This window comes from Triticum aestivum, chromosome 4A (genome assembly GCF_018294505.1).
Source record: "Triticum aestivum cultivar Chinese Spring chromosome 4A, IWGSC CS RefSeq v2.1, whole genome shotgun sequence".
Lineage (NCBI taxonomy): Eukaryota > Viridiplantae > Streptophyta > Magnoliopsida > Poales > Poaceae > Triticum > Triticum aestivum.
In genome coordinates this window covers 185,698,018-185,770,106 of record NC_057803.1, presented here as the reverse complement: position 1 = coordinate 185,770,106, position 72,089 = coordinate 185,698,018, and the positions used below count along the sequence as shown (strand labels likewise).

Here is a 72,089-nt window from a genome sequence, read left to right as displayed (position 1 = left end):
ACGTCGTCCTATTTTTCATACATATTCCATCCTCCTATCATGCGGCTTCCTTACATGAATGTAGTGTTCGTCAGTATCATGCATCAATGAGTTCTGAAGAGCAAATTTTATTCCTTTTTCTTGTGGGTTTGACTTGACAAGGCAAAATCAAGAAAGAGGAAGGAAAAGAGTAAGGAAGGCAATGATGGTGGTCCTCTACAGCAACGTAAACGGAGCATCTGTACTGATTCTCCTTGTACTAATAGTGCATTACAAGGTCCAAGTCTCCGCTTCCCTACTCCACCATCCAAGGTGCTTGCTCTAACTTGGCAGTGTGATATCTTGTTGCATATTGCATATGGTGTCTAGCTTGTATTGCTCCTAATTAGTGTAAACTGCATCTGCTTAGCTTACACATGATACGTGTGAATATGACACGCTTTCCTGTTTTTGGTACATACTATATCTGTCTATCACACCATGTTCTTACATGAAACTACTCTTCTTGTGTATCCTGCATCAGTCACTTATGATGGAACACCTTTAAGTTGGCAGTGTGATATTGGTTTGCGACTTGAATATGATTTCTAGCATGTATTGCTTCTAGTTTGATGAACGCCGCCTATGACGAGACAGTTTTAACTTGGTGGAGTGATATTGATTGCACCTTTCATATGGTGTCTAGTTTGCAGTGCTTCTAATTTGTTGAAGTGCCTTTTGCTTAGTTACCACATCATAGGTGTGAATATGTCAAGTCGTCCATTTTTTTCGTACATATTCCATCCTCGTATCATTTCTTTGCCTTTCATCAGAGTAGTGTTCATCAGTATTATGCATCAATGAGTTCTGAAGAGCAAATTTTATTCCTTTTTCTTGTGGGTTTGACTTGACAAGGCAAAATCAAGAAAGAGGAAGGAAGGCGATGATGGTGGTCCTCTACAGCAACGTAAACGGAGCATCTGTACCGATTCTCCTTGTACTGATAGTGCATTACAAGGTCCAAGTCTCCGCTCCCCTGCTCCACCATCCAAGGTGCTTGCTCTAACTTGGCAGTGTGATATCTTATTGCATGTTGCATATGGTGTCTAGCTTGTATTGCTCCTAATTAGTGTAAACTGCATCTGCTTAGCTTACACATGATACGTGTGAATATGACATGCTTTCCTGTTTTTGGTACATACTATATCTGTCTATCACACCATGTTCTTACATGAAACTACTCTTCTTGTGTATCCTGCATCAGTCACTTATGATGGAACACCTTTAAGTTGGCATTGTGATATTGGTTTGCGTCTTGAATATGATTTCTAGCATGTATTGCTTCTAGTTTGATGATCGCCACCTATGACAAGACAATTTTAACTTGGCAGAGTGATATTGATTGCACCTTTCATATGGTGTCTAGTTTGCAGTGCTTCTAATTTGTTGAAGTGCCTTCTTCTTAGTTACCACATCATAGGTGTGAATATGTCAAGCCGTCCATTTTTCGTACATATTCCATCCTCGTATCATGACTTTGCCTTTCATCAGAGTAGTGTTCGTCAGTATCATGCATGAATGAGTTCTGAAGAGTGAATTATATTCCTTTTTCTTGTCCGTTTGACCTCACAATGCAAAATCAATAAAGCTGAAGGAAATTGGCAAGGCATTGGATGGTGGTGGTCCTTCCGAGCAACTGAAATGGAGGTTCTCTACAGATTCTACTCTGCCATCCTCCCAACAAGATTCGCAAGACAACGCAAGGCTAGACAATCAACGTAGCTGTGTAGATGATGAGCACATCTCCCCTACTCCACCATCACAGGTGCTTGCTCTAACTTGGCACTATTATATGTGGTTGCATGTTGCGTATGATGTCTAGCTTGTATTGCCTCTAACTTTGTTGAATTGCTTCTGCTTACTTTACACATAATGGCTGTGAATATGACACGTGATCCTGTTTCTAGAACATACGTGTACATGATGAGGACATCTCCCCTACTCCACCATCATAGGTGCTTGCTCTAACTTGGCACTATTATATGTGGTTGCATGTTGTGTATGATGTCTAGCTTGTATTGCTTCTAACTTTGTTGAATTGCATCTGCTTACTTTACACATAATGCCTGTGAATATGACATGTGTTCCTGTTTCTAGAACATACGTGTACATGATGAGCACATCTCCCCTACTCCACCATCACAGGTGCTTGCTCTAACTTGGAACTGTTATATGTGGTTGCATTTTCCGTATGATGTCTAGTTTGTATTGCTTCTGATTATGTTGAATTGCATCTGTGTAGCTTACAACTTGTACCTGCAACGATCACTTCCCCATAAGACACATTTAACTTGGGACTGTGATGTAGGTTGCATCTTGCATTGTCTTCTAGCTTGTACTGCTTCTAATTTCTTGAAATGGCACTTACGACGAGACACTTTTTACCTGATAGAGTGATATTGGTCGCATGTTCATATGGTGCCTAGCTTTCATTTCTTCCAATTTTGTTGAAATGCCTTCCGCTTACTATTTTTTCATACATATTCCACCCTCCTATTGTACATGTGAATATGAAACGCTGTCTTTTTTGTATATATTCCATCCTCCTATCATGCGCTTGCCTTACATCAAAGTAGTGTTCGTCTGTATCATGCATCAACTAGTTATGCAGAGCTAATTTTATTCGTCTTCTTGTGGTTTTGCCTTCATAAGGCAATATCAGAAAATAGGAAGGAAAAGAGTAAGTTAGGGGATGTTGGTGGTGCTCCGCACTGACACAAACAGAGACTCTTTAGATTTGCCACTGCTACTGCTAATGAAGTTGAAGTCCCAAGTCTACATGATGAGTTCATCTCCCATACTCCACCATCGCAGGTGCTTTTTCTCTAAGTTTACAGCGTGATAATTGGTTTCATGTTGCATATGTTGTGTAGCCTGTATTTCTTCTATTTTGATTAAATTGCACCTACTGAGTTCATACGTTATACATGTGCATATGACATGGCGTTCTGTGTCTAGAATACACTTCATCTATCTATCATACCATGTTATTACATCAAAGTACTGTTGTTGTGTATCCCGCATCAGTCACTCATGATTGGACACTTTTAACATGGTAGTTTGATAGTGGTTGCATCTTGCATTGATTTCTATGTTGTACTGCTTCTAATTTTTTGAATTGCCACTTATGACAAGACACTTTTAACTTGGCAGAGTAATATTGGTTGCATCTTTCATATGGTGTCTAGCTTGCATTACTTCTATTTTCTTGAAAATCCTTCTGCTTAGTTTACACATCATAGCTATGAATATGTCATGCAGTCCTGTTTTTCTTACATATTCCATCCTCATACGGTTGTCTTACATCAAAGTATTGCTTGTCTATATCATGCATCAATGAGTTTTGAAGAGCGATTTTATTCTTTTGTGTTGTGGGTACGGCTTGACATGGCAAAGTCAAAAAAGAGAAAGAAAAATAATATAGTAGGGACTGGTGTCACTCGTCGGGTGAAATGTAAAAGGATATGTCGTCCAGATTCTGTTGGTACTTATAGTGCAGTAGAAGGTCCAAGTCCATCGGCTAAATCTACAAACACAGTATCACCTGCTCCACCGGTTGCAGCATCCGCTTCAACTGTACCAGCATCTCGACGAGTTACTCATTCGTTTGCTCCGAAACTGGCCAGTTCCCAAGCTTCCTTCACACCTAACACTACTTCCGAAGCACTGCTGACACAACATGACTTGGCAAGATCAGATGAACCTCATGAGCATCAACACCAAGATGGTACCTGACCGAGTCAAGTTGCAGTTGCATACTCCTTTATATGTACTCTCACAGTTTGATGTGCACTAACGCTTTCCATATTCGTTGTTGAACTAGCACCATGACGCAAGCGGAAACATACATCGGGGATAATGCTTGACAGATTAACAAAATATAAAGGAGGAAGAGTGGAGATCCATTTTGAGGCAGGTTTAAAAAGGCCACGTCATGCTACAGAGTCAGCCAAGTTAGTATCAGAGGCAGCCGTTGCCGTTAGGTGTCATGCATGTATCCTCCCAACGTGGATCCAGTACAGGAATGAGAAAGACAATACCTAGTTTAATACCTTCCTTGACCATTTATCCGTAAGTAATGTTATTCATTGCAATTAGTAATATTGTCTTGCTCTGTCCCATACTTTCTAGCTTCCTCCTAATAAGACTCACATTCTTTTTTCGACAGATGAGGTTCAAGTTGGATCCGGAAGATGATGCAACTAAACAAGCATGCACTCATGTTTTTCAGTATGCTTTGCGACAATATCGGTACCACCTTAGGAAATCTCACTTTGAAGACAAGGCTAACAATGAAATCGCCCAAACATCTCCAGTGGAATATATTACAGATGAAGACTGGACAGCCATGTTAAACACTGGTCTGATCCAAAGTATCAGGTAGGCTATATGTATTTGATCAGACCACATATTGAACTTGTATTTATGTATGTGCCTTACAAGTGTATCTTCTTCTAGGCTAACTGTTTGAAGAACAAGACCAACCGTTCTAAAGTGAAATTCCAACAGACAACAGGATCTCGTAGCTATATTGCACACTGTGAGGCTCTTGTAAATAGTTGCTACTTCCTTCTTTTTTCTGTGCCATATTATCATAACTATATTGACTTGTTCCAAATACAGAGGAAAGCCTGTGCGTACCAAAAAGAACCTAAACCGAATGTAGTGCAAATCTTCAAGGATTGCCACACCAGCAAGATGAAGGGCATGAGCACACCAGTTCAAGCCGCTTTCTAAGTCCTTACTCCTCCTACCTTTGAACTGATTGGTACTGTGATGTGTTCATTTAACTACTTGGTTTGCAGCCAATGTCAGTTACTTTGTTCACTTTTACGTATCATTTCACCTTACATGGTTTAAAAGAGATGAAGGATATTCTTTTGGTCTTGATCTGTATTCTAGTTGTATGTTCACGTGCGCACACAATGATAAAATAGCATGTTTGTTTTATATCTGTTTGCCCATGATATGAATGATGTCATACTATGTTCATCCTACTTTAAACCATGTCTCTTTATCCTTAGATGTCAACGAATGTGAGGAAATAGACAATACAGTAGGCATGCTACATGGACATATGTTCCGAAAGTGATTTATTATGTAGTTGACACTACAATACATGCTAATGTATTACAGTAGTTCACCAAAATAAGTTATGTATAAACGTGTAACCTACTTTGTTTGTTTTTGTCTCATTAGTAACTTATATGGTACACTAATCTACAAGTTCAAACTTTCAGGAAGCTATGGAAAAATGATTGAACAGCCACAACCACCTGAAGGTGACGAGGCTACCACAGGCACAATGTCACCTTTGCTGCAGTGCGTCAGTATCTCTCCACTAACAGTGCAAAAAGCACCTTCCTGCGTAATTCTGGGTTCGTTGTCAAGGTAACCTCATCCAAATTGCCTATTGAACAAAATCTTCCTGCTAGACAAAGTGATATATCTGTGCTCCAGACACAAGTCCAATCCCTAATGGATGTTGTTTCAGAAAAAGAATAGTGGATGAGAAATGTCGTCAAGATATGAATGATTTGGGCCTAAATCAGCATAAGATTTCATATTTTTCTGGTAGGCATGTGCCCATAGTGGGCCTTTAACAGGCCTAAACATAATTTGGTCCCTCAGTAACAATAGGCCATTTACAGGTGTAAATATCTCGAGTCCATAAAAAACATGGGCCTTTAAAAGACCGAAAGTGAGATTGGGCCCTGATTGTGCCAAATAACCCACTGGTCTTAGCAGGCCGAAATGGTGGCCTATTTACGATGCAGATCTTTCACAGGCCGAAATTCGGACGGGTCATAAATGCGCCGACGTAATACACGGGCCCTTAACAGGACAGAAGTTCGGTCGGGCTAGATTATCGTCATTTTTATATGGGTCATTAAAGGGCCCAATTTGACGTTGGGCCACATATGTCCCATGGATTTTGTCCGATGTTAACAGGCCGAAAGTCACAACAGGCCGAAAGTAGCCCAAATCTATAGTGGGCCTCTAACAGGCCAAATGTCAGACATGGCCGAATATGACCCAAATCCTTCACGGTTGTTTATGGGCTGAAAGTTTCAATGGCCTGTAAATGGGCCCAAATGAAGCAGGACCTTTAACAGGCCGGAAATACACCGGGCCGTAATTCGGCCCATATACTTAGCACACTATTAACGGGGCAGAAGTGACCATGGGCCGCGATGATGACAAGTTTAGGACAAGCCGTTGACGGGCTGATTTGACACTAGCCGTATGGGCCTTAACTGAGAATGTTGGGCCTTTAGCTGGGTCAGCCCATTATGGTCTGCAAAATCTTGCGGGGCTTTAGCTGGGCCGGCCCATTATGGCCCACAAAATCTCGTGGGCCTTTATCTGGGCCGGCCCATTATGATACGCAAAATCTCGTGGGCCTTTTGCTGGGCCAGCCCATTATGGACTGCAAAATCTTGTGGGCCTTTAGTTGGGCCGGCCCATTTAAACTTTATGGGCCACTTTTGGGCCTGTCCACGTGTCAACATATCATAGCCGCATCTCGCCCATTGGATGAGTGACACATGTGCCAACGCGAAGCTGACACGTGTTTCGGTCAGCCAATCAGAATTTTACATGTGGAAAATCCCCATTGGTCTGGGCTGTTAACGGGTTATCGATCCAAAACCGGACCCGATAGCTTAACGACGTTCCATTACGGTGGATGCCACGTGTTGGTCACCCTTGACGAAAGCACTTCTGTGATGCGCGATTTATCGTCATGGAAGTGGACACTTCTATGATGATAATTTTGGTAATGTCATGGAACACTTCTACGACAGTACAGGTATGACTATCTTGATTCTGTCATAAATTTGTCATGGATGTACATGCATGACAGAAAACATGACCTACTGTGACAAACACGTATCATCACGGAAGTGTATTTTTTTGTAGTGCATTTAGGTCTCATGTTTACTCATATAAATGGCATAATCAACTAGCGAGAAATAATAATAAATCTCGAATGACAACACTTTCTCAAAACAATCATAATATGATATAACAAGATGGTATCTCGCTAGCCCTTTCTGTGAACGCAAAACATAAATGCAGAGCACCTTTGAAGATCAAGGACTGACTAAACATTGTAATTCATGGTAAAAGAGATCTAGTCGCAGTCATACTCAATGTAAACTAATAGTAATGCATGCAAATGACGGCGGTGCTCTCCAACTGGTGCTTTTTAATAAGAGGATGATGACTCAACATAAAAGTAAATAGATAGGCCCTTCTGAGAGGGAAGCAGGGATTTGTAGAGGTGCCAGAGCTCGATTTTGAAATAGAGATGAATAATATTTTGAGTGGTATACTTTCATTGCCAACATAACAACCAAGAGATCTCGATATCTTCCATGCTACACACATTATAGGCGGTTCCCAAATAGAATGGTAAAGTTTATACTCCCCTACCACCAACAAACATCAATCCATGGCTTGTCCGAAACAACGGGTGCCTCCAACTAACAACAATCCTGGGGGTGTTTTGTTTGCAATTATTTTAATTTAAGCATGGGACTAGGCATCCCGGTTACCAGCCATTTTCTTGTGAATGAGAAGCGGAGTCCACTCCTCTTGAGAATAACTCGCCTAGCATGGAAGATATAGACAACCCTAGTTGATACATGAGCTATTCGAGCATACAAAACGGAATTTCATTTGAAGGTTTAGAGTTTGGCACATACAAATTTACTTGGAACGGCAGGTAGATACCACATATAGGAAGGTATGGTGGACTCATATGGAATAACTTTTGGGGTTTATGGAAGTGGATGCACAAGCAGTATTCCCGCTTAGTACAAGTGAAGGCTAGAAAGAGATTGGGAAGCGACCAGCTAGAGAGCGACAACAGTCATGAACATGCATTAAAATTAATCAACACTGAGTGCAAGCATGAGTAGGATATAATTCACCATGAACATAAATATCGTGGAGGCTATGTTGATTTTGTTTCAACTACATGCGTGAACATGTGCCAAGTCAAGCCACTCGAATCGTTCAAAGGAGGATACCACCCTATCGTACCACATCACAACCATTTTAATAGCATGTTGGCACACAAGGTAAACCATTATAAACTCATAGCTAATTAAGCATAGAATGAGCAACTATAATCTCTAATTATCATTGCAAACATGTTTCATTCATAATAGGATGAATCAGGAACAATGAACTAATCATATTTACAAAAACAAGATAGGTCGAGTTCATACCAGCTTCTCTCATCTCAATCAATCCATCATATATCGTCATTATTGCCTTTCACTTGCATGACCGAACGGTGTGGATAATAATAATAGTGCACCTGCATTGGACTAAGCTGGAATCTGCAAGCATTCAATACAAGGGAGAAGACAAGGTAATATGGGCTCTTTGTTAAATCAACAATAATGCATATAAGAGCCACTCAACATTCTTATCATGGTATTCTCCTCTCGACCCCCAAAGAAAAGAAGAAAAACAAAACTGTTTACACGAGAAAGCTCCCAACAAGCAAAAGAAGAACGAGAAATCTTTTGGGGTTTTCTTTTAATTACTACTAGAGGCTGAAGGAAATATGCCCTAGAGGCAATAATAAAGTTGTTATTTATATTTCCTTCTATCATGATAAATGTTTATTATTCATGCTAGAATTGTACTAACCGGAAACTTAGTACATGTGTGAATACATAGACAAACAGAATGTCACTAGTATGCCTCTACTTGACTAGCTCGTTGAATCAATGATGGTTATGTTTCCTAACCATAGACATGAGTTGTCATTCAATTAACGGGATCACATCATTAGAGAATGATGTGATTGACTTGACCCATCCATTAGCTTAGCAGGATGATCGTTTAGTTTGTTGCTATTGCTTTCTCCATAACTTATACATGTTCCTATGACTATGAGATCATGCAACTCTCGAATACCAGAGGAACACTTTCTGTGCTACCAAAAGTCACAACATAACTGGGTGATTATAAAGCTGCTCTACAGGTGTCTCCGATGGTATTTGTTGAGTTGGCATAGATCGAGATTAGGATTTGTCACTCCGATTGTCGGAGAGATATCTCTGGGCCCTCTCGGTAATGCACATCAATATAAGCCTTGCAAGCAATGTGAATAATGAGTTAGTTGCGGGATGATGCATTACAGAACGAGTAAAGAGACTTGTCGGTAACGAGATTGAACTAGGTATTGAGATACAGACGATCGAATCTCGGGCAAGTAACATACCGATGACAAAGGGAACAACGTATATCTTTATGCGGTTTGAACGATAAATATCTTTGTAGAATATGTGGGAGCCAATATGAACATCCAGGTTCCGCTATTGGTTATTGACCGGAGACATGTCTCGGTCATGTCTACATAGTTCTCGAACCTGTAGGGTCCGCACGCTTAACGTTTGGTGACGATCGGTATTATGAGTTTATGTGTTTTGATGTACCAAAGGTAGTTCGGAGTCCCGGATTTGATCATGGACATGACGAGGAGTCTCGAAATGGTCAAGACGTAAAGATCGATATATTGGAAGCCTATGTTTGGACATCAGAATGGTTCCGGATGAGTTCGGGCATTTTTCCGGAGTATCGGGAGGTTACCGGAACCCCCCGGGGAGTATGGGCCTTATTGGGCTTTAGTGGAATAGAGGAGAGGAAGGGAAAAGGTGGTAGGCATGCCCCCTAGCCCAATCCGAATTGGGTGGGCCCCACCCCCCTTTCTTTTCCCCTCTCCTCCCCTTCCTTCTCTCCCACTCCTACTACTTGGAACGGGGGAATCCTACTCCCGGTGGGAGTAGGACTCCCCTAGGGCGCTCCATAGAGGGTCGTCCCTCCCCCCTCCTCCACTCCTTTATATAAGGGGGAGGGGGACACCCCATAGACACACAAGTTGATTATTGATCCCTTAGCCATGTGTGGTGCCCCCCTCCACCATAATCCACCTCGATCATATCATCGTAGTGCTTAGGCGAAGCCCTGCGGCAGTAGCATCATCATCACCGTCATGATGCCATCGTGCTGACAAAGCTCTCCCTCGACACTCAGCTGGATCAAGAGTTCGTGGGATGTCACCGAGATGAACGTGTGCAGATCGCAGAGGTGCCATACTTTCGGTACTAGGATCGGTCGATCGTGAAGACGTACGACTACATCAACCACGTTGTCATAAAGCTTCCGCTTACGGTCTACGAGGGTACGTGGACAACACTCTTCCCCTCTCGTTCCTATGCATCACCATGATCCTGCGTGTGCGCAGGAAATTTTTTGAAATTACTGCGTTCCCCAACGGTGGCATCAGAGCCAGGTTTATGCGTAGATGTTATATGCACAAGTAGAACACAAAGGAGTTGTGGGCGTGGGTATATACATATTGCTTGTTGTCACTAGTTGATTCTTGATTTGACGGTATTGTTGGATGAAGCGTCCCAAACCGACATTACACGTACACTTACGCGAGACTGGTTCTACCGATGTGCTTCGCACACAGGTGGCTGGTGGGTGTCAGTTTCTCCAAACCAGTTTTGCACACGCAGAATACACTGGTTAAACTTGATGAGCCTAGCATATGCAGATATGGCCTCGGAACACTGAGACCGAAAGGTCGAACGTGAATCATATAGTAGATATGATCAACATAGTGATGTTTACCATTGAAAACTACTCCATCTCACATGATGATCGGATATGGTTTAGTTGATATGGATCACGTGATCACTTAGATGATTAGAGAGATGTCTATCTAAGTGGGAGTTCTTAAGTAATTTGATTAATTGAACTTTAATTTATCATGAACTTAGTACCTGATAGTATTTTGCATGTCTATGTTGTTGTAGATAGATGGCACGTGTTGTTGTTCATTTTAATGCGTTCCTAGAGAAAGCTAAGTTGAAAGATGATGGTAGCAACTACACGGACTGTTGGGGAACGTTGCAGAAAATTAAAAATTTTCCTACGGTTTCACCAAGATCCATCTATGAGTTCATCTAAGCAACGAGTCAAGGGAGAGAGTTTGCATCTACATACCACTTGTAGATCACGAGCGGAAGCTTGCCAAGGAGATGGCGATGATGGAGTCGTACTCGAACGTGATTCGGATCACCGATGTCCTAGTGCTGAACGGACAGCACCTCCGCGTTCAACACACGTACGGGACGGGAGACGTCTCCTCCGTCTTGATCCAGCAAGGAGGAAGGAGAGGTTGAGGAAGGCAGCTCCAACGGCAGCACGACAGCGTGGTGCAGTTGACGCGGCAGTATTCCGACAGGGCTTCGCCAAGCACGTACGGAGGAGGAGATGTGTTGGGGAGGGGAGGGGCTGCGCCTTGAGTATTGGTGTGTTGCAGCCCTCCCCTCACCCCTCTATATATAGGGGAAAGGGCAAGGGGGGCCGGCCCTCTAGGGAAAACCCTAGGGGGGGCGGCGGCCAAGGGGTGGGGGGCTTGCCCCCCAAGCAAAGGGGGTGCGCCCCCTTTAGGGTTTCCCCCCCCACCCCTAGGCGCATGGGCCCAAGGAGGGGGGCGCGCCAAGCCCACTAGGGGCTGGCTGCTATCCCCACGCAGCCCAAGTGGCCCCCCGGGAGGGGTGGCCCCTCCCGGTGGACCCCCGGAACCCTTCCGGTGGTCCCGGTACAATACCGGTATAACCCCGAAACTTTCCGGTGCCCGTTTAACAACTTCCCATATATAAAACTTTACCTCCGGACCATTCCGGAACTCCTCGTGACGTCCGGGATCTCATCCGGGACTCCGAACAACATTCGGTAGTCACATACTAGTCTTCCTAACAACCCTAGCGTCACCGAACCTTAAGTGTGTAGACCCTACGGGCTCGGGAGACATGCAGACATGACCGAGACCACTCTCGGGCAATAACCAACAGCGGGGTCTGGATACCCATGTTGGCTCCCACACGCTCCTCGATGATTTCATCGGTTGAACCACGATGTCGAGGATTCGATCAAACCCTGTATACAATTCCCTTTGTCAATCGGTACGTTACTTGCCCGAGACTCGATCGTCGGTATCCCAATACCTTGTTCAGTCTCGTTACCGGCAAGTCACTTTACTCGTACCGTAATGCATGATCCCGTGGCCAACACATTGGTCACCTTGAGCTCATTATGATGATGCATTACCGAGTGGGCCCAGAGATACCTCTCCGTCATACGGAGTGACAAATCCCAGTCTCGATCCGCATAAAACAATAGATACTTTCGGAGATACCTGTAGTGCACCTTTATAGTCACCCAGTTACGTTGTGACGTTTGATACACCCAAAGCACCCCTACGGTATCCAGGAGTTACACGCTCTCATGGTCAAAGGAAGAGATACTTGACATTGGCAAAGCTCTAGCAAACGAACTACACGATCTTTGTGCTATGCTTAGGATTGGGTCTTGTCCATCACATCATTCTCCTAATGATGTGATCCCGTTATCAACGACATCCAATGTCCATAGCCAGGAAACCATGACTATCTGTTGATCACAACGAGCTAGTCAACTAGAGGCTCACTAGGGACATATTGTGGTCTATGTATTCACACGTGTATTATGATTTCCGGATAATACAGTTATAGCATGAATAAAAGACAATTATCATGAACAATGAAATATAATAATACTTTTATTATTGCCTCTAGGGCATATTTCCAACAGTCTCCCACTTGCACTAGAGTCACTAATCTAGTTACATTGTGATGAATCGAACACCCATAGAGTTTTGGTGTTGATCATGTTTAGCTCGCGAGAGAGGTTTAGTCAACGGATCAGCGACATTCAGATCCGTATGTACTTTGCAAATTTCTATGTCTCCATCTTGAACATTTTCACGGATGGAGTTGAAACGACGCTTGATGTGCCTGGTCTTCTTGTGAAACCTGGGCTCCTTAGCAAGGGCAATAGCTCCAGTGTTGTCACAGAAGAGTTTGATTGGCCCCGACGCATTGGGTATGACTCCTAGGTCGGTGATGAACTCCTTCACCCAAATAGCTTCATGCGCTGCCTCCGAGGCTGCCATGTACTCCGCTTCACATGTAGATCCCGCCACGACGCTCTGCTTGCAGCTGCACCAGCTTACTGCTCCACCATTCAACATATACACGTATCCGGTTTGTGACTTAGAGTCATCCAGATCTGTGTCGAAGCTAGCGTCGACGTAACCCTTTACGACGAGCTCTTCGTCACCTCCATAAACGAGAAACATGTCCTTTGTCCTTTTCAGGTACTTCAGGATATTCTTGACCGCTGTCCAGTGTTCCTTGCCGGGATTACTCTGGTATCTTGCTACCAAACTTACGGCAAGGTTTACATCAGGTCTGGTACACAGCATGGCATACATAATAGATCCTATGGCTGAAGCATAGGGGATGACACTCATCTCTTCTTTATCTTTTGCCGTGGTCGGTGACTGAGCTGAGCTCAATCTCACACCTTGTAACATAGGCAAGAACCCTTTCTTGGACTCATCCATTTTGAACTTTTTCAAAATCTTATCAAGGTATGTGCTTTGTGAAAGACCTATGAGGCGTCTCGATCTATCTCTATAGATTTTGATGCCTAATATATAAGCAGCTTCTCCAAGGTCCTTCATTGAAAAACATTTGTTCAAGTAGGCCTTAATGCTGTCCAGAAATTCTATATTATTTCCCATCAAGAGTATGTCATCCACATATAATATGAGAAATGCTACAGAGCTCCCACTCACTTTCTTGTAAACGCAGGCTTCTCCATAAGTCTGCATAAACCCAAACGCTTTGATCATCTCATCAAAGCGAATATTCCAACTCCGAGATGCTTGCACCAGCCCATAAATGGATCGCTGGAGCTTGCATACTTTGTTAGCGTTCTTAGGATCGACAAAACCTTCTGGCTGCATCATATACAGCTCTTCCTTAAGATGCCCGTTAAGGAATGCCGTTTTGACGTCCATCTGCCATATCTCATAATCATAGTATGCGGCAATTGCTAACATGATTCGGACGGACTTAAGCTTCGCTACGGGAGAGAATGTCTCGTCGTAGTCAATCCCTTGAACTTGTCGATAACCCTTAGCGACAAGTCGAGCTTTATAGATGGTAACATTTCCATCCGCGTCCGTCTTCTTCTTAAAGATCCATTTGTTTTCTATCGCTCGCCGATCATCGGGCAAGTCAGTCAAAGTCCATACTTTGTTTTCATACATGGATTCTATCTCGGATTTCATGGCTTCTAGCCATTTGTTGGAATCTGGGCCCGCCATCGCTTCTTCATAGTTCGAAGGTTCACCGTTGTCTAACAACATGATTTCCAGGACAGGGTTGCCGTACCACTCTGGTGCGGAACGTGTCCTTGTGGACCTACGAAGTTCAGTAGCAACTTGATCCGAAGTACCTTGATCATCATCATTGGTTTCCTCTTCAGTTGGTGTGGGCATCACAGGAACATTTTCCTGAGCTGCACCACTTTCCCGTTCGAGAGGTAGTACTTCATCGAGTTCTACTTTCCTCCCACTTACTTCTTTCGAGAGAAACTCTTTTTCCAGAAAGCATCCGTTTTTGGCAACAAAGATCTTGCCTTCGGATCTTAAGTAGAAGGTATACCCTACAGTTTCCTTAGGGTATCCTATGAAGACGCATTTTTCCGACTTGGGTTCGAGCTTTTCAGGTTGAAGTTTCTTGACATAAGCATCGCATCCCCAAACTTTTAGAAACGACAGCTTAGGTTTCTTCCCAAACCATAATTCATACGGTGTCGTCTCAACGGATTTAGACGGTGCCCTATTTAAAGTGAATGTAGCTGTCTCTAGAGCGTATCCCCAAAATGATAGCGGTAAATCGGTAAGAGACATCATAGACCGCACCATATCCAATAGAGTGCGATTACGACGTTCGGACACACCGTTTCGCTGAGGTGTTCCAGGCGGCGTGAGTTGTGAAACGATTCCACATTTCCTTAAGTGCGTGCCAAATTCGTGACTTAAATATTCTCCTCCACGATCTGATCGTAGGAACTTTATCTTTCGGTCACGTTGATTCTCCACCTCATTCTGAAATTCCTTGAACTTTTCAAAGGTCTCAGACTTGTGTTTCATTAAGTAGATATACCCATATCTACTTAAGTCGTCAGTGAGAGTGAGAACATAACGATATCCTCCGCGAGCCTCAACGCTCATTGGACCGCACACATCGGTATGTATGATTTCCAACAAGTTGGTTGCTCGCTCCATTGTACCGGAGAACGGAGTCTTGGTCATTTTGCCCATGAGGCATGGTTCGCATGTGTCAAATGATTCATAATCAAGAGACTCCAAAAGTCCATCAGCATGGAGCTTCTTCATGCGTTTGACACCAATGTGACCAAGGCGGCAGTGCCACAAGTATGTGGGACTATCGTTATCAACTTTACATCTTTTGGCATCTACACTATGAACATGTGTAATATTACGCTCGAGATTCATTAAGAATAAACCATTGACCATCGGAGCATGACCATAAAACATATCTCTCATATAAATCGAACAACCATTATTCTCAGACTTAAATGAGTAGCCATCTCGAATTAAACGAGATCCAGATACAATGTTCATGCTCAAACTTGGCACTAAATAACAATTATTAAGGTTCAAAACTAATCCCGTAGGTAAATGTAGAGGCAGCGTGCCGACGGCGATCACATCGACTCTGGAACCATTCCCGACGCGCATCGTCACCTCGTCCTTCGCCAGTCTCCGTTTATTCCGCAGCTCCTGCTGTGAGTTACAAATATGAGCAACGGCACCGGTATCAAATACCCAGGAGTTACTACGAGTACTGGTAAGGTACACATCAATTACATGTATATCAAATATACCTTTGGTGTTGCCGGCCTTCTTATCCGCTAAGTATTTGGGGCAGTTCCGCTTCCAGTGACCCTTCCCCTTGCAATAAAAGCACTCAGTCTCAGGCTTGGGTCCATTCTTTGACTTCTTCCCGGCAACTGGCTTACCGGGCGCGGCAACCTCCTTGCCGTCCTTCTTGAAGTTCTTCTTACCCTTGCCCTTCTTGAACTTAGTGGTCTTATTGACCATCAACACTTGATGTTCTTTCTTGATTTCAACCTCTGCTGACTTCAGCATAGAAAATACTTCAGGAATGGTCTTTACCATCCCCTGCATATTGTAGTTCATCACAAAGCTCTTGTAGCTTGGTGGGAGCGACTGGAGGATTCTGTCAATGACCGCCTCATCTGGGAGGTTAATATTTAGCTGGGTCATACGGTTGTGTAACCCAGACATCTTCAGGATGTGTTCACTGACAGAACTGTTTTCCTCCATCTTACAACTGTAGAACTTGTCGGAGACATCATATCTCTCGACCCGGGCGTGAGCTTGGAAAACTAGTTTCAGCTCTTCGAACATCTCATATGCTCCGTGATGCTCAAAACGCTTTTGGAGCCCCGGTTCTAAGCTGTAAAGCATGCCGCACTGAACGAGGGAGTAATCATCAGCACGAGACTGCCAAGCATTCATAATGTCTTGGTTCTCTGGGACGGGAGCGTCACCTAGCGGTCCTTCTAGGACATATTGTTTCCTGGCAGCTATGAGGATGATCCTCAGGTTCCGGACCCAGTCCGTATAGTTGCTGCCATCATCTTTCAGCTTGGTTTTCTCTAGGAACGCGTTGAAGTTCATGTTGACATGAGCGTTGGCCATTTGATCTACAAGACATATTTGCAAAGGTTTTAGACTAAGTTCATGATAATTAAGTTCTAATCAAATTATGAACTCCCACTTAGATTAGACATCCCTCTAGTCATCTAAGTGTTACACGATCCGAGTCGACTAGCCCGTGTCCGATCATCACGTGAGACGGACTAGTCATCATCGGTGAACATTCTCATGTTGATCGTATCTTTCATACGACTCGTGTTCGACCTTTCGGTCTCCGTGTTCCGAGGCCATGTCTGCACATGCTAGGCTCGTCAAGTTAACCCTAAGTGTTTTCGCTGTGTAAAACTGTCTTACACCCGTTGTATGTGAACGTAAGAATCCATCACACCCGATCATCACGTGGTGCTTAGAAGCGACGAACTGTAGCAACGGTGCACAGTTAGGGGAGAACACTTCTTGAAATTTTGTAAGGGATCACCTTATTTACTACCGTCGTCCTAAGTAAACAAGATGCATAAACATAATAAACATCACATGCAATTATATAGTTGTGACATGATATGGCCAATATCATATAGCTCCATTGATCTCCATCTTCGGGGCTCCATGATCATCTTGTCACCGGCTTGACACCATGATCTCCATCATCATGATCTCCATCATCGTGTCTTCATGAAGTTGTCACGCCAACGACTACTTCTACTTCTATGACTAACGCGTTTAGCAATGAAGTAAAGTAAGTTACATGGCGTTCTTCAATGACACGCAGGTCATACAAAAATAAAGACAACTCCTATGGCTCCTGCCGGTTGTCATACTCATCGACATGCAAGTCGTGAATCCTATTACAAAGAACATGATCTCATACATCACAATTCATCATTCATCACAACTTCTGGCCATATCACATCACTTGATCAATCGCTGCAAAAACAAGTTAGACGTCCTCTAATTGTTGTTGCATCTTTTACGTGGCTGCAATTGGGTTCTAGCAAGAACGTTTTCTTACCTACGAATAACCACAACGTGATTTTGTCAACTTCTATTTACCCTTCATAAGGGCCCTTTTCATCGAATCCGCTCCAACTAAAGTGGGAGAGACAGACACCCGCCAGCCACCTTATGCAACTAGTGCATGTTAGTCGGTGGAACCGGTCTCACGTAAGCGTACGTGTAAGGTTGGTCCGGGCCGCTTCATCCCACAATACCGCCGAAGCAAGAAAAGACTAGTAGAGGCAAGTAAGATGACAAGATCCACGCCCACAACAAAATTGTGTTCTACTCGTGCAAAGAGAACTACGCATAGACCTGGCTCATGATGCCACTGTTGGGGAACGTTGCAGAAAATTAAAATTTTTCCTACGGTTTCACCAAGATCCATCTATGAGTTCATCTAAGCAACGAGTCAAGGGAGAGAGTTTGCATCTACATACCACTTGTAGATCACGAGCGGAAGCTTGCCAAGGAGATGGCGATGATGGAGTCGTCTCGAACGTGATTCGGATCACCGATGTCCTAGTGCTGAACGGACAGCACCTCCGCGTTCAACACACGTACGGGACGGGAGACGTCTCCTCCGTCTTGATCCAGCAAGGAGGAAGGAGAGGTTGAGGAAGGCAGCTCCAACGGCAGCACGACGGCGTGGTGCAGTTGACGCGGCAGTATTCCGACAGGGCTTCGCCAAGCACGTACGGAGGAGGAGATGTGTTGGGGAGGGGAGGGGCTGCGCCTTGAGTATTGGTGTGTTGCAGCCCTCCCCTCACCCCTCTATATATAGGGGAAAGGGCAAGGGGGGCCAGCCCTCTAGGGAAAACCCTAGGGGGGGCGGCGGCCAAGGGGTGGGGGGCTTGCCCCCAAGCAAAGGGGGTGCGCCCCCTTTAGGGTTTCCCCCCCCCCCACCCCTAGGCGCATGGGCCCAAGGAGGGGGGCGCGCCAAGCCCACTAGGGGCTGGCTGCTATACCCACGCAGCCCAAGTGGCCCCCCGGGAGGGGTGGCCCCTCCCGGTGGACCCTCGGAACCCTTCCGGTGGTCCCGGTACAATACCGGTATAACCCCGAAACTTTCCGGTGCCCGTTTAACAACTTCCCATATATAAAACTTTACCTCCGGACCATTCCGGAACTCCTCGTGACGTCCGGGATCTCATCCGGGACACCGAACAACATTCGGTAGTCACATACTAGTCTTCCTAACAACCCTAGCGTCACCGAACCTTAAGTGTGTAGACCCTACGGGCTCGGGAGACATGCAGACATGACCGAGACCACTCTCGGGCAATAACCAACAGCGGGGTCTGGATACCCATGTTGGCTCCCACACGCTCCTCGATGATTTCATCGGTTGAACCACGATGTCGAGGATTCGATCAAACCCTGTATACAATTCCCTTTGTCAATCGGTACGTTACTTGCCCGAGACTCGATCGTCGGTATCCTAATACCTTGTTCAGTCTCGTTACCGGCAAGTCACTTTACTCGTACCGTAATGCATGATCCCGTGGCCAACACATTGGTCACCTTGAGCTCATTATGATGATGCATTACCGAGTGGGCCCAGAGATACCTCTCCGTCATACGGAGTGACAAATCCCAGTCTCGATCCGTATAAAACAATAGATACTTTCGGAGATACCTGTAGTGCACCTTTATAGTCACCCAGTTACGTTGTGACGTTTGATACACCCAAAGCAGCCCTACGGTATCCAGGAGTTACACGCTCTCATGGTCAAAGGAAGAGATACTTGACATTGGCAAAGCTCTAGCAAACGAACTACACGATCTTTGTGCTATGCTTAGGATTGGGTCTTGTCCATCACATCATTCTCCTAATGATGTGATCCCGTTATCAACGACATCCAATGTCCATAGCCAGGAAACCGTAACTATTTGTTGATCACAACGAGCTAGTCAACTAGAGGCTCACTAGGGACATATTGTGGTCTATGTATTCACACGTGTATTATGATTTCCGGATAATACAGTTATAGCATGAATAAAAGACAATTATCATGAACAATGAAATATAATAATACTTTTATTATTGCCTCTAGGGCATATTTCCAACAGTGAGATGTGTTGGGGAGGGGAGGGGCTGCGCCTTGAGTATTGGTGTGTTGCAGCCCTCCCCGGGCCAATAACTTGAGGATTATCCTATTGCTGCACAAAAGAATTACATCCTGGAAGCACCGCTAGGTGACAAACCCGCTGTAGGAGCAATGCCAGATGTTGTGAACACCTGGCAGAGCAAAGCTGATGACTACTCGATAGTTCAGTGTGCCATGCTTTATGGCTTAGAACCGGGACTTCAACGACGTTTTGAACATTATGGAGCATATGAGATGTTCCAGGAGTTGAAGTTAATATTTCAAGCAAATGCCCAGATTGAGAGATATGAAGTCTCCAATAAGTTCTATAGCTGCAAGATGGAGGAGAATAGTTTTGTCATTGAACATATACTCAGAATGTCTGGGTACCACAACCACTTGACTCAACTGGGAGTTAATCTTCCTGATAGAGGCGAGGGTCCTGATCTTTCGATGAGATTATAACTATCGATTTGGTGGAGACGACTTTGACGATCCGACTACAAACATGCACGACGTTGCGCCTTAGCAACCGCTAAACCAATCTCCTGAGGTTACTGACGATGCTGGAAGCACGGTCAGCCTGACCACGAAGGTCTATTCCTGCAAGCAACCGAAGAACGAGCAAGAATATGATAAAGCAATCTGAATATCGCAAATATATATGAAGTATTGATAATGGTGGGGATCCGGAAGCGGTCTTGGTCTGGTCGTTGGACACAAACGAAGTACACGAAGTTGCAATGGCTAACTTTTAACTAAACAAATCCCAAAGCCTAAACGATGCCCTAAGGGCTGTATATATGGAGGAGAGAGGGAGAATTTCGTGGCCCTTGGTGGAGGGGTCCGAAACCAACCCTAACTCTTGTTTCCCCACACATACGGACTCTAAAACAGCCTATACTTAAGTACTTCGAAAATACATGGGCCTGGCCCAATAATAAGGTGACGCAGCACCTAAAATAGCCTCTGGACGAAATTTATGAAGTGGCATCTTGAATATTTCGTCCCATGCTTCATGCACTCATTATGGTGGCTTCAGAGTCCTGGAATCATCACTTGTAACTCCATTCTTGTTCCCCTTGCGCATGCCATCATCTCCATGCTTGAACTTGCTTCAAGGTTCATCTTTCTTGTCCAAGCTAGGCCCTTCATTTGTAAGCAAAACAAATGTATCCAATTTAGGCAGCATCATATTCTCATGAACATTAGAATCGTTACCAAGAAACGAAAGTACCTGATAATTCAATTGGCATGCGCGAGCTCTAGTAATCGGTCCAGTGTGTATAGCAGCAGTGGCTATGGGTGTAACAATGGTATTGATGTCCTCATCATCCTCCCCTTCTTGAAATGAAGTCATCCTCAACGGAAGTTCATCGTCCTCACCCAAATAAGGCATCAAATCTGCAATGTTAAAAGTGGGACTAACCCCAAAATCTGCAGGCAGCTCAAGTTTATATGCATTATCATTTATTTTCTCTAACACCTTAAAAGGACCATCAGCACGTGGCATTAGCTTTGATTTGCGCAAATTAGGAAATCTATCCTTACGCAAATATAACCAAACAAGATCTCCAGGTGCAAACACAACATGTTTTCTACCCTTATCTCCAGCAAGTTTATATTTAGCATTCATACGCTCAATGTTTTCCTTAGTTAACTCATGCATTTTTAAAATCAATTCAGCACGTTCTTTAGCATCAAAATTAACCTTCTCCGAAGATGGAAGAGGCAACAAATCAATAGGTGCACGAGGTAGGAAACCATACACAATTTCAAAAGGGCACATCTTAGTAGTAGAATGCAATGAACGATTATAAGCAAATTCAATATGAGGCAAGCGTTCTTCCCACATTTTCTTGTTATTCTTCAAAACAGCCCTAAGCATAGTAGACAATGTTCTGTTGACTACTTCAGTTTGTCCATCAGTTTGGGGGTGACAAGTAGTACTAAAAAGCAGCTTAGTCCCCAACTTAGCCCATAAACATCTCCAAAAGTGGCTAAGAAATTTAGTATCACGATCTAAAACAATAGTATTTGGCACACCATGCAAGCGAATAACTTCACGAAAGAACAAATCAGCAACATTAACATCATCATCGCTTTTATGACATGGTATAAAGTGTGCCATTTTCGAGAACCTATCCACGACAACAAATATGCTATCCCTCCCCTTCTTTGTTCGAGGTAAACCTAAAACAAAATCCATAGATATATCCTCCCAAGGAACACTAGGTATAGGCAAAGGCATATATAAACCATGAGGATTGAGTCATGACTTAGCTCTTTGACATGTAGTGCAGCGAGCAACAAAACGCTCAACATCCCATCTCATCTTTGGCCAAAAGAAATGTGTAGCAAGTATATCCTCCGTCTTCTTGATGCCAAAGTGTCCCATTAATCCTCCTCCATGCGCCTCCTGCAACAACAAAAGACGAACGGAGCTAGCTGGAATGCATAGCTTGTTAGCACGAAACACAAATCCATCGTTAAGAACGAACTTGTTCCAAGTTCTCCCTTCCTTACAATTCTGCAATACATCTTTAAATTCAGCATCATGAACATATTGATCTTTGATGGTCTCCAAACCAAATATTTTAAAGTCAAGTTGTGAAAGCATAGTATAACGACGAGACAATGCATCAGCAATAACATTTTCTTTACCCTTCTTGTGTTTAATGACATAAGGGAAAGTCTCAATGAATTCAACCCATTTAGCATGTCTACGGTTCAGTTTTGCTTGACTTTTAATGTGTTTCAAAGATTCATGATCAGAATGTATAACAAATTCCTTGGGCCATAAATAATGTTGCCATGTTTCTAAGGTCCGAACAAGAGCATATAATTCTTTATCATAAGTAGAATAGTTCAGACTAGGCCCACTCAATTTTTCAGAAAAGTATGCAACAGGTTTGCCATCTTGTAATAACACACCTCCTAATCCAATTCCACTAGCATCACATTCAAGCTCAAAAGTCTTATTGAAATTAGGAAGTTGGAGTAAAGGAGCATGTGTCAACTTATCTTTCAATACCGTGAAGGCTTCTTCCTGTGCGGTACCCCAAACAAAAGGCACATCCTTCTTTGTAAGCTCGTTGAGAGGTGCAGCAATGGTGCTGAAATCTCTCACAAAACGCCTATAGAAACCAGCGAGGCCAAGGAAACTCCTCACTTGTGTGACCGTTTTGGGCTGCGGCCAACTCTCAATAGCTTCAATCTTGGCTTTATCAACTTCAATTCCCTGTGGAGTAACAACATAGCCAAGAAAAGATACTCGGTCGGTGCAAAAGGTGCACTTTCCAAGCTTACCAAACAAACGTGCATCACATAGAGAAATAAAAACAGCACGTAAATGTTCCAAATGTTCCTCCAAAGATTTGCTATAAATCAATATGTCATCAAAGTAAACTACCACAAATCGTCCAATGAAAGCACGTAAAACTTCGTTCATTAACCTCATGAAAGTACTAGGTGCATTAGTTAACCCAAAAGGCATGACTAACCACTCATATAATCCAAACTTAGTTTTAAATGCTATTTTCCATTCATCTCCCAATTTCATACGAATTTGATGGTATCCACTATGCAAATCAACTTTGGAGAATATTGTAGAGCCACTCAATTCATCAAGCATATCATCTAGCCTAGGAATAGGATGACGATAACGAATAGTAATATTATTAATGCCTCTACAATCAATGCACATACGCGACGTACCATCCTTTTTCGGCACTAAAATGATAGGAACAGCACAAGGACTAAGGGATTCGCGTATATAACCTTTGTCGAGCAGTTCTTGTACTTGACGCATAATCTCCTTCGTCTCCTCTGGATTGGTACGGTATGGTGCACGGTTGGGTAATGATGCACCGGGAATTAAGTCAATTTGATGCTCAATCCCTCGAATAGGTGGTAATCCCGGTGGCACGTCTTGTGGAAAGACGTCAGCGAACTCCTGCAAAATGTTAGTGACAGCAGGAGGCAAAGAGGAAGGCACGTCCTCGAATGAAAATAATGCCTCTTTGCACACAAAAGCATAGCAAACAGATTTGCTAAAATCTAGATCATCAATATCAGATTTGGTGGCAAGTAAACATGCACTTTTCAATTTAATTTCAGAAGCAACACTAGATTGTTTATTATTATTAGGCTGCATTTGTTGCTCAAATTCTTTTGCCACAATCTGATTTTCACTCTTATTTTTCTCCTGTTTTGCTTTATTAGCTCTATTAATATCATCTTCCAAAATGGAATCAGGAGTCATAGGAAGCAAAGTAATATTTTTATCCTTATGAACAAGAGTATACTGATTGTTTCTACCATGGTGTACAGAATTTTTATCAAATTGCCATGGTCTACCAAGTAATAAGGAACATGCTTGCATAGGTACCACATCACAATCAACATAATCAGCATATGTAGAGATACTAAAATGCACACGAACAGTATGTGTTACCTTAATCTTGCCGCTGTTGTTGAACCATTGGATGTAGTAAGGATGTGGATGTGGTATTGTGGTGAGAGATAGCTTCTCCACCATCTGCATGCTAGCTAAGTTATTGCAGCTCCCTCCATCTATGATGACGCGAACAGAACGTTCCTTCACAACTCCCTTTGTATGGAACAAATTATGCCTCTGATTTTGCTCAGCTTGTGTAACCTGCACACTCAAAACACGTTGAGAAACTAAACATTCATACCTGTCAGCATCTTAAGTAGCCATGTATTGCGTCTCATGATCAGAATCATCTCCACCGTGTTCTTCACATGTAATAAGAGCCAAAGTCTCCTCATCATAGTCACTAGCGGACTCATACCCACCATCCTCAATAGCAATCATCACACGCTGAGATTGGCATTCTCTCGCAAAATGTCCTCTTCCCTTACAACGACGACAAATAATATCACTTGTGTGCCCTGTTGATGCCATGGAAGAACAAAAGAAGAGCTCTGCGCAGGTCCAGCAGGTGTGCTCTTGGCAGATAGTGGTGGTTGTGCCTGCTTTCTTGTATCACGGCTGGAGGTGGCACCTGATGGAGGTGCTGGTAGAGTGGAAGTAGAGGATGCACGTGGTGTCCATGATGAAGATCGACCTGCAGAAAAGTTAGTTCGCGCCAATGCCTGTTGATCCTGCACTTCACGTTCAGCTTTACAAGCAAGATGGAATAAACGAGTGATATTATTATACTCCTTATACTCTAGGATGGTCTGAATCTCTCTATTTAATCCACCCATAAAACATGCAAGCATAGCTTCATTCTCCTCAACAATACCACATCTAATCATGCCGGTTTGTAATTCCTGATAATATTCTTCTACAGAATTTTTTCCTTGTCTTAAACGCTGCAATTTTTGAAGTAATTCACGTTGATAATATGGTGGAACCCAACGAGTACGCATTGCAGTTTTCAAAGCAGTCCAAGTAGCTGGAATAGGATATAATCTACAATGCTCAGACCACCAAACACATGCAAAACTAGTGAATGCACAAACAGCAGCAGGAACACGTCTCTCCTCGGGATATTGTAAACATGTAAATCGTTGTTCAGTTTCTAACTCCCAAGTAAGATATATATCAGGAACATATCTACCCTCAAATGGTGGAATATTCAATTTTAGTTTAGGGAGATGGTCATGATCTCGTACCTGAGGGTGAGCCCTACCATTGCCATTATTTGCATGTGGACGACCTGGTGGTTGCTATGCTGATGGTGGCATGTAGTTCTGATTTTGATCAACCTCATCCTCGTAATCTCCGGCAAAATCATCCTCCTCCGCATCAGCAGCAAGAGCCACAGAAGTATTAACAGCAGCACCAATAGTTTGGCCAGGTGCAAGAGGGAGACGGCTCGCTCGGCGAAGGGCTGTTTCACGATGTGTAGGTAGTCGTTGTTGTTGTTGTTGTTGTAGAGGTGTGTTAGGTGCAGCCGGCGGTGGTGGTGGAAGACGCGCGAGAAATTCATTAAACCTGTTATCGAGCTTTGTTTCGAACGTATTCTCCATGCCATCTATCTTCTCCATAGCCTCTTCAAATCTGTTTAGCACATCTTGCACCTGTCCACTCATCATTTGCTGAAATTTATCATGCAACTCCTTATTCGTCATGTTCTCCCAGTCAGTATCGTCGGCTTGTGATCCTGCCATGGTTAGCAACAATAGAAACACACAAGAATATGATCCTATAGAATACTAACAAGAGGTGGTGGTGGTGTCACAAATCCGTCAAGCCAATCTCAAATTCTTACCAGTTCTTACCCAGCAGCAGGCGGTGATCGGCAACCGTCATAGTCAAAACTCTCAAAGCTTGGATAGAGCGATTACCAGGGAGAGTCAAACGCAGGACGTAGATGTATGTGGAGCTGGGAAGGCTTATAATATGGTAGCAAAAAGGGTCAGCAATAATCAATTCAGAGATGCAAAGTTGAATAAACGCTCAACAACGGTACTGTGCTGGTCCTAGGCTAGACCGTACTAGAGACTCGAGCCTAGAACACTAATGAGGTCACGTCATAGCACAACTAGCATCAATGAAGGATACTAAGTAGCTCTGGACAGCAAGATATAAGTGAAGATCACAACGGCAGTAAAGATAATGATGTGAAACAACAGCCAAGTAGGATATATCAACAACTTTGTCTCCAACTTTCCACTGAAAAAGTTTGTGCCGATTTTTTTCATTTTTTTTCAAGAATAGTATTGACTCAAGCTTTCAAACACAAAAGGAATCACTCAATTCCGAGTTGATATGAGGAGTCAAAAAATTCGAAAACTGTCCTGAAAAACTGGAATAAGCTGTGTTCATGAACTTCGGAGGGCAAAAAGATCTATTTAGAAGCCGATTTTGAGATGCCAAATATTGAACTAGCTTCTTCAACTATTTAGATGCGGCTTGTCGCTAGCTTTCATTTGAGTACTCGCGGAGGCAAAACGGACTTCGTATGAGGAATTTATGCCTGTTTTACTGAACAGTGCACAAAACAGATTCCAATCCGAATTCAACTACGAGATTGAGTCTAAAAAGATCCGAATTTTGTTTTTTTTTTCTTCTCTCTTTTTTTCCTCACACTTTTTTTTTCTTTCTCTCCTTTTTTTCTCTGACTTTTTTTTCTCTTTTTTTTCTCTCGTTTTTTTCTCTCTTTTTTTCTCCCTCTTTCCAAAACAAACTAGATAAGATGCAGATTGGATCAAGCAAAGATGTGAACGATCTCAACTATTATTATGACAATGAATGGTGGGTAGCACGTGGTGGAAATTGATGGATGGGTGGTGGACAGCGGAAGAGATAATGATGCAGTGGTGGCGTGACTAATGTGAACAGAACTCAAAACTCTAAACGAACTAGACACTAAGACCAGCAACTCGACACAATGATGCAACCGATAATTCAACTATGCAAGCAATGAAAAGAAAATTGCAAAGGCTCAGACTGGCTTGGACCAAGGATGAATAGATCTAACTCTTTTTTGTGGCTTTTTCTTGGACAATAGGTAAGAAAATAAATCTAATCTAGGAAAACTGGAAATTCTCACCGAGCAACCTGAAAACTGATACCACTTGATAGAGGCGAGGGTCCCGATCTTTCGATAAGATGATAACTATCGATTTGGTGGAGACAACTTTGACGATCCGACTATAAACATGCACGACGTTGCGCCTTAGCAACCGCTAAACCAATCTCCTAAGGTTACTGGCGATGCTGGAAGCACGGTCAGCCTGACCACGAAGGTCTATTCCTGCAAGCAATCGAAGAACGAGCAAGAATATGATAGAGCAATCTGAATATCACAAATATATATGAAGTATTGATAATGGTGGGGATCCGGAAGCGGTCTTGGTCTGGTCGTTGGACACAAACGAAGTACACGAAGTTGCAATGGCTAACTTTTAACTAAACAAATCCCAAAGCCTAAACGATGGCCTAAGGGCTGTATATATGGAGGAGAGAGGGAGAATTTCATGGCCCTTGGTGGAGGGGTCCGAAACCAACCCTAACTCTTGTTTCCCCACATATACGGACTCTAAAAACAGCCTATACTTAAGTACTTCGAAAATACATGGGCCTGGCCCAATAATAAGGTGACACAGCACCTAAAATAGCCTCTGGACGAAATTTATGAAGTGGCATCTTGTATATTTCGTCCCATGCTTCATGCACTCATTATGGTGGCTTCAGAGTCCTGGAATCATCACTTGTAACTCCGTTCTTGTTCACCTTGCGCATGCCATCATCTCCATGCTTGAACTTGCTCCAAGGTTCATCTTTCTTGTCCAAGCTAGGCCCTTCATTTGTAAGCAAAACAAATGTATCCAATTTAGGCAGCATCATATTCTCATGAACATTAGAATCGTTACCAAGAAATGAAAGTACCTGATAATTCAATTGGCGTGCGCGAGCTCTAGTAATCGGTCCAGTGTGTATAGCAGCAGGGGTTGTGGGTGTAATAATGGTATTGATGTCCTCATCACTTCCTGATGATAGTGTCATTGACAAAGTTCTTCAATCACTTCCACCAAGCTACAAGAGCTTCATGATGAACTATAATATGCAAGGGATGGATAAGACGATTCCTGAGCTCTTCGCAATGCTAAAGGCTGCGGGGGTAGAAATCAAGAAGGAGCATCAAGTGTTGATGGTCAACAAGACCACCAGTTTCAAGAAAAAGGGTAAAGGGAAGAAGGGGAACTTCAAGAAGAACAGCAAGCCAGTTGTTGCTCAAGTGAAGAAACCCAAGGCTGGACCGAAGCCTGAGACTGAGTGCTTCTACTGCAAAGCAACTGGTCATTGGAAGCAAAACTATCCCAAGTATTTGGCGAAGAAGAAGGATGGTAAAGTGAAAGGTATATTTGATATACATGTTATTAATTTGTACCTTACTAATGCTCGTAGTAGTGCCTGGGTATTTGATACTGGTTGAGTTGCTAACATTTGCAACTCGAAACAGGGTCTATGGATTAAGCGAAGATTGGCTAAGGACGAGGTGACGATGCGCATGGGAAATGGTTCCAAAGTCGATGTGATCGCCGTCGGCACGCTACATCTACATCTACCTTCGGGATTAGTTTTAGACCTAAATAATTGTTATTTGGTGCCAGCGTTGAGCATGAACATTATATCTGGATCTTGTTTGATGCGAGACGTTTATTCATTTAAATCGGAGAATAATGGTTGTTCTATTTATATGATTAATATATTTTATGGTCATGCACCCTTGATGAGTGGTCTATTTTTACTAAATCTTGATAGTAGTGATACACATGTTCATAGTATTGAAGCCAAAAGATGCAGAGTTGATAATGATAGTGCAACTTATTTGTGGCACTGCCGTTTAGGTCATATTGGTGTAAAGTGCATGAAGAAACTCCATTCTGATGGACTTCTGGAATTACTTGATTATGAATCACTTGGTACTTGCAAACCATGCCTCATGGGAAAGATGACTAAAACTACGTTCTCCAGAACAATGGAGCGAGCAACAAAGTTATTGGAAATCATACATACTGATGTATGTGGTCCAATGAACATTGAAGCTCATGGCGGATATCGTTATTTCTCACCTTCACAGATGATTTGAGCAGATATGGGTATATCTACTTAATGAAACATAAGTCTGAAACATTTGAAAAGTTCAAAGAATTTCAGAGTGAAGTGGAAAATCATCGTAACAAGAAAATCAAGTTTCTACGATCTGATTGTGGAGGTGAATATTTGAGTTATGAGTTTGGACTTCATTTGAAACAATGTGGAATAGTTTCGCAACTCACGCCACCTGGAACACCACGACGTAATGGTGTGTCCCAACGTCGTAACCGCACTTTATTAGACATGGCGCAATCTATGATGTCTCTCACTGATTTACCGCTATCGTTTTGGGGTTATGCTTTAGAGACGGCTGCATTCACGTTAAATAGGACACCATCTAAATCCGTTGAGACGGCACCTTATGAACTGTGGTTTGGCAAGAAACCCAAGTTGTCGTTTCTTAAAGTTTGGGGCTGCGATGCTTATGTGAAAAAGCTTCAACCTGATAAGCTCGAACCCAAATCGAAGAAATGTGTCTTCATAGGATACCCAAAGGAGACTATTGGGTACACCTTCTATCACAGATCCGAAGGCAAGATATTCGTTGCTAAGAATGGATCCTTTCTAGAGAAGGAGTTTCTCTCGAAAGAAGTGAGTGGGAGGAAAGTAGAACTTGACGAGGTAATTGTACCTTCTCCCTTATTGGAAAGTAGGTCATCACTGAAATCAGTTCCAGTGATTCCTACACCAGTAAGTGAGGAAACTAATGATGATGATCATGAAACTTCTGATCAAGTTACTACCGAACCTCATAGGTCAACTAGAGTAAGATCCACACCGGAGTGGTATGGTAATCCTGTTCTGGAAGTCATGTTACTTGACCATGACAAACCTATGAACTATGAGGAAGCGATGATGAGCCCAAATTCCGCAAAATGGCTTGAGGCCATGAAATTTGAGATGGGATCCATGTATGAGAACAAAGTGTGGACTTTGGTTGACTTGCCCGATGATCGGCAGGCCATAGAGGATAAATGGATCTTCAAGAAGAAGACTGACGCTGACGGTAATATTATTGTCTAAAAAGCTCGACTTGTCGCAAAAGGTTTTCGACAAGTTCAAGGAGTTGACTACGATGATACCTTCTCACCCGTAGCGATGCTTAAGTCCGTCTGAATCATGTTAGCAATTGCCGCATTTTATGATTATGAAATTTGGCAAATGGATGTCAAAACTGCATTCCTTAATGGATATCTTAAAGAAGAGTTGTATATGATGCAACCAGAAGGTTTTGTCGATCCAAAAGGTGCTAACAAAGTGTGCAAGCTCCAGCGATCCATTTATGGACTGGTGCAATCCTCTCGGAGTTGGAATATATGCTTTGATAGTGTGATCAAAGCATATGGTTTTATACAAACTTTTGGAGAAGCCTGTATTTACAAGAAAGTGAGTGGGAGCTCTGTAGCATTTTTAATATTATATGTAGATGACATATTGTTGATCGGAAATGATACTGAATTTCTGAATAGCATAAAAGGATACTTGAATAAGAATTTTTCAATGAAAGACCTCGGTGAAGCTGCTTATATATTAGGCATCAAGATCTATAGAGATAGATCAAGACGCTTAATTGGACTTTCACAAAGCACATACCTTGATAAAGTTTTGAAGAAGTTCAAAATGGATCAAGCAAAGAAAGGGTTCTTGCCTGTGTTAGAACGTGTGAAATTGAGTCAGACTCAATGCCCGACCACTGCAGAAGATAGAGAGAAAATGAAATGTGTTCCCTATGCTTCAGCCATTGGCTCTATCATGTATGCAATGTTGTGTACTAGACCTGATGTGTGCCTTGCAATCAGTTTAGCAGGGAGGTACCAAAGTAATCCAGGAGTGGATCACTGGACAGCGGTCAAGAACATCCTGAAATACCTGAAAAGGACTAGGGATATGTTTCTCGTATATGGAGGTGACAAAGAGCTCATCGTAAACGGTTACGTCGATGCAAGCTTTGACACTGATCTGGATGACTCTAAGTCACAAACCGGGTACATGTTTTTATTAAATGGTGGAGCTCTCAGTTGGTGCAGTTCCAAGCACAGCGTCATGGCGGGATCTACGTGTGAAGTGGAGTACATAGCTGCTTCGGAAGCAGCAAATGAAGGAGTTTGGATGAAGGAGTTCATATCCGATCTAGGTGTCATACCTAGTGCATCGGGTCCAATGAAAATTTTTTGTGACAATACTGGTGCAATTGCCTTGGCAAAGGAATCTAGATTTCACAAGAGAACCAAGCACATCAAGAGACGCTTCAATTCCATCCGCGATCAAGTCAAGGAGGGAGACATACAAATTTGCAAGATACATACGGATCTGAATGTTGCAGACCGTTGACTAAGACTCTCTCACGAGCAAAACATGACCAGCACCAAGACTCCATGGGTGTTAGAATCATTACAATGTAATCTAGATTATTGACTCTAGTGCAAGTGGGAGACTGAAGGAAATATGCCCTAGAGGCAATAATAAAGTTGTTATTTATATTTCCTTATATCATGATAAATGTTTATTATTCATGCTAGAATTGTATTAACCGAAAACTTAGTACATGTGTGAATACATAGACAAACAGAATGTCACTAGTATGCCTCTACTTGACTAGCTCGTTGAATCAATGATAGTTATGTTTCCTAACCATAGACATGAGTTGTCATTTGATTAATGGGATCACATCATTAGAGAATGATGTGATTGACTTGACCCATCCATTAGCTTAGCACGATGATTGTTTAGTTTGTTGCTATTGCTTTCTCCATAACTTATACATGTTCCTATGACTATGAGATCATGCAACTCTCGAATACCATAGGAACACTTTCTGTGCTACCAAACGTCACAACGTAACTGGGTGATTATAAAGGTGCTCTACAAGTGTCTCCGATGGTGTTTGTTGAGTTGGCATAGATCGAGATTAGGATTTGTCACTCCGATTGTCGGAGAGGTATCTCTGGGCCCTCTCGGTAATGCACATCAATATAAGCCTTGCAAGCAATGTGACTAATGAGTTAGTTGCGTGATGATGCATTACAGAACGAGTAAAGAGACTTGTCGGTAACGAGATTGAACTAGGTATTGAGATACCGACGATCGAATCTCGGGCAAGTAACATACCGATGACAAAGGAACAACGTATATCATTATGCGGTTTGACCGATAAAGATCTTCGTAGAATATGTGGGAGCCAATATGAACATCCAGGTTCCTCTACTGGTTATTGACCAGAGACATGTCTCGGTCATGTCTACATAGTTCTTGAACCCGTAGGGTCCGCACGCTTAACGATCGGTGACGATCGGTATTATAAGTTTATGTGTTTTGATGTACCGAAGGTAGTTCGGAGTTCCGGATTTGATCACGGACATGATGAGGAGTCTCGAAATGGTTGAGATGTAAAGATCGATATATTGGAAGCCTATGTTTGGACATCGGAATGGTTCCGGATGAGTTCGGGCATTTTCTGGAGTACCGGGAGGTTACCGGAACCCCCCGCGCCCTCGGGGAGCATATGGGCCTTATTGGGCCTTAGTGGAATAGATGAGAGGAAGGGAAGAGGTGGGAGGCGCGCCCCCCTAGCCCAGTCCGAATTGGGTGCCCCCCCTTTCCTTTCCCCTCTCCTCCCCTTCCTTCTCTCCTACTCCTACTACTTGGAAGGGGGGAATCCTACTCCCGGTGGTAGTAGGACTGCCCTAGGGCGCGCCATAGAGGGCTGGCCCTCCCCTCTCCTCCACTCCTTTATATTCGGGGGAGGGGGGCACCCCATAGACACACAAGTTGATCATTGATCCCTTAGTCATGTGTGGCGCCCCCTCCACCATAATCCACCTCGGTCATATCATCGTAGTGCTTAGGCAAAGCCCTGCGACGATAGCATCATCATCACCGTCATCACACCGTCGTGCTGACAAAGCTCTCCCTCGACACTCAGCTGGATCGAGAGTTCGTGGGACGTCACCGAGCTGAACGTGTGCAGATCGCGGAGGTGCCGTACTTTCGGTACTAACATCGGTCGATTGTGAAGACGTACGACTACATCAACCGCGTTGTCATAACGCTTCCGCTTATGGTCTACGAGGGTACGTGGACAACACTCTTCCCCTCTCGTTGCTATGCATCACCATGATCCTGCGTGTGCGTAGGAATTTTTTTGAAATTACTGTGTTCCCCAACACAGGCAGGTAAAGTAAACTAGCTAATTGCTACAACTAATCTTTTTTGGTTTTTCTTAAGGTTTTTCAAACACACAAGAAGAAGGATTAAAACAGAAAATAAACTAGCATGGACAGTACAATGAAAAAGTATGAGCACCGACAACTAGAATGAGTGTGTGAAGATGAATGTAATGTCGGTGAGAAATGTGTACTCCCCCAAGCTTAGGCTTTTGGCCTAAGTTGGTCTATGTCCACGGCTGGCCTAGTCGATATCCAAAGTTGTAACTGGGGTCGTACTGAGATGCAGCAGCTACTGCCTGACGAGCAGCAGCTTGGAGGCGAGCTGCCTCCGTCCTCCTCCCATACTTGTTCGCCTCCTCCCTGGTTATAACATATCTCATTTTTGCCATAAAGTCAAAGAAAGTAGGAGCAGGGAGAGCAACATGGACGGTGCCCCATCTGTCAAAGATTAGTCGGTACTGGAGGAACTGATTGTTCCTCTCAACAAACTAATGGCGAACCATGGCATCATAATCTAGATAAGTAGGAGGCAACTCAATATCATTTCCATGTATGGGTATATCAAGATAGTTAGCTACATGAGTTGCATAAATTCCACCAAACAAATCTCCACTTATACTGTTGTGATGCAACCTACGTGCAACAATAGCCCCCAAGTTATATTGTTTATCACCTAATACCGCACTCTTGACGACACTAAGATCTGGAACGCACATGTGCCAAGCCTCATCTTTACCATTAATGCATCTATCCACGAAGAGAGCAAAATAATGTATGGAAGGAAAATGAATGCTCCCTATGGTAGCTTGTGTGATTTCTCTAGATTCCCCCATAGTGATACTAGCAAGAAAATCTTTATATTCAGATTTATGCGGTTCACTAATATTACCCCACTGCGGGAGTTTACAAGCAGTATTAAAGTCTTCTAAGTCCATGGTATAAGCTTTATCATAAAGATCAAATAGAATAGTATGAGAATTGCGCGAGGATGTAAATTTAAACCTTCTCACAAATGAATCAGTTAGATAGAGGTATTGCCGGCACTTATCTGACACGAAGCTCTCAAGATCAGCGTTACGCACATATGCGTCAAATTCATCCTTGATGGCTGCCTGGACCATGAACTCCTCTAACGGACATTCACAAGGCCGCACTTGAGCTTCCCTTGGTAGTTCATTGTCCGACTCACGTATCGCGAGCCTAGGTGCCTGTTTCCTTGAGGAACCGCCTTGATACATTTTCCAAAACATAATTCTTCCTCTGAAAAATTTCTGAAATTTTTAGTAACACAAAATAAAAGTGAACCAAACTCAACAAGATTAATAGCAACTACTCCCACAAGTGCCTGGAGGCTATATCATGCATTAAAACTACTTTTGACCACATAAATTTGATATGCAAGCTCAAGAACAGGGTCACCTAAGCAGCAAAAAATTGCAATAAATAAAGCACTAGAACAAAAACTAATTGGACCATTGGAGGAGTCACATACTGAAGAACAATCCCCCAAAGCAGTTTTGTGGATGGAGCTTTGAGCTAGGAGATCGAAAATGGCAGCAAGATGAGCTAGAACTTGGGTTTGAGCTGGTGGGGGATTTTTTTTCTAGAGGAAGACGGAGTGTGTGTGTGTGTGCAAGAATAAGTGAAGGGGGCCCACGTGGGGTTCACGAGGCAGGGGCGCGCCCCAAGGGGCGTGCCCTAGACCCTCATGGCCAAGTGGTAAGGCCCCCAGGTGTGTTCTCAGTGCCAGTAATTCTTAAATATTCTACAAAAAATCGTCTAAAATTTTCAGGGTATTTGGAGAACTTTTATTTTTGGGGTACTTTTTTTATTGCAAGGATAATTCAGAAACCAGACAGAAAATACTATTTTTGCTTTATTTAATCTAAATAATAGAAAGTAAAAGGAGGGTACAGAGAGTTGTGCTTTCTAACTTCATCCATCTCATGCTCATCAAAAGGAATCCACTAACAAGGTTGATCAAGTCTTGTTAACAAACTCTTTCCGAATTGCATGAAACCGGAGAATTTTCGAATAACACTAGGTTACCTCAACGGGGATATGCACATCCCCAACAATAATAATATCATATTTCTTCTTGACAGTAGGAAGAGGAAATTCTAAACCTCCAATAGTAATCGTTGAAGTTTTTCCAATAGAATTAATATTGTGGACTTGAGGTTGTTCGTCGGAAAATGTACCATATGCTCATTACCATTAACATGAAAAGTGACATTGCCTTTGTTGCAATCAATAACAGCCCCTGCAGTATTCAAAAAGGGTCCACCAAGAATAATAGACATACTATCGTCCTCGAGAATATCAAGAATAACAAAGTCCGTTAAAATAGTAATGTTTGGAACCACGACAAGCACATCCTCACAAATACCGACAGGTATAGCAGTTGATTTATCAGCCATTTGCAAAGATATTTCAGTAGGTGTCAACTTATTCAAATCAAGTCTACGATATAAAGAGACAGGCATAACACTAACACCGGCTCCAAGATCACATAAAGCAGTTTTAACATAGTTTCTTTTAATGGAGCATGGTATAGTTGGTACTCTTGGATCTCCCAGTTTCTTTGGTATTTCACCCTTAAAAGTATAATTAGCAAGAATGGTGGAAATTTCAGCTTCCGGTATCTTTCTCTTATTTGTCACAATATCTTTCATATACTTAGCATAAGGATTCATTTTAAGCATATCAGTCAAACGCATACGCAAAAAGATAGGTCTAATCATTTCAGCAAAGCGCTCAAAATCCTCATCATCCTTTTTCTTGGATGGTTTAGGAGGAAAAGGCATGGGTTTCTGAACCCATGGTTCTCTTTCTTTACCGTGTTTCCTAGCAACGAAGCCTCTCTTATCATAACGTTGATTCTTTGATTGTGGGTTATCAAGATCAACAGCAGGTTCAATCTCTACATCATTGTTATTTCTAGGTTGAGCATAAACATGAACATCATCATTAATATTATCACTAGGTTAATGTTCATTATCAGATTGTGTTTCAGCATTGGAAATAGAAATATCATTGGAATTCTCATGTGTATCAACAACAGGTTCACTAGAAGCATGCAAAGTCCTATCATTTTTCTTTTTTTTTCTTCTTAGAAGAACTAGGTGCATCAACATTAGTTCTCTGAGAATCTTGCTCAATTCTCTTAGGGTGGCCCTCGGGATACAAAGGTTCCTGAGTCATTTTACCCCCTCTAGTCACAACTCTAACAACATTTTCATTTTTCTTATTATCTAATTCATTGAGCAAATCATTCTGAGCTTTAAGCACTTGTTCTACTTGAGTGGTAACCATAGAAGCATGTTTACTAATAAGTTTAAGTTCACCTTTAACTCTAGACATATAATCACTCAAGTGTTCAATCATATAAGCATTACGTTTCAATTGTCTACCAACATGAGCATTGAAGTTTTATTGTTTAATAATAAAATTATCAAACTCATCCAAGCATTGGCTAGCAGACTTATTACGAGGAATATCACCTTCATCAAATCTATAGAGAGAATTTACCTTTACTACCTGTGTTAGGTTATCAAGACCATGTATTTCTTCAATAGGTGGTAAATTCTTAACATCTTCAGCTTTAATACCCTTTTCTTTCATAGATTTCTTTGCCTCTTGCATATCTTCAGGACTGAGAAATAGAATACCCCTTTTCTTCGGAGTTGGTTCAGGAAGTGTCCAATCATTTTCATTACTCAACATATTATTCAATAGCAATTCAGCTTGATCAACAGTTCTTTCCCTGAAAACACAACTAGCACAACTATCCAGGTGGTCTTTGGAAGCATCGGTTAGTCCATTATAAAAGATATCAAGCATTTCATTTTTCTTGAGAGGATGATTAGGCAAAGCATTAAGTAATAGGAGAAGCCTCCCCCAAGCTTGTAGGAGACTCTCTTCTTCAATTTGCACAAAATTATATATTTCCCTTAAGGCAGCTTGTTTCTTATGAGCGGGGAAATATTTAGCAGAGAAGTAATAAATCATATCCTGGGGACTACGCACACAACCAGGATCAAGGGAATTAAACCATGGTTTAGCAGCACCCTTTAATGAGAACAAACATAACTTAAGGATAAAGTAATAGCGAGTTTTTTCATCATTAGTGAATAGGGTGGCTATATCATTTAATTTAGTAAGATGTGCCACAACAGTTTCAGATTCATAGCCATAAAAAGGATCATATTCAATCAAAGTAATTAATTCAGGATCGATAGAGAAATCATAATCCTTATCGGAAATACAAATAGGTGAAGTAGCAAAAGCAGGGTCATATTTCATTCTAGCATTCAAAGATTTTTCTTTCAGCTTAGCTAAAAAGTCTCTAGCAGTTTCTTCATCCATAACATAACCCTCAGGCACAATAGGCAATTCATATCTAGGGGGAGAATCTTCATCATCACTTTCATCGATATTATCAGTTCCAATAATTTCATTCTCTCTAACCCTAGCAAGTTGTTCATCAAGAAATTCACCTAATGGCACAGTATTATCAAGCATAGAAGTAGTTTCATCATAAGTATCATGCAAAGCAGAAGTGGCATCATCAATAAAATGCGACATATCAGAATAAATAGCATGTGTAAGTGTCGCAAATTTACTCAAAACAGAAGGTGAATCAAGTGCAGAGCTAGATGGCAGTTCCTTACCTCCCCTCGTAGTTGAGGGAAAATCTTGGATCTTTCATCTTTCAAGTTCTTCATAGTGATCAACAGATATAAATCCCAAGTGACTCAAAGAATAGAGCTATGCTCCCCGGTAATGGCGCCAGAAAATAGTCTTGATAACCCACAAGTATAGGGGATCGCAACAGTTTTCGATGGTAGAGTATTCAACCCAAATTTATTGATTCGACACAAGGGGAGCCAAAGAATATTCTCAAGTATTAACAGTTGAGTTGTCAATTCAACCGCACCTGAAAGACTTAATATTTGCAGCAAAGTGTTTAGTAGCAAAGTAATATGAAAGTAGCGGTAATGGTGGCAAAAGTAACAGTATTGGTTTTGTAGTAATTGTAAAAGTGGCAACGGAAAAGTAACTAAGCAGAGATCAATATGTGAAAATCTCATAGGCAATGGATCAGTGATGGATAATTATGTCAGATGCGATTCCTCATGGAACAGTTATAACATAGGGTGACACAGAACTAGCTCCAGCTCATCAATGTAATGTAGGCATGTATTCCGAATATAGTCATACATGCTTATGGAAAAGAACTTGCATGACATCTTTTGTCCTACCCTCCCGTGGCAGCGGGGTCCTATTGGAAACTAAGGGATATTAACGTCTCCTTTTAATAGAGTACCGGACGAAAGCATTAACACTTAGTGAATACATGAACTCCTCAAACTACGGTCATCACCGGGAGTGGTCCCGATTATTGTCACTTTGGGGTTACCGGATCATAACACATAGTAGGTGACTATTGACTTGCAAAATAGGATCAAAACTCACATATATTCATGGAAACATAATAGGTTCAGATCTGAAATCATGGCACTCGGGCCCTAGTGACAAGCATTAAGCATATCAGAGTCATAGCAACATCAATCTCAGAACATAATGGATACTAGGGATCAAACCCTAACCAAACTAACTCGATTACATGATAAATCTCATCCAACCCATCACTGTCCAGCAAGCCTACGATGAAATTACTCATGCACGGCGGTGAGCATAATGGAAATTGGTGATGGAGGAAGGTTGATGATGATGATGATGATGATGATGGCGACGGATTCCCCTCTCTAGAGCCCCGAACGGATTCGAGATCAGCCCTCCCAAGAGAGATTAGGGCTTGGCAACGGCTCCGTATCGTAAAACGCGATGAATCATTCTCCTTGATTTTTTTCTCCCGGAACGTGAATATATAGAGTTGGAGTTAAGGTCGGTGGAGCCTCAGGGGGCCCACGAGATAGGGGGTGCGTCCTAGGGGGTGGGCGCGCCCCCCACACTCGTGGACAGGGTGTGGGCCCCCTGACGTTGATTCTTTCATCAGTATTTTTTATATATTCAAAAATATTCTCCGTGAAGTTTCAGGTCATTCCGAGAACTTTTATTTCTGCATAAAAATAACACCATGGCATTTTGCTGAAAACAGCGTCAGTCCGGGTTAGTTCCATTCAAATCATGCAAGTTAGAGTCCAAAACAAGGTCAAAAGTGTTTGGAAAAATAGATACGATGGAGACGTATCAGAGTGTCATGTGGCATATGACCAAATAAATATTTTAACCTCTATCGGTGAAGAAAGTTTCAATGGCCTATGCCAATTGGGATTAATTGTGGTACGTCCCATCCCAGCAACTTATTTTCATATTGATGGCCCCACTCCATAAAATAAGCAGATTGAACCGAAAACATACCATTTTCTGTGAAATTCCAAGCGACAAAATCTGACATACCATGTTGTGAGATAGGGATCGCGAGTACTCGTTGTACATCTATAGGCCATAGCGTTTGAGAATAGATCTTCAGCCCAAGAATTAAGAGTAGGGTCAATCAAGTCAAAAGTGTTGTTCTGATCTCGAGCTCACATGAACTCTGGATCAGAACAACCGTGTCCCAATCAAGTCTGCTACCTTGGATAACAATTGGCCTCCTTAGAGCATCTACAGCCGGACTTGGCAAATCGGACACCTCAAATGCCCGCAGATGTGACTGGACGCGTCCGTGGACAATGATCGGTCACGCCTCAGATATTTGATTCTACAACTGAATACCTCAAAATAGCAACCACAAATTCATATTATTATATGCAACGTGAAACATAATCTAAGTGGAGCTCGCTAGGTTCCGTCGTGCCCATGTCCGACGGCCGACTGTGCTCCCTAGAGGGTTGGTCCGGACGCCGGCAAGGTATAGTAGGGCATGGGACACGAGTCGGCTCACGGGACTCAAGGCTTCGATGTCTCCCATGCCCTACTCTTCCTCGTCGGAGCCGGAACCCGGCGGTGTCGGTGGACGTCAGATCGATGACGGATTCGTGCTGGGACGAACCGGCGACATCCACCACGACGCAGTTGCGGCACCCGGACTGGTGCACCATACAAGGCGCCAGAGAATGCGACTCCGCCTCGCCGACGTCCACCGCCACGAGGGCTGTCGCCGCCTCCCGCGCCCGCTGCCTCGCATGGCGGGCACGCCACACCATGTTTGCATCGGACGATGCCCATGGTGCATCCATGGCCTCGGCGCGCCAATGGAGGGGTTGTGTGTCCACCATTGCATTTGGATGCCAAATGGACCGCACACGTCTCCGGTGAGGCAACGACGACACACCTTGTGTCATTTGGACGGACGCAATGGATTACTGACGGAAGGAGTCCGAGCGCTGCCTCGCACGGGCCTCCTCCTGGGAGCGGTGAAGCGCAAGCCGGACGACCATCACCTCCTTGGGATCACGTGGGATAAGCTCGGGGTCGAGAGATCTGCAGGTGAAGGACTCAGATCCGCTGCCTGCCATGCCAGAGAAGGCCGGACGGGAGCTTGGGTGGTGGCTGGGAGTGGCGGTGAGTTGAGTGAAGTAGGTAGGGTTTGCTCCGGTGAGCGGATGGGGAGGAATATATGTAGGGTCGGGTGAGGCTGATTCGATGTGACGGATGACCCGGGCGCTTCATATCCGTCTCATATATGAGTTGAATATGAGGGGTGTCGGTTTAAGACCTGTTTGAGGCACCCGTTGGGGTCAAATTTTTGTGACTGGTTAGTGACCGCCCAAGGGTTTGAGACGGGTTTAAAACGTCCGAGCGTAGATGCTCTTAGCATTTGGTTGAACTGGACCTACCTACTAGCGTATGAACAGTCGGTGGCTTTCAGCTATTTCCTCTTCTCTCCTTGTCCCGCCTTGTGGTTTTTTTGTGCTGAAATTGAAAAGTTGCAGTAGGAAACGGGGAGAAAGCTAGACCTGATTGGACTGGCAGGTCCACTCCAAGTCCAAAGGCGTGGTGCCAAAGCTGCTCTTGCTTGGTGAGCTGTTATGCACTAGTAGTTGCCATCGCCCATCGCCCATCGGTGCATAAACATCTTGGTGACGACGTGTTCAGGTGACTCCGGAGACGATGCAACAACGAATACAATGGGGAACTGGCCGTCCCTCAAACAAAATACTGGTAAAATGCGAGGCAAGCAGTGACTGACGTATGCTTGAGAGGCAGCCAGCGACTTGACGACAGACAGCCGGCCAAGCAATGCAGAGTTTGCATTGCCATTGCCATTGCCATTGCCTAGATGAAGGATAGATAGATCGGCTCTTCATTTGATGGATGGTCAAAAAGCTGCATCATACTAAAACTAGAGCCCTATTATAGTACCAAAACTTTCTTATGGTTGGCTGATGGGAACAGGCTTAGTTTACTGAAGACAGGCCGCTCTCATTCTTTGGGTGTAGGAGTAGACAGATTAAAAGAAGAAAGATACTCCTACAGCTGTAGCAGCACGAGGGAGGAACAAGTACGTACACCAGGAAGGGGACACATAGGCAACTTTCATTATGCACTAGAGTCTAGAGTTACAGTTAGTCTCCAGGGTGTGGCCAATCCATATCAACCTCTTACGCTCTGTCTGCTCTATCTGTCTGCATAATTCCAAGCAGAGTCAGGTTAGACCAAGAGACAAAACATCAGACCTTCTCACGCATCACTTGCTATGTCGACTAATCGGTATGTGGCAAACTTTCGTATTTTGACCCTTTTCTGAAACCTATTTGAAATTTGACCCTAGTTTGATAAAATTTCAAGATCTGACCCTTTTGCTACCGCCAGAGTCCATGGCGGTAGGGTCTACCAGCCTACCGCCAAGGACTTTGACGGTAGGAAACATCGCTACTGGTCCCTGGCGGTAGTAAAAGGGTCAAATCTCGAAAAAAAATTCAAACTAGGGTCAAATCTTGAATAGATTTTAGAAAAGGGTCAAAACATGAAATTTAGTCTCGGTATGTAGCACTCCCACAAAATAAGACGTACTCCCTTCGTCTCAAAATAAGGCTGGTTGTAATGGGGAGTATCATATACTAGTATCATGCATATGATACTAGTGTGTGATACTACCTTCGTAATGCATAGTATCATAAGTTAGTACTCCCTCCGTCACGGTTTAGAAGACGCGCTTGGAAATTCTATGAGACCTAGGTGGTTATCTATTGGTTATGAGATGAGCTAGAAAATAATATCCACACTATGCATGCATATAGGAATAGTATATAGGAATACTAATTAGCTATTAGACATAAATGCAATGCACCCTAAACTTTGTCTATTGTGGAAACCCACTCAAATTTAACTGTGCCTCTAAACTGTGACGGAGGAAATATCTTAGATTGCCTTATTAATTGCCATGCATGACACAAACTAGTAGATCATTTAATATGATACGGTATCATGATACACTACATCCTCTCTTTCCTCATTTAATTGTGTGCCACATTATTCAAGAAGTCTAGTTGGCATGCATGATACTACTTATGATACTCCCACTACAACCAGCCTAAGACAAAAATTTTGGGACGGAAGGAGTAGCTCGCAAAAACGTCTTATATTATGGGACAGAGGGAGTACATGTGGACTGGTTCAAGTACAACAAAAAAAAGGTTTAAAAATTTAAAGAAAGGCATTTCTGAACCAGATGACACATACTGGGCACCAAAGTTGCCGGAACACATGAAATGAAAGCATCGTTGTTTCCCTCTTTGATAGAGAAACAAGGGAGTTTCTCCGGCAATACAAGGCTTACCTGAAATGCAAAAGCATTGCATTTCAGGTGAAGCACTACAAATACACAAGAATTTTATAGTAGCTCAAGTGCATATAAAGTTTTAAATGGAGCTAGACCTAGCTAGAGATGACAGGATTAGATCAACTGGACCCGCCATACATGGTTTGAAAAGGAGACACCAGAGGACAACACAAGTAGCATCACTCCATCATCACACTGCACAACTGAAACTAACAACTACAGACAACCTGTGGACAAGACACCACAAAAATACAAATACTTTTGAAATAAGTCTCATGCTTATAAAACTGATGTGAGAGGATCCACAACAGGCATCATACTGATGAGGATCAAAGTCAAACACATCAACAGCCATAGGCCATGAGACCGTTGGAATGCATTACAGTACATAATTTCTTGCCTATCGAAGACTAGGTTGGCACTTGGCACTCTGCTCCTACTACCTAAAGCACACTAGATAGAATGCTTAAATGACTACCAAGCAAAGAAGGATACCCAAAATGAAACAAGGCCTGACGAGAAGGGGGCCAAAGGAGATAGAGCTTAACCTAACTCGGCCTCTGGGCTGTCCTGTGGGCATCTGATCAACTCCAATATGTTCACCACCTCACTCATGTCTGGCCTATTGGAGGGAACCTGAGAAGTACAAACTAAGCCAAGTTTCATGATAGGAACCGCCTCTTCCAGTGGGAATTTTCCGCAGAGCTTCTCATCGACACACTCTTCCACTTTGCCTTCATCCAAAGCAGCCCTCACCACATCACACAGTACAATAACATCATCTTCCATGTACTCCACTGGTGTCCTCCCTGTCATGACCTCCAGCACAAGAACTCCAAATCCATACACATCACATTTCTCGGTTATCTTCACAGTCCTGCATGTAAATTCTGGTGCCATGTAACCAAGTGCACTCTGTACCTTGCTGCTTAGAACATACCGATCCAACAACGGCAGTAGCTTTGCCAATCCGTAGTCCCCCACCTTGGCCTCGCCCGAATCATCAAGCATAATGTTGCTTGATTTGAGATTGTAGTGGATAATGTCATGCCTGTGGAGGTGAGCCAGGCTTCTTGCCATACCAAGAACTATGTCAAATCTTTCCTTCCATGAAAGGTAATTTGCATTGGACGATTCATGAAGTTGTTTATGCAAGTTACCCCCAGAGACAAACTCGTAGATAAGAAGCTGAAGTGATGGCGTCCAGTAATAGCCCTTGAGTGCAACAAGGTTACGGTGGCGTAACTTGCCCAGCATCTTCACTTCCCTCTCAAATTCATCTTGAGATTTGACCAAGCTTGACACTGTCAGTTTCTTGATGGCAACAGGTTGGCCATCTCGGAGAGTGGTCTTGTAAACAGTGCCAAAACCACCACGGCCGAGCTCACAGTCCTTGTTCAGAAGAGCATGGGTACTGGCACTGAATTCTGGATTGCCTCCTCCAAACATGACAAGCTTGCCTGCATTCACGTCAGTTGTTGGAGACTGACTGAGATATCCATCGGAGAGTTCCAGCGCAGCAGCAGCAGCAGCAGAATGAGAACCTGGGGCACGAACTTGAAGGTTAAGAACTGTAATGGTTATGATACCAACAGCAATGAGAACAGCAGCACCAATTGCAACAAGGGCTGAGATGCTCAGTATGGTTTTCTTGTGATGGAGCCCCCCAGGCACAGGCTCTTTCTGTGTCAGCGGATTGGAAGAAGAGTCTGGATTCAGTACAATTGGTTTAGGTAATACACCAGGACAAGATGAGTTGAGCTTTGCACCGCAAAGGCCAGGATTGTCAGACACAGATGAGAGGGAAATTGTGTCAAAAAAGCTACCAGGAGGGAGGTCCCCGGAGAGCTGGTTATGTGAAATGTTGAAGCAAATGAGGTGGGCAAGGTTGGAGAGCTGTTTTGGCAGACCACCCGTGAGCTTGTTCCGAGAAAGATCAGCAGTCTGAAGGTTGGTGAGATTGGCTATTGCTGCTGGAATAGCTCCGGTTAGACTGTTGTGTGATAGATCCCTGCACATAGTAACCAAGCATACAATTAAAGACAGAATTGCATGAACAACTCGAAATATCGACCTAGCGAATCGAGTTGAATAAGAAAGAGATGCTTAAACTTACAGTGATGTCAAGGCAGAGCAATCACCGATCTGGGGTGGGATTTCCCCAGTGAGGGAGTTCTTGGCAAGGCTCAGCACTTTGAACGACTTCCCTCCAATGGTAGATGGAATGCTCCCATTGAGCCTATTGGCACTCAAATCAAGCAGCTCCAGTGACTTCATCTCCACAATGCTGGCTGGAACACTCCCAGACAGCGAGTTCCAAGACATGTTCAGCGACTGCAAGGTGAGCAGTTGCGAGAGTTCCAACGGGATCCGTCCTGAAAATGAATTGCTTGACAGGTCCACGCCTTGAATCACAGAGGATGCATTCACAGGCACCATCACTACACCACTGAATGTGTTGTAGGACACCGACACCCATTGCACACCAGAAGCAAATACCCAGGTAGGCAGGCTGCCAGTGAGGGAATTCCAGCTCACGTCAACGTGCACTAGGCTTCTACATCCACCGATTGACTCGGGCAAGCCACCGGTGAACCCATTTCCGGACAGCCTCAGCTCCCTCAGTGACATGAGCCCACCAATTGACCCCGGAATCTCCCCAGAGAACTTGTTCCCCGACAAATCTAGCGTCTCCAGGCTCACCATTTCTCCAACCCAAGTTGGAACATTTCCGGTGAGCTCATTTGAGCTCAAGTCAAGGTCTGTGCAAGTGGAGAGCCTCCGCAGGGACTCCGGCAAGTTGCCGGAGAGCGAGTTAGAGCTCAGGTCCACTGACCGCAGCAGCGGACAGTCCCCAATGTCATCCGGGAGGCTGCCTGTGAGGCGGTTCCTCCTCAGGTTCAGCGCCCGCAGGTTGAACATCTTGCTGATGCCCACAGGCAACTCGCCGGTGATGGCATTGCCGGAGAGGTCCAGGGTTCGCAGCGCATTCAGGGACCAGATGCCGCTGGGCAGTATGCCGGCCAGGCGGTTGGAGGACAGGTTGAGAGACGCGAGCGTGCCGCACGCGGCCACGTCCGGGGTGTCACCGGTGAAGGCGTTGTTGGCCAGGGAGACGTCCCGGAGGGCGTGGCACTTGCCGAAGAATCCCTCCGGGATGGCGCCCGAGAAGGCGTTGGAGCTGAGGTCGAGCGACTGGAGGTCCGGGAGGCGGGCGAGGTCGGGTGGGATGTCGCCGGAGAAGTTGTTGGCGGAGAGGGAGAGCGACTGGAGCGACTCGAGGCGCAGGAGGCCGCGTCCGAGCTTGCCGGAGAGGCCGAAGCCGGCGAGGTTGAGCCCCGAGACGCCGCCGGTGCGCGGGTCGCAGGTGATGCCGGCCCACGCGCAGGCCCGCTCGTCGTCCTCGCTCCACGTCGCGAGGCGCCCCTCCGGGTCCACCACGTCGGCCTTGAACACAATCAGCCCCAGGACGTCGTCGTTCAGCGCCGCCGCCAGGCCCGCGCGGCCGCCGCCCTTGGCCTCCGCCAAGAAGACGAGGTGGACGAGGAGCAGCAGCACGAGGGACCGCATTGCTGCGAGTTGGATCCCAAATGGCAAGGGCCCAAACAGCACGGCAACAAGAAGTGAGGGCTTTTACGGGCTCGGAAGAAGGAGGAGACGCCCCCAAAATACCGCAAGAAGGCGATTCCGGTAAAGCGGATGAGCTAGGAGAGATGGGATTCAGTCAAATCTGCACCAGAGGACCTCACGGCCTGGGACGCCGCCCTCCCCTCCCCTCCCCTCCCCTACAAATTCAAACAGGAGAAGAAACCAAGTGTAAGTAATTGAGCTGCGGAAATTCGGACTCTGAGGAGTAGCCGAGGTGGGTAAGGACGTACCGGCACGGGAGCCTCCGCCGTCTACTTGTAGGGCGCAGCCGCCTCACCGGAGAACGCCATTGTTGCAGGTCGGAGAGGAGGAGAGGAGCGAAGGGGTTGGGGTGTCGAGCGAACCGTGGTGGTATTTGTTGGTGACAAAAGGAAAAAAGGGGCGAGGGGGAAAAGCTGCTGCAACGCAGGACAGAAGTGATCGGACGGCCATGAGCTGCTGTAGCAAGCCATCGAGGGTTCGGATGGGCCGGCCGCGCGGGCTAAAAGTTAGTGCTGCGTCGGGCGGGGAGCGCTTGGGCCGTGAGTATGGACCGAGAGCGGCTGCCCAAGCCCGACCAAGAAAAAAATAGGCTCGGTGTACGTGGGCGGGGCGGTGCACGGTTCGAGGCTTGGTGGACCGCGCCCGCGCGAGTAGAAAGAATCTCGGGACTTTTCGGTGCTTTTGAGGTGGACTGAGCTGCATTGGATTCTTTCCTAGAGGCGTCAATGCCCGTTTTCATCTTTGCTTCAAGATCGAAAATCGGCATCTCTAACCGTCGTCCGCAAATTTCCTCCCGCATTTGCGGACGGTGGATCAATCCATAGATAAGGATGCACGAGGCCGCCATCTAACGCTAGCAGCATGCATTGCAAACTCTTTTTTAACAAACTGAATGAAATTCATGCACACACGACCGAATTTCATACAAACATGACCGATTTCATACGAATCGGACAAAAACGATTACATTTTGGACATATTTTAACTAAAACGGTAAAATTATGTGCACACACGGTCGTGCCGAGCTTCACTCCCGCGACAAGGATACACTACATTAGTCTACGACCAGCCGACGGATCCCTTTGTCTTCCCCATGTCCGGCAGCCCGCTAACCGGACTGCCGGGAGTCCCAGAGGCATATTCTTCCCCCGTATCTTCCGTATGTCCGATTGCGCCGCTCATCGGAGTGGCAAAGAGGGTGCTTCAGGCGGAATGGAAGGGTGCTTCCATGGAGCCCAGACGGGTGTGTCCAGGATGGTCTGAGATGAAGACCAGACAGGCCACCGACTGTACAAGTCGGCGACGCGCCGACGGTGGCCCCCCATGGGATACAAGCGCCTCACGTGTTCTACTTCTCCTCGATGATGACGGCGAGCGCGGACATGATGGCCGCCACCTCGCCCATAGTCGCGCAGCTGGCTTCTTTCTCTGTCTGTATGATGAGCTACGCACGTGTCGACGGCGAACGGCGCGGTAGGAGGCACGGTACGATGCGCCATCGTCGACGGCAGCGAGGATGCCTGTGCCGTCGTGCTCCCCGCCGTGCTGGCCTAGAGCAACTCGCCACTCCTCCGCGAGCTTGGAGCGGTGAGTTGATGAACCATGCGTCGGCCTGGGGAGGCAACTTGCTCCGTCGGGCTTGGAGGTGGAGCAGCGAGCTACCTCGCTCGTATCTAGCGGGCTCGACGGGCCACCCAGACGGCTTTCATGCTGGAGAACTACTCTTCCGGCTCGTTGGATGCCATCAAAATAGTGGAGAAAATGGTGAAAGGAGGAGACAGAGAGCAGGCGGAGTGGTGCAATTCCTTCTCGGCGGCTGGCGTCGTTTAAATAGAGGGCGGACGGGAGGAGCTTGCCTGGCATTGCGTTTAATGCCCGCCCGCTCGTGAACGGGCGTGTGGCCAGAGTAGGTTTCTCAGCTTCCACACGGATTTAATGGAAGCGTGTTCAGCCGGGCGTGCAGCGGGCGTCGCCCTCGACTAGTGCGCCGCTTCAGTGGCGGACGCATTGAGACAGCACGTCCTCCATGAGCCGCCTTCAATGTGGAGTGGCGCGTTCTACAACGGCATGAATGCGGGTAGCCGGGTGACGGGCGAGAAGCACGCGTGTGCGGGGGAGGGGTTTTTGGTGGGCCAGGGCGGTCAGAAGGGGGCGTGACAGTGGTCCGGACTCCCGCGAACCTCCCCTACGTTTGTCTCCGGTTTGCGGGAGGATCCGCGTCCGGACGACGCTGCGGACTGATACAGGACCGCATTGGATGGCTTCCGCGGTCTGGACTGTCGTCGACGCATTTTGTCCACGCATGTTGTTTTGGGTCGAAACTGACAGAAACTACGGCTTAACACGCCGACGCAAACGGACAATGTCCGTCCTTTGTCCACCCGCGACCATTTTCTGCCCAAATTTTGGTCGGGTTTGCGTCAGCGCGGAAGCATGGACGCGTGCGGCGCCCGTTCTTGTCCCCTTGGCCCGCCCGTAGGGAGCACATCCACCCATTTCCCCTCTCTTTCCCAAAATCCTTCTGCCATATCGCCCTCCTGCCCACTCACCATGTCGACGTGCCACCCCCTGCCGACGTGGTCATCTAGCCCGTGCACAAGAAGCAGCACACAAAGAGTTGATGCCGGAGCAGAAGCCCATCCAATCGGCGAAGAGGATTGGCCGGAGGAAGGTCGATGCCAAGAAAAAAAAAGAAGGTTGCCGCAACCGCCCTGGTCACTGCCGCTCAACATAAGGCCACCATTAAGGGGAAAGGATTCGTTCAGGAAGAGGTGAAAGGAGATGCTCAAGCTAGATGGTTGATCTATGGCCGAGAGCGTCATCTTTTTTGTATGTTGGCATGAACCACGGTTGAGATGCATGGCATGGTTAAACTATGTTTGTCTTTTTGTGCTCTAGTAAGTGTGCCGACATGAACTATGGCATTTTCTTGTAGGTTAGCATGTATGCCGGCTGCTAGCATGTTCGCCGACATGAACTATGGCCACTGGTCCATTTTTTATTAAATTTGCTTGCCAAAATTTTGGACGCATGGACTAAAATGTGTCCGTCAGTTGGGTGCACAAGTCAGGTTTGGGTGGATGCGGTCGGACAACGCGCCTCTAGCCGACCCAAACAAACGAAAAGTGAACAAAAACCATGTACGTTTGCACCGACGTGTTGGAGTTGCCCAAATAGACTTTTGAATTTATTTTAAATTTAAGGAAGTTTCATAGGAATATAATCTAGATTTTTTAGAGGATTGAAGGATTAAATCCTCCAAGATTATATAAGTTACCTTTTCTGAAAGAAGGTTAAATTCGTCGACCCCTACATCGTTGTGATGCGCACAAACATTATTATTAACTAGATAACCTGTTGCGCCTTTGGAGTAAAGTGTTGGGGAACGTAGTAATTTCAAAAAATTTCCTATGCACACGCAAAATCATGGTGATGCATAGCAACGAGAGGGGAGAGTGTTGTCCATGTACCCTCGTAGACCGAAAGCGGAAGCGTTAGCACAACGCGGTTGATGTAGTCGCACGTCTTCATGATCCGACCGATCCAAGTACCGAACGCACGACACCTCCGAGTTCAGCACACGTTTAGCTCGATGACGTCCCGCGAACTCTAATCCAGCAGAGCTTCACGGGAGAGTTCCGTCAGCACGACGGCATGGTGACGGTGATGATGTTGCTACCGACGCAGTGCTTCGCCTAAGCACCACTACGATATGACCGAGGTGGAATATGGTGGAGGGGGGCACCGCACACAGCTGGGAGAGATCAACTGATCAACTTGTGTGTCTATGGGGTGCCCCCTGCCCCCGTATATAAAGGAGCAAGAGGGGAAGGCGGCCGGCCTAGGAGGAGGGCGCGCCAAGGGGGGAGTCCTACTCCCACCGGGAGTAGGACTCCTCCTTCCCTTGTTGGAGTAGGAGAGAAGGAAAGAGGGGGAGAGGAACAAGGAAAAGTGGGCTGCACCCCTTGTCCAATTCGGACCAGAGGGGGGGCACGCGCCTCCTTCCTTTTAGCCTCTCTCCTCTATTCCCGTATGGCCCAATAAGGCCCATATACTCCCCGGCGAATTCACGTAACTCTCCGGTACTCCGAAAAATACCCGAATCACTCGAAACCTTTCCGATGTCCAAATATAGTCGTCCAATATATCGATCTTTATGTCTCGACCATTTCGAGACTCCTCGTCATGTCCCCGATCTCATCCGGGACTCCGAACTCCTTCGGTACATAAAAACTCATAAACTCATAATATAACTGTCATCGAAACCTTAAGCGTGCGGACCCTACGGGTTCGAGAACAATGTAGACATGATCGAGACACGTCTCCGGTCAATAACCAATAGCGGAACCTCGATGCTCATATTGGCTCCTACATATTCTATGAAGATCTTTATCGGTCAAACCGCATAACAACATACGTTGTTCCCTTTGTCATCGGTATGTTACTTGCCCGAGATTCGATCGTCGATATCTCAATACCTAGTTCAATCTCGTTACCGGCAAGTCTCTTTACTCGTTCCGTAATACATCATCCCGCAACTAACTCATTAGTTGCAGTGCTTGCAAGGCTTAAGTGATGTGCATTACCGAGAGGGCCCAGAGATACCTCTCCGACAATCGGAGTGACAAATCCTAATCTCGAAATACGCCAACCCAACAAGTACCTTCGGAGACACCTGTAGAGCACCTTTATAATCACCTAGTTACGTTGTGACGTTTGGTAGCACACAAAGTGTTCCTCAGCTAAACGGGAGTTGCATAATCTCATAGTCATAGGAACATGTATAAGTCATGAAGAAAGCAATAGCAACAAACTAAACGATCAAGTGCTATGCTAACGGAATGGGTCAAGTCAATCACATCATTCTACTAATGACGTGATCCCGTTAATCAAATGACAACTCATGTCTATGGTTAGGAAACATAACCATCTTTGATCAACGAGCTAGTCAAGTAGAGGCATACTAGTGACACTCTGTTTTGTTTATGTATTCACACATGTATTATGTTTCCAGTTAATACAATTCTAGCATGAATAATAAACATTTATCATGATATAAGGAAATAAATAATAACTTTATTATTGCCTCTAGGGCATACTTCCTTCAGTCTCCCACTTGCACTAGAGTCAATAATCTAGTTCACATCGCCATGTGATTTAATACCAATAGTTCACATCACCATGTGATTAACACCCATAGTTCACATCGACATGTGACCAACACCCAAAGGGTTTACTAGAGTCAATAATCTAGTTCACATCGCTATGTGATTAACACCCAAAGAGTACTAAGGTGTGATCATATTTTGCTTGTGAGAGAAGTTTAGTCAACGGGTCTGCCACATTCAGATCTGTAAGTATTTTGCAAATTTCTATGTCAACAATGCTATGCATAGAGATACTCTAGCTAATTGCTCCCACTTTCAATATGTATCCAGATTGAGATTTAGAGTCATCTGGATCAGTGTCAAAATTTGCATCGACGAACCTTTTGTCACTTCCATAATCGAGAAACATATCCTTATTCCACTAAGGATAATTTTGACCAATGTCCAGTGATCTACTCCTAGATCACTATTGTACTCCTTTGCCAAACTCAGGGCAGGGTATACAATAGGTCTGGTACACAGCATGGCATACTTTATAGAACCTATGGTTGAAGGATAGGGAATGACTTTCATTCTCTCTCTACCTTCTGCCGTGGTCGGGTTTTGAGTCTTACTCAACTTCTTACCTTGTAACACAGGCAAGAACTCCTTCTTTGACTGTTCCATTTTGAACTACTTCAAAATCTTGTCAAGGTATGTACTCATTGAAAAACTTATCAAGCGTCTTGATCTATCTCTATAGATCTTGATGCTCAATATGTAAGCAGCTTCACCGAGGTCTTTCTTTGGAAAACTCCTTTCAAACATTTCTTTATGCTTTGCAGAATAATTCTACATTATCTCCAACAATATGTCATTCACATATACTTATCAGAAATGCTGTAGTGATCCCACTCACTTTCTTGTAAATACAGGCTTCACCGCAAGTTTGTATAAAACTATATGCTTTGATCAACTTATCAAAGCGTATATTCCAACTCCGAGATGCTTGCACCAATCCATAGATGGATCGCTGGAGCTTGCATATTTTGTTAGTACCTTTAGGATTGACAAAACCTTCTGGTTGCATCATATACAACTCTTCTTTAATAAATCCATTAAGGAATGTAGTTTTGTTTATCCATTTGCCAGATTTCATAAAATGCAGCAATTGCTAACATGATTCGGACAGACTTAAGCATAGATACGAGTGAGAAACTCTCATCGTAGTCAACACCTTGAACTTGTCGAAAACCTTTTTGCGACAATTCTAGCTTTGTAGATAGTAACACTACTATCAGCGTCCTTCTTCCTCTTGAAGATCCATTTAATATCAATGGCTCGCCGATCATTGGGCAAGTCAATCAAAGTCCATACTTTGTTCTCATACATGGATCTCATCTCAAATTTTATGGCCTCAAGCCATTTCGCGGAATCTGGGCTCATCATTGCTTCCTCATAGTTCGTAGGTTCGTCATGGTCAAGTAACATGACCTCCAGAACAGGATTACCATACCACTCTGGTGCGGATCTTACTCTGGTTGACCTACGAGGTTCGGTAGTAACTTGATCTGAAGTTTCATGATCATCATCATTAGCTTCCTCACTAATTGGTGTAGGTGTCACAGGAACCGGTTTCTGTGATGAACTACTTTTCAATAAGGGATCAGGTACAATTACCTCATCAAGTTCTACTTTCCTCCCACTAACTTCTTTCGAGAGAAACTCCTTCTCTAGAAAGGATCCATTCTCAGCAACAAATATCTTGCCTTTGGATCTGTGATAGAAGGTGTACCCAACGGTTACTTTTGGGTATCCTATGAAGATGCACTTCTCCCACTTGGGTTTGAGCTTATCAAGATGAAACTTTTTCACATAAGCATTGCAATCCCAAACTTTAAGAAACGATATCTTAGATTTTTCTCCAAACCACAGTTCATATGGTGTCGTCTCAACGGATTTAGATGGTACCCTTTTTAACGTGAATGTAGCTGTCTCTAATGCACAACCCCAAAACGATAGTGGAAATTGGTAAGAGACATCATAGACCTCACCATATCTAATAAAGCACGGTTACGACGTTCGGACACACCATTACACTATGGTGTTCCAGGTGGCATGAGTAGTGAAACTATTTCACATTGTTTTAACTGAAGGCCAAACTCGTAACTCAAATATTTTCCTTCTGCGATCATATCATAGAAACTTTTATTTTTGTTACGATGATTCTCCACTTCACTTTGAAATTCTTCGAACTTTTCAAATGTTTCAGACTTGTGTTTCATCAAGTAGATATACTCATATCTTCTCAAATCATCTGCGAAGATCAGAAAATAATGATACCTGCCGCGAGCCTCAATATTCATCGGACCATATACATCAATATGTATGATTTCCAACAAATCTGTTGCTTGCTCCATTGTTCCAGAGAACGGAGTCTTAGTCATCTTGCCCATGAGGCATGGTTCGCAAGCATCAACTGATTCATAATCAAGTGATTCCAAAAGCCCATCAGCATGGATTTTCTTCATGCGCTTTACACCAATATGACCTAAACGGCAGTGCCACAAATAAGTTGCACTATCATTATTAACTTTGCATCTTTTGGTTTCAATATTATGAATATGTGTATCACTACGATCGAGATCCAACGAACCATTTTCATTGGGTGTGTAACCATATAAGGTTTTATTCATGTAAACAGAACAACAATTTATTCTCTTACTTAAATGAATAACCGTATTGCAATAAACATGATCAAATCATATTCATGCTCAACGCAAACACCAAATAACACTTATTTAGGTTCAACACTAATCCCGAAAGTATAGGGAGTGTGTGATGATGATCATATCAATCTTGGAACCACTTCCAACACACATCGTCACTTCACCCTTAACTAGTCTCTGTTCATTCTGCAACTCCCGTTTTGAGTTACTACTCTTAGCAACTGAACCAGTATCAAATACCGAGGGGTTGCTATGAACACTAGTAAAATACACATCAATAATCTGTATATCAAATATACCTTTGTTCACTTTGCCATCCTTCTTATCCGCCAAATACTTGGGGTAGTTCCGCTTCCAATGACCAGTCCCTTTGCAGTAGAAGCACTCAGTTTCAGGCTTAGGTCCAGACTTGGGTTTTTCACTTGAGCAGCAACTTGCTTGCCATTCTTCTTGAAGTTCCCCTTTCTTCCCTTTGTCCCTTTACTTGAAACTAGTGGTTTTGTTTACCATCAACACTTGATGCTTTTCTTGATTTCTACCTTCGTTGGTTTCAGCATCGCGAAGAGCTTGGGAATCATTGCCGTTATCCCTTGCATATTATAGTTCATCACGAAGTTCTACTAACTTGGTGATGGTGACTAGAGAATTCTGTCAATCACTATTTTATCTGGAAGATTAACTCCCACTTGATTCAAGCGATTGTAGTACCCAGACAATCTGAGCACATGCTCACTGCTTGAGCTATTCTCCTCCATCTTTTAGCTATAGAACTTGTTGGAGACTTCATATCTCTCAACTCGGGTATTTGCTTGAAATATTAACTTCAACTCCTGGAACATCTCATATGTTCCATGACGTTCAAAACGTCTTTGAACTCCCGATTCTAAGCCGTTTAAGCATGGTGCACTAAACTATCAAGTAGTCATCATATTGAGCTAGCCAAACGTTCAGAACGTCTGCATCTGCTCCTGCAATAGGTCTATCACCTAGCGGTGCATTAAGGACATAATTCTTCTGTGCAGCAATGAGGATGCTACTAACATTTTTCAACTTAGTTTTCTCTAGGAACATATAAAAAATAAACGGGGAGCAACATCGCGAGCTATTGATCTACAATATAGATATGCTAATACTACCAGGACTAAGTTCATGATAAATTAAAGTTCAATTAATCATATTACTTAAGAACTCCCACTTAGATAGACATCCCTCTAATCCTCTAAGTGATCACGTGATCCATATCAACTAAACCATGTCCGATCATCACATGAGATGGAGTAGTTTCAATGGTGAACATCACTATGTTGATCATATCTACTATATGATTCACGCTCGACCTTTCGGTCTCAGTGGTCCGAGGCCATATCTGTTATATGCTAGGCTCGTCAAGTTTAACCTGAGTATTCCGCGTGTGCAACTGTTTTGCACCCGTTGTATTTGAACATAGAGCCTATCACACCCGATCATCACGTGGTGTCTCAGCACGAAGAACTTTCGCAATGGTGCATACTCAGGGAGAACACTTATACTTTGATAATTTAGTGAGGGATCATCTTATAATGCTATTGTCAATCAAAGCAAGATAAGATGCATAAAAGATAAACATCATATGCAATCAATATAAGTGATATGATATGGCTATCATCATCTTGTACTTGTGATCTCCATCTCCGAAGTACCGTCATGATCACCATCGTCACCGGCGCGACACCTTGATCTCCATTGTAGCATCGTTGTCATCTCGCCAATCTTATGCTTCCACGACTATCGCTACCGCTTAGTGATAAAGTAAAGCATTACATCCCGATTGTATTGCGACAACCATATGGCTCCTGCCAGTTGCCGATAACTCAGTTACAAAACATGATCATCTCATACAATAAAATTTAGCATCATGTATTGACCATATCACATCACAACATGCCCTGCAAAAACAAGTTAGACGTCCTCTACTTTGTTGTTACAAGTTTTACGTGGCTGCTATGGGCTTAGCAAGAACCGTTCTTACCTACGCATCAAAACCACAACGATAGTTTGTCAAGTTGGTGTTGTTTTAACCTTCGCAAGGACCGGGCGTAGCCACACTTGGTTCAACTAAAGTTGGAGAAACTGACACCCGCCAGCCACCTGTGTGCAAAGCACGTCGATAGAACCAGTCTCGCGTAAGCGTACGCGTAATGTCAGTCCGGGCCACTGTGGGGGAACGTAGTAATTTCAAAAATTTCCTATGCACACGCAAGATCATGGTGATGCATAGCAACGAGAGGGGAGAGTGTGTCCACGTACCCTCGTAGACCGAAAGCGGAAGCATTAGCACAACACGGTTGATGTAGTCGTACGTCTTCACGATTTAACCGATCAAGTACCGAACGCACGGCACCTCCGAGTTCAGCACACGTTCAACTCGATGACGTCCCTCGAACTCTGATCCAGCCGAGTGTTGAGGGAGAGTTTCGTCAGCACGACGGTGTGGTGACAATGATGACGTTCTACCGACGTAGGGCTTCACCTAAGCACCGCTACGATATGATCGAGGTGGATTATGGTGGAGGGGGGCACCACACACGGCTAAGAGATCAAGAGATCAATTGTTGTGTCTATGGGGTGCCCCCTGGCCACGTATATAAAGGAGTGGAGGAGGGGAGGAGCCGGCCCTCTCTATGGTGCGCCCTAGGGGAGTCCTACTCCCACCGGGAGTAGGATTCCCCTTTCCTAGTAGAACTAGGAGCCCTTCCAAGTAGTAGGAGTAGGAGAGAAGGAAAGGGAAGGAAAAAGGAGAAGGAAGGAAGGGTGCACCCCCTCCCTAGTCCAATTCGGACCAGCCCATGGGGAAGGGTGCAGCCACCTTTTGAGGCCTTTCTCTCCTTTCCCATATGGCCCATTAAGGACCAATACGAATTCCCGTAACTCCTCGGTACTCCCGAAAATACCCGAATCACTCGGAACCTTTCTGATGTCCGAATATAGTCGTCCAATATATCGATCTTTACGTCTCGACCATTTCGAGATTCCTCGTCATGTCGCCGATCTCATCCGGGACTCAGAACTCTTTTGGTACATCAAAACACATAAACTCATAATATAACCGTCATCGAACTTTAAGCGTGCGGACCCTACGGGTTCGAGAACTATGTAGACATGACCGAGACACGTCTCCGGTCAATAACCAATAGCGGAACCTGGATGCTCATATTGGCTCCTACATATTCTATGAAGATCTTTATCGGTCAAACCGCATAACAACATACGTTGTTCTCTTTGTCATCGGTATGTTACTTGCCCGAGATTCGATCGTTGATATCTCAATACCTAGTTCAATCTCGTTACCGGCAAGTCTCTTTACTCGTTTCGTAATACATCATCCCGCAACTAACTCATTAGTTGCAATGCTTGCAAGGCTTAAGTGATGTGCATTACCGAGAGGGCCTAGAGATACCTTTCCGACAATCGGAGTGACAAATCCTAATCTCGAAATACGCCAACCCAACAAGTACCTTCAGAGACACCTGTAGAGCACCTTTATAACCACCCAGTGACGTTGTGATGTTTGGTAGCACACAAAGTGTTCCTCCGGTAAACGGGAGTTGCATAATCTCATAGTCATAGGAACATGTATAAGTCATGAAGAAAGCAATAGCAACAAACTAAACGATCAAGTGCTATGCTAACGGAATGGGTCAAGTCAATCACATCATTCTCCTAATGATGTGATCCCGTTAATCAAATGACAACTCATGTCTATGGTTAGGAAACATAACCATCTTTGATCAACGAGCTAGTCAAGTAGAGGCATACTAGTGACACTCTATTTTGTTTATGTATTCACACATGTATTATGTTTCCGGTTAATACAATTCTAGCATGAATAATAAACATTTATCATGATATAAGGAAATAAATAATAACTTTATTATTGCCTCTATGGCATATTTCCTTCAGGGCATATTTCCTTCATAAAGCCCAACTTAAGTCAAGAAGTGAAGTAAACTATGAACAACATATTTCGCGAATGATCCCTAAAGGGGAAAAAACAAATGCAAGCGAGGACTTAGATGATCTATGTGAAGGGTATTCTTGATGCACTATCTGCATGTGATTATTCGTATTTGTGTTTGAATTTGTGAAAAGTTATGCTATTGATTTTGAATATGGTAGGAATGAAGTTCCCTTAGAGATGAATGGTCAAGTGTTTACTATGTCTTTGATAAAAAGACTGCTCTATAAAGATCTTCATGTGTATGTGAGAATTAATATGGGTGTCCAGATCCCATTATTAATTATCGATCGAAAAGTGTTTTGGGTCATGTCCACATATTACCGAACCTACAAGGTGATCTTTATGGCACAACTTGTTCTTGTAGACTTGTGTTGGGCCTTCAAGTGCAGAGTTTTGTAGGACAATAGCAAATTTTCCTCAAGTGGATGACCTAAGGTTTATCAATCTGTGGGATGCGTAGGACGAAGATGGTCTCTCTCAAACAACCCTGCAATCAAATACAATAAAATCTCTTGTGTCCCTAGCACACCCAATACAATGACAAATTGTATAGTTGCACTAGTTCAGTGAAGAGATTGTTATACAAGTGTAGTATGGAAGTAGATATAAGTTTTTATAATCTGAAAATAAAAAAGCAAGGTATCAAGTGATAAAGCGGAGCACAAACGGTATTGCAATGTTTAGAAACAAGGCCTAGGGTTCATACTTTCACTAGTGCAATCTCTCAACAATGCTAACATAAGTGAATCACATAACAACCCCTCAACGTGTGACAAACAATCACTCCAAAGTTCTTATCTTGCGGAGAACATAAGATGAAATTGTTGTAGGGTACGAAATCACCTCAAAGTTATCATTTCCGATCAATCTATTGAGCCATCCCTATAAGTGTCACAAGCAACCCTAGAGTTCATACTAAAATAAGACCATATGATACACATCAACCAACTCTAATGTCACCTAGATACTCCAATGTCACCACAAGTATCCGTGAGTTGATTATACGATATGCATCAAACAACTTCAGATTCATAATATTCAATCCAACACAAATAATTTTAAAGAGTGCCCCAAGATTTCTACTAGAGAAAGTAGAATGAAAACGTGCATCAAACCGTATGCATAGATTACCCCAATGTCACCTCGGGAATACACGAGTTGAGTGCCAAAACATACATCAATCGAATAAATAAAATACCCCATTGTCACCACGGGTATTCATATGCAAGACATACATTAAGTGTTCTCAAATCCATAAAAGTATTCAATCCGATAATAGTGAAGCCTCAAAGGTAAAAACTCAATTCATCACAACAAGATACAGAGGGAGAAACACCATATGATCCAACTATATTAACAAAGCTCACGGTACATCAAGATCGCGCCAAATCAATAAACACGAGAGAGAGAGAGAGAGAGATCAAACACATAGCTACTGGTGCATACCCTCAGCCCTGAGGGTGAACTACTCCCACCTCATCATGGAGACCGCCGGGATGATGAAGATGCCTTCAGTGATGATTTCCCCCCCTCTAGCAGGGTGCCAGAGCAGGGCTACATATGAGATCTCTTGGGTACAGAGGCTTGCGGTGGCGGAGTTGAAGTTCTAATTTTCTTTTTGGGGTTTTATTTTTTGGGGTTGGTTTCACGTCAAGGGGGGCCCACAAGGGAGCGACAAGCCCGCTAGGCACCACCTGGGGGAGGTCGCGCCTACCGGGCTTGTGGCTTCCTTGTGAGGCTTCTGGTCCTTCCATGAAGCTTCAGGGTCTCTTTTGGTCCACAAAAAATCACCGTAAATTTTCATCCCATTTCAAGAACTTTTATTTCTGCACAAAAAACAACAACATGATAGTTCTGCTGAAAACAGCGTTAGTCCGGGTTAGTTCTAATCAAATCATACCAAAACCATATAAAATTGTTGCAAACATGGCATGAAAACTTCATAAATTATAAATGCATTGGAGACATATCACAGGGTCACATTCTTAATGGACGGCGGTTTGATAAAGTTCCGGGAGGTTCCGAGAATATCCCAACGATACCAGGAGTCTCTGTAGGATCGAAAGTATGTCTAGAGGGGGGTGATTAGACTACTTGACCAAATAAAAATCTAGCCTTTTCCAATTTTAAGTCTTGGCAGATTTTAACAACTTAGCACAAGTCAAGCAATCAACCTACACATGCAAGTCTAAGAGTATAGCAGCGGAATGTAAAACATTGCACATGAAGGTAAAGGAAGGAGTTTGGAGGGAGCAAACATAATGTAGACACGGAGATTTTTGGCATGGTTCCGATAGGTGGTGCTATCGTACATCCACATTGATGGAGACTTCAACCCACGAAGGGTAGTATTTGTGTGAGTCCACGGAGGGCTCCACCCACGAAGGGTCCACGAAGAAGCAACCTTGTCTATCCCACCATGGCCATCACCCACAAAGGACTTGCCTCACTAGGGTAGATCTTCACGAAGTAGGCGATCTCCTTGCCCGTACAAACTCCTTGGTTCAACTCCACAATCTTGACGGAGGCTCCCAAGTGACACCTAACCAATCTAGGAGACACCACTCTCCAAAAGGTAATAGACGGTGTGTTGATGATGAACTCCTTTCTCTTGTGCTTCAAATGATAGTCTCCCCAACACTCAACTCTCTCTCATAGATTTGGATTTTGTGGAAAGATGATTTGAGTGGAAAGCAACTTGGGGAAGGCTAGAGATCAAGATTCAAATGGTCGGAATGGAATATCTTGGTCTCTACACATGAGTAGGTGGTTCTCTCTCAGAAAATGAATGCTGAAGTGTAGGCACGTTCTGATGGCTCTCCTCCATGATGAAGGAAGAGTGGAGGGGTATATATAGCCTCCACACAAAATCTAACCATTACACACAATTCACCAAACTCGGTGGGACCGAATCAGAAAACTCGGTGGGACCGATTCAGTTCAAAATGTGAATGTTAGGCTTTTCGGTGGGACCGACATGTCAACTCGGTGGAACCAATTTCATTAGGGTTAGGGCATAATGTAATCTCGGTGAGATCGATTACACAAACTCGGTGGGGCCGATTTTGGTAATAAGCTAACCAGAGAGTTGGTCAGGCAAACTCGGTGGGACCGAATCGCTCATTTTGATGAGACCGAAATGTTACGAAAGGGAAATAGAGAGTTTGCATTGCGAACTTGGTGGGACCGATCGCTCATCTTGGTTGGACCGAAACGTTACGAAGGGAAACACAGAGTTTTCAATCCCATCTCGGTGAGACCGAGATCCCTATCGGTGAGACCGAAGTGACTAGGGTTTGTGGCAGTGGCTATGTCAAGTGAACTCGGTGGTGCCGGATAGAACTTTTTGGTGGGGCCGAGTTTGACTTTTTGGTTTGGGACATATGTGGATATGAGAAAGTGGTTGAGGATTTTTGGAGCATATCACTAAGCATTTTGAGCAAGCAAGCCATTAAGCAACACCTCACCCCCTTTTAATAGTATTGGCTTTTCTTATGGACTCAATGTGATCTTGGATCACTAAAAGTAAAATGTAGAGTCTTGAGCTTGAGCCAATATGTGTCCTTAGCATTTTGAGGGGTCCACATTCCTAATCCATGCCATGCCAATCATTGAACTTTCTAAAATGATCATCTTGAAATAGTATTACACTACTGGAATCAACTTCTTTGTCGTCCGCCATGGTAGACGGCAAAGGCATAGATCACGGATGGCAAACATCTTTGTTGTCCGCCAGTAGACGACAAACTGTCTGTCTGAACACGTGCCAGCAAAGGCCTTCTTTGTCGTCCGCTTCTTAGAAACGGACGACAAAGGATTGTTCCATCCGCCATCCGAGGCCAGCAGATGGCAAAGATAATGGACAATAGTGGGGTGGGGTGAGAGACGTTAGGGGGTTAACAGCGCTCTTTGTCGTCCGCCAGCAGACGACAAAGATCAAAGATGTTTGCCGTCCGCTGACAGACAGCAAAGAGCTTAGCTAGGCAGCACTGGGAAGCTGCCATGTGGCCAGCTATGCCATCTGCCAGCGGACGGCAAAGTGATCTGAATCTTTGCCGTCTGCTGGCAGACGGCAAAGTGACCAAATAGGCAGCCAATGTTCCCAATTTCTATAGGTAGCTGCCATGTGTCCTCTTTGCCGTCTGCTAGCAGACGGCAAAGAGGCTATATATCCCCTGTTTTTATTTGAATCAATTTAATTTCACAGGAATTCACACACAGATATACCTATTTTTTTTCACATGCACAAGAGACATATGATGTATCCAACACATAGCTCCATCCATGACAACATACATATATACATAAGAAACATAGTTCCATCCATACATATTACAGTAACATCACAATGTTCGTCCAACACATTGTTCCATGCATCCATATAACAAGTTCCACATTTTTCATCGATACAAATGAAAAAAGAACAAGGAAACAAGCACTCCATCCATGCAAGCTTCCATATAGTGAATTAAATCTGCAAAATGGGAAACAATAAGGTTAGAAGAAGAAGAAGACTAGAATCAGAAGAAGAAAATGAAGAAGAAGAAGAAGAAGTAAGCATACTTAGGTAAAATGGAGCTAACCTAGCTAATTATGCCATTTTTGAGACTAAGCATGTTATGCCATTTTTGATATAACTTAGAGCTAACTTCATTTTAGAGAAGAAGAAGAAAACTAGAAGAAGACTAGAAGAAGAAGAGGATCTTCTTATTTTCTTCCTATTCCTTCTTTTCTTCCTCTTCCTGGATTTTCTTCATCTTATTATGTCATTTGTGGACTAAATAGGCTAAAATATGTCATAAATGGACTAAATAGGCTAAATAATAAGAAAAATGCCATTTTTGAGCTTACCTAGCTAATTATGCCATTTTTGACCTAACTAAGCATATTATTCCATTTTTGATATAACTTAGAGCTAACTTCATTTTGGAGAAGAAGAAGAAGAAAACTAGAAGAAGAAGAAGAAGAAGAAGAAGAAGAAGACTAGAAAAGAATATAGGCTCAATTATGTCATCTGTGGACTATATAGGCTCAATTATGTCAAAAAATGGACTAAAGAGGCTAAATAAGAAGAAAAATACCATTATCATGGAGGTGTAGGAATGCTCGGGGCTATGCAAGTGGCAGACGGAGGTGAAGGACCGGTCGGGGTTTCGGCATTGGCAGAAGGAGTGGTCGATGCTTGTCGAGAGCCATGCTGCACCAAAGATCATTACCAATAATGTCTCGTTAGCAAGTTCACAAACTGAAATGTGAATAGTAGTAACTAACGACCATTCAAATCAAACTCACCATGGTCGCCGGAGCAACCTGGGGCATCGGCGGAGGGGCCTGACCGTTTTTCTCGCACATGGTCTGCACATTTGGTTCTCACGAGTCAGTCATACTAGATAGTAATGCGAACATTACGTGCACGATTGGGCTTATATGCACGAGAAACGTACCACGATGAGCTCGTATAGGGCCCGGTTAGCGCTGTTGTTCCGGTTCCTCTCCTCCTCCAACAGCTTAGTCGTCCTCTCCTCCATCTCCCTCTCCCTCTTCGCCGCCTCCCTTTTTGCCTCCTCCAAAAGCACCTGGGTCTTCAATCTTTCTTTCTCAACCACTGCCTGCAACACACCACTCCTCGTTAGCATTGTAATCATCGACGGACGCACACACATTGTAATGGAGGAAAGGTGAGAGAGTGCGTATAACTAACCGCCATGGCGAGCTCTGCGGGCCGTGCACGAGGCGTTATCTTAGGATCAGAGCTACTCAGGCGCTTCTTGATCTGCGGGAGAGTCATAGGACAACGTATCAGACCATCACCAATGGCTTGAGAGCCATGGGGCCTCCCGCCACCAGATATCCTCACTAGCTTTGTATCAAAAGGATCCTAGCTCGGGTTAAAGCCCTTCCCTTTCCTCGCCTTCCCCTCGTCTCTGTACTTCACAAGCTTGTGGTGGGAGGAGATGTTGGTGAAGCTCTCTGGATGATCTAGGTCAGACTCCATGAATGGCTTGGCCTTCTTGTACGGGGCCATATGGGCCATGCCATAGAGGTCGAACAGACTTGGCACAGGCTTCTTGTGGTGGTGCGCCTGAGAGAGAGGAACAAAATATTAGTTATGCCATTTTTAACTAACTAAAGCATATTAAGTCATTTTATAGAGCTATCTAAGGTTATTTTGTCATTTTAGAGCTAAATATGTCATGAATGAACTAGCTAAGATTAGTTTAGGTCGTTATTGAGATATCAAAGGTAGTTATGCCATTTTTAACTAACTAAAGCATATTAAGTCATTTTATAGAGCTATCTAAAGCTATTATGTCATTTTAGAGCTAAATATGTCATAAATGAACTATCCAAGGTAGTCATGTCATTTTTAACTAACTAAGCATATTAATTAAGTCATTTTGGAAGGGATAAATGCTAGCATGAAGAATGAAATTGCATGAATCATGTAGCAAACCACATACCCAGTTATCCCCGTACTCAAACAGGTTGGAGCTCATTTGATGGTGTGGCACACCATCCATTTGGTCGCGCTTATCCTTGGCCCTTTGGTGTTCGACTTTCCATTGGGGAGAGCACCACGCATCCACCAACGCCTCCCAACAGTCCATCTTATCCACACACCATCTTGGGGGCACATAAGTGAGTCAAGAGAAATTTCAGCACTGCCCCTACGAATCAAATCAAGAAAACTAAGTTCAAGGCCTTAAGAATAGGTAATTACCTGCATGTACTTCTCCTTACTCAGAAACTTGCCGTGACACTTCTTCTTGCCCCTCCTAATACCCTTCGAGGCGTCGTAGTCTCGAGCGGCCTACACCCGATCCTCGTGCCTTAAGTTCTGAAGTAGGCGCTTGCACTCGGTTTCGACAACCATACACGCGGCCTCCTGCTCTCTATCTGAAACCATGTAGAAGGCCTGCAATCAAACAAGACAACACTGATTAGTACAATCACTAGGTAGTGTTGATTTTTAATCCTGTAAAGGATAAATTACCCAAAACCGATGGAACACAATGTCGGCCACCGTCTCGCACAAGACACTGTCGACCCTCTCCTCCGGCGAGGCCGGGGCAACCGAGTACAGCTCCCAAGTCAGTGCTAGCTGTGGAACCTAACCCTCACCGGGCAACGTGACCCACCCAGGGAAGTGCTGCCGGCAAAGCACACCAAGGACCTGGTTGGGCCTGCGGACACCACGGGGGTGTACCCAGCCCCTGCAGTATGACAAGGCCAACGCATTAGATATTAATTTGAAGGAACATGAAGGAAAAAGGTTAAAAAATAGTAAATGCACTTACTTCAACCCTTTAGGCGCAATCAACCACCTCTGGTCGGGGGTCGTCGGCACGGGCGGGAGCTTTGTACAGCCACACTTGTATACCTTCTTGCCCTTCTCAACCAGCTCGTCGTTGCTGTAGCTATCATCTGAAAAGGTGTCCTCGCTACCATCCTCCGGGCCACTAGGCTCCGGAGTCTCGTGGGAAGAAGACTGTGGGATCAGAGTCTTCTAGGACGAAGACCCCATGACCGGAGTCTTCTGGGACGAAGACTCTGGGACCGGACTCACGTGGGGCGAAGGATCGGCGACCGAGTCTGGTGGAGCGAAGGATCAGCGACTGGAGGCTCATGGACCGGAGTCCGAGACGGGTCCACGTCAGACGGAGCAGCCCTGTGGTCAGGTGAATCAGCTGAGGGTGGCAGCGAGGAAGGCGTAACAGCCTTCCTACCTCTCCTGCTGCCACGTCCACCTCTACCAGCCTTCTTCGTCCTCCCCCGACCTTCCCCAGCCGAAGAAGAAGCGCCCGCCGCAGTTGTCTGCATACTGTCTAGCAACACTCTCCAGAGGGGCTGGGCTGGAATAAAGGAACCACCCCTCCCAGTAGCGCTCGCAGGAGGATCAGGGCGCTCTGGACCCTTGCCCACCATCCTGTCAACACCTGCAATGACAAAAAGTAAACGAAATTAGTACAACATAAAAAAATTGGATACGTGACATGAACATAATAATATGTATATAATTTAAGTGTATCATAATCATGAACATAATAAAAATACACCCGATCAACACAAATATATATGATGTTTTTTTATCATCATCATGTCCGGGGTCGATCGGGGTGTCAGGGTGTCGGGGTGTCGGGGTCGGGGTCGGGGTGTGGTGTCAGGGTGTCGGGGTCAGGGTCGGGGTGGGGGGGGGGTCGGGGTGTCAATTGTCGGGGTCTCAGGGTGTCGGGGTCGGGGTCGGGGTGTCGGTGGTCGAGGTGTCAGGTGTGGGGGTGTCGATGGTCGGTGGTCGCGGTCAGGGTGTGGTGTCGGGGTCGGGGTGTCGTGTCGGGGTCGGGGTGTCAGGGTCGGGGTCAGGGTGTGAGTCGGGGTGTGGTGTGGTATCAGGGGTCGAGGGTAAGGGTGGGTGTGGTGTCAGGGTGTCGGTGGTCGGGGTGTCAGGTGTCGGGTGTCGGTGGTCGGGGTCAGGGTCGGGGTGTGGTGTCAGGGTGTCGGTGTCTCATGGTCGGGGTGTCGTGCCGGGGTGTCGTGCCGGGGTGTCGTGTCGTGGTCGGGGTGTCAGGGTGTCGGGGTCGGGGTGTGTGGTGTCAGGGTGTCGGTTGGTCGGGGGTCGGGGTCGAGGTGTGGTGTCAGGGTGTCGGGGGTCGGGGTCGGGGTGTCGTGCCGGGGTGTCGGGGGTCGGGTCGGGGTCTCTTTTTTCCTTTCCTTCTTCTCTTCTTCTTATTCTCCTCTTCTCCTCTTTCTTCTTCTTCTTCTCCTCCTCCTCCTCCTCCTCCTCTCCTCTTTCTTCTTCTTCTTCTTCTTCTTCTTCTTCTTCTTTCTTCTTCTTCTCTTCTTCTTCTTCTTCTTCTTCTTCTTCTTCTTCTTCTTCTTCTTCTTCTTCTTCTTCTTCTTCTTCTTCTTCTTCTTCTTCTTCTTCTTCTTCTTCTTCTTCTTCTCTTCTCTCCTTCCTCCTCCTCCTCCTCCTCCTCCTCTTCTTCTTCTTCTTCTTCTTCTTCTTCTTCTTCTTCTTCTTCTTCTTCTTCTTCTTCTTCTTCTTCTTCTTCTTCTTCTTCTTCTTCTTTTTCCTCTTCTTCTTATTTTCTTCTTTCTTCTCCTCCCTCCTCCTCCTCCTTCTACTTCTTCTTCTAAACTAAAACTAATCTAAAATAAAATAAACTAAAACTAATCTAAACTAAACTAAACTAAAACTAAAATAAACTAAAACTAAACTAAAACTATAACTAAAACAAAAACTAAACTAAAAGAAACAAAAAGAAACTAACTAAAAAAGGGGAGGAGCTCACCTGGTGGAGGGGAGGCCGGACGGCTGCGGCGGCCGCTGGAGGAGGCGGCGACCCGGTGGAGGGGGAGGCCAGACGGCCGCGGCGGGACGGGGTGGGGACGGCTGCGGCGGGACGGGGTGGGGACGGCCGCAGCGCGGCTGGCCGATGTGGAAGAGGCGGCGGGGCCGCGGTGGAGGTCGGGGAGGGGTGCGGGGCGGTGGGGCGGCCGGCTACGCCGGACGGGGTCGGCGGCGGTGGCGCGTGCCGGTGTGGGTGGGGGATGGTGACGGAGGGGAGGGGGCGGGGCGACGTGGAAGGGGTGGTGGGGGTGCGGTGGAGGTCGGGGCGCTGTAGGGGAAGGGTGCGGGGTGGCCGGCTACGGCAGACGGGGTCGGCGGCGGCGACGCGGGTGTGGGTGGGGAGGGAATGAGAGAGTGGAGAGAAGAGATAGAGGATGGGGCGGGATGGCCGTTAACGTACCCGCCTCTTTGCCGTCAGCCAATGGTCGGCAAAGATTCTTTGTCGTCCACTTGAGGACGACAAAGAGGTGGGGCCGGTGGGCTTGAGTTGGTTAAACAATAACTGGACCCACCCACCTCTTTGCCGCCTGCTAGCGGACGGCAAAGATTATTTACCGTTAGCCAGCGGACGACAAAGAATTGGGTGATGGCAAAGACCTTGTTTGCCATCAGCCACATCTTTGCCGTCCGTTTTCGTGTGGCTGACGGCAAAGAAGGCTAACGACAAAGACCTTCTTTGCCGTCAGCCAGCGGACGACAAAGAGTTGGCAGACGACAAATAAGCTAATTCTAGTAGTATTAGTTCAATGAGCTATATGTTGTTAGTAATTACCAAAACCACCCAGGGATAGTTGTAGTTTCAATCTCCCTCTTTTTGGTAATTGATGACAACATATAGATCAAATCTTCGAAAAATGATAATAAGATTGAAATGCATCGTCGCTTTGAGAAGTATGTGATAAGCAAGAGCTCCCCCTAAATTTGTGCACTATTTATGATTTGCTTTTGAACGTAAATGCACAATCAATTAGGATCATGGGTCACTCTTCCATGTCACATACATCTTGGTGGAGCGCTCAAAATGGTATGAATTAAAACATGCACTCATCACCAAGCAAAGTGAATGATCATATAAGTATATAAAGGATAATTTCATCCAAGCAAACATTAAAGTAGCATATGATCAAACACATGATCACACAAGTATCTCACACAGACATAGAGTATCAACCAAGCACACAATAAAGTTCAATCAAAAGGCAAGAGAGACAAAGAAGCAAAACACTCTCTCTCGAAGCCTATGATCTATACATTTCTCCCCCTTTGGCAACAAGTTACCAAAAAGTTCGAAAATGCATAGTGCTATGCGTCTCTCAGGATTGGTGAGGGAGCCCTGGATTAAGGGGTCCTCGGGCGTCCGGACTATATGACATGGGCCGGACTAATGGGTCATGAAGATACAAGACAAAAGACTTCCTCCCGTGTCCGGATGGGACTCTCCTTGGCGTGGAAGGCAAGCTTGGCATGTGGATATGAATATTTCTTTCTCTGTAAACCGACTCTATACAACCCTAGCCCCCTCCAGTGTCTATATAAACCTGAGGGTTTAGTCCGTAGAGGCAATCATAATCATATAGGCTAGACGATTAGGGTTTAGCCATTACGATCTCGTGGTAGATCAACTCTTGTAACCCCTATACTCATCAAAGTCAATCAAGCAGGACGTAGGGTATTACCTCCATCAAGAGGGCCCGAACCTAGGTAAAACATCGTGTCCCTTGTCTCCTGTTACCATCAATCCTTAGATGCACAGTTAGGGACCCCCTGCCCGAGATCTACCGGTTTTGACACTGACATTGGTGCTTTCATTGAGAGTTCCTCTGTTGCGTCAACAACAGGATTGATGGCTCGCCTTGTTATCAAGGACGGCATCACTTCTGGAGGAGCCATGGCCTCAGGCCAAACCCTCCGGCTGGGCAGCTTTACCATGGCTTCCCGTTTGGCCTTTAAGTCGATGATGACTTCCCAAGTCATCGAAAATCGTCTCCGTATCGACTCCGAATATTCCAAGCAGATGGATCCGGCGGATTTGTCGTGCTTCAACGAACTCCTAGATAGCATCGCCGCCCTGGGAATCGCTATGGACTATGATCAGATTGGGCTTAAACCCGATCGGAGAGAAATCAAATCTTCGCCGATCACCCATCAGATAGCGGTCGTAGAGGAGCAAAGCAACAACAACTCTTCACGTATACTGAAAACAAGCTATGTTTGGATTTCTGAGCTCATAGAGCCGGATACTTGTCTGCGGGGTGACACTCCCGGTCGTTTGAAGTTAGAATCGGACGTTGAGCCTAAGGAATCATTGGACATCCCGGTTCGATAAACTAGGAAATTCTTCAAACTTCGGACTCCACATTGGGCTAGGGTTCGGATTTAATGCCACCCACCCACCACAAGCAATATTCGCCAAGCAATCCCGGTCCCCCAGATATATGCGACCTCATGCACGTACAACAGCAGCCTCAGGAAACAGTCCATCACTTCTGGGCTAGATTCCTCATTGTCAAGGATAAGGTTAAAGGTTGCCACAACGAGGACGCGATTTTAGAATTCCACAATAATTGCACAGACAAAGGAATCCTCAACGCCCTCAACCGCCATCGCATACTGCACTTCACTGACTTGGCAACTGATAATCCCCAAGTGCAGGGAATCATCATAGCAATTCCCAAAGGTGGAAGTGATAAGTATGGAGTGTCGAATCCACAAGGAGCTAAAGGTACGATCAATATTTTCTCAAGTCCTATCTGCCACTGATACGACTCTACGTACACTGAACATTTGCTTCCAACTAGAAACGAGAAATAAAACTACGTTATGGGTATGAAGAGGATAACTTTGCATGATGTCGGAGAGCTAAAACATAAAAGCAGGTGTTTGTAGCGACCCGACCTCAAACGGTCAAGTCTCTGTGCTTCAGTGTCATCCCTGGATCGGTAATGCTGACACACACAGTACTCGAAGGATTTATAACAGAGTAGCAATCACACACTTATTACATCGAATGTCTCAAAAGAGAACTTATTACAATAAATATGGCTTAAGGCCATCTAATACGATAACAGCGGAAGGCTTGGAAGATAAAGTGAGTCCATCAACTCCAACGGCATAGCTGAGCTATACGGCAACAACCTAACAAACCTTACACCTCATTCGAAAAGTCTGCAACATAATACGTTGCAGCCCGAAAATGGGTCAGCACTTGGAATATGCTGGCAATGTAACACAGTAGAGCAAGAACAAAATAATGCTATCACTATATGCATATTTGGCTGGTGGAAAGCTGTATGGTTAAAGTTTTGTGAAAAGCCAATTTTTCCCTACAACAAAAGAATAGATTTTATTTAACTATCATGGTAGTTGAAACATCATTGAGAAGGTTCCTCCAACTCAATCCCGATTTAAAAGTAATTATCAACCCAACAATATTAATTTAGAGTGATGAGATACATATGATAATCCAAGTACTAGATACTCAAGATGTCCATAACTGGGGACATGGCTAACCATGATTAGTTTGTACACTCTGCAGAGGTTTGCACACTTTTCCCCACAAGACTCGATCTCCTCCGTTGGATTTCTCGCACTACATAATGTTTGAGAAACGGATGACCGAGACACAGTTTTTCAGAAGCATTAACTCTCTACTCCGGATAGACTATACCACCTACAACCCACTACCTGCTAGTCTACCTCTTCAAGAGCTTCACACAAGTTACTGAACTATGCAAGAGCCCATAATAGCTTGTGGCTGCACACGGAAGTTTCTAGCATGAAATATCTCAGTTCCCTTTGAGCCTGGGTGGTGGACCGTAGGATTATCACACGGGTACTCCGGGATATCCTAGGACAACACTGGATTCTCCAGGTGCCCGACAAGCAATCCACCCAGATGTGTATTAAAGTTGCCACCATAAGTTGAACCATTAATTAACAAGCTCACATCTGTCATGGATTTACTCACCCAAACCACGTCTTGGGCATAGCATGGCAATATAAGCAATACGTAGAAGTAACTCCCAAGGGTTTAATAATAAGAGGGCAATATGTTCTACCT

General features: G+C 44.5%; 1 protein-coding gene across 1 annotated transcript; it reads right to left on the bottom strand.

The window, feature by feature from the left end:
* Nucleotides 1–43,411: 43,411 nt before the first annotated feature.
* LOC123085794 (probable LRR receptor-like serine/threonine-protein kinase IRK) lies at nucleotides 43,412–47,306 on the bottom strand. Its single transcript, XM_044507505.1, has 3 exons — nucleotides 47,116–47,306; nucleotides 45,354–47,022; nucleotides 43,412–45,248 (listed from the first exon to the last, which is right to left on the bottom strand). Exons 2-3 carry the CDS (start codon nucleotides 46,805–46,807, stop codon nucleotides 43,781–43,783), a joined length of 2,922 nt encoding a protein of 973 aa, XP_044363440.1. The 5' UTR covers nucleotides 46,808–47,022; nucleotides 47,116–47,306; the 3' UTR covers nucleotides 43,412–43,780.
* Nucleotides 47,307–72,089: the final 24,783 nt, after the last annotated feature.

Coding starts and splice junctions, on each gene's coding strand:
- LOC123085794 (XM_044507505.1), bottom strand. CDS start 46,807: ATGCGGTCCCTCGTGCTGCTGCTCCTCGTCCACCTCGTCTTCTTGGCG. Junction 45,249..45,353: donor TGCTCTGCCTTGACATCACT/GTAAGTTTAAGC, acceptor TACTATGTGCAG/GGATCTATCACACAACAGTC.